Source organism: Brassica rapa, chromosome A03 (assembly GCF_000309985.2).
Source record: "Brassica rapa cultivar Chiifu-401-42 chromosome A03, CAAS_Brap_v3.01, whole genome shotgun sequence".
NCBI classification, from domain to species: domain Eukaryota; kingdom Viridiplantae; phylum Streptophyta; class Magnoliopsida; order Brassicales; family Brassicaceae; genus Brassica; species Brassica rapa.
The window spans coordinates 31,862,855-31,933,298 of NC_024797.2; the positions used below are offsets into that span (position 1 = coordinate 31,862,855).

At 33.0% G+C, this 70,444-nt stretch overlaps 7 protein-coding genes, 1 non-coding gene and 2 pseudogenes across 12 annotated transcripts in view; 4 read left to right on the forward strand and 6 right to left on the reverse strand.

The window, feature by feature from the left end:
- Window positions 1–15,775: 15,775 nt before the first annotated feature.
- On the forward strand, window positions 15,776–15,847 carry TRNAP-CGG. The gene has a single exon. It is a non-coding gene; the product is annotated as a tRNA-Pro (tRNA).
- A 912-nt stretch (window positions 15,848–16,759) lies between these two features.
- On the forward strand, window positions 16,760–19,425 carry LOC103862462 (aldehyde dehydrogenase family 3 member F1). Of its 2 annotated transcripts, XM_009140167.3 has the most exons (9): window positions 16,763–17,175; window positions 17,288–17,384; window positions 17,474–17,680; window positions 17,867–17,991; window positions 18,078–18,182; window positions 18,252–18,424; window positions 18,505–18,595; window positions 18,676–18,825; window positions 19,003–19,425. In XM_009140167.3, the coding sequence occupies exons 1-9, from the start codon at window positions 16,906–16,908 to the stop codon at window positions 19,237–19,239; spliced, it is 1,455 nt and encodes a 484-aa protein (XP_009138415.1). In that variant the 5' UTR covers window positions 16,763–16,905; the 3' UTR covers window positions 19,240–19,425. The 2 variants fall into 2 exon arrangements, with proteins under 2 accessions (XP_033143617.1, XP_009138415.1); XM_033287726.1 differs by lacking the exon at window positions 18,078–18,182 and having other exon boundaries at window positions 16,760–17,175.
- LOC103862463 (protein SHI RELATED SEQUENCE 2) lies at window positions 19,328–25,706 on the reverse strand. The gene is made up of 3 exons (XM_009140169.3): window positions 23,363–25,706; window positions 20,301–22,964; window positions 19,328–19,545 (listed from the first exon to the last, which is right to left on the reverse strand). Exons 1-2 carry the CDS (start codon window positions 23,910–23,912, stop codon window positions 22,573–22,575), a joined length of 942 nt encoding a protein of 313 aa, XP_009138417.1. The 5' UTR covers window positions 23,913–25,706; the 3' UTR covers window positions 19,328–19,545; window positions 20,301–22,572.
- Window positions 25,707–31,406: 5,700 nt separating this feature from the next.
- Window positions 31,407–33,733, reverse strand: LOC103862464 (purple acid phosphatase 6). The gene is made up of 7 exons (XM_009140170.3): window positions 33,326–33,733; window positions 33,017–33,235; window positions 32,815–32,926; window positions 32,512–32,738; window positions 32,291–32,429; window positions 31,864–32,206; window positions 31,407–31,774 (listed from the first exon to the last, which is right to left on the reverse strand). Exons 1-7 carry the CDS (start codon window positions 33,485–33,487, stop codon window positions 31,594–31,596), a joined length of 1,383 nt encoding a protein of 460 aa, XP_009138418.2. The 5' UTR covers window positions 33,488–33,733; the 3' UTR covers window positions 31,407–31,593.
- Window positions 33,734–34,325: 592 nt separating this feature from the next.
- LOC103862670 lies at window positions 34,326–37,896 on the reverse strand (annotated as a pseudogene).
- A 731-nt stretch (window positions 37,897–38,627) lies between these two features.
- LOC103862671 lies at window positions 38,628–40,854 on the reverse strand (annotated as a pseudogene).
- A 3,306-nt stretch (window positions 40,855–44,160) lies between these two features.
- On the reverse strand, window positions 44,161–47,517 carry LOC103862465 (acyl-coenzyme A oxidase 4, peroxisomal-like). Of its 2 annotated transcripts, none has more exons than XR_631742.3 (7): window positions 47,392–47,517; window positions 47,031–47,301; window positions 46,828–46,951; window positions 44,977–45,038; window positions 44,767–44,895; window positions 44,521–44,612; window positions 44,161–44,446 (listed from the first exon to the last, which is right to left on the reverse strand). XR_631742.3 is itself a non-coding variant. In XM_033287727.1 (7 exons), exons 1-5 carry the CDS (start codon window positions 47,447–47,449, stop codon window positions 45,010–45,012), a joined length of 396 nt encoding a protein of 131 aa, XP_033143618.1. In that variant the 5' UTR covers window positions 47,450–47,517; the 3' UTR covers window positions 44,161–44,612; window positions 44,767–44,895; window positions 44,977–45,009. The 2 variants fall into 2 exon arrangements, 1 of the variants encoding a protein (XP_033143618.1); XM_033287727.1 differs by having other exon boundaries at window positions 44,161–44,612; window positions 47,031–47,109; window positions 47,196–47,301.
- A 7,276-nt stretch (window positions 47,518–54,793) lies between these two features.
- LOC103862467 (3-epi-6-deoxocathasterone 23-monooxygenase CYP90C1) lies at window positions 54,794–61,466 on the reverse strand. The gene is made up of 9 exons (XM_009140171.3): window positions 60,687–61,466; window positions 59,182–59,506; window positions 58,892–59,041; window positions 58,508–58,783; window positions 57,876–57,965; window positions 57,645–57,723; window positions 57,363–57,469; window positions 57,131–57,261; window positions 54,794–56,881 (listed from the first exon to the last, which is right to left on the reverse strand). The coding sequence occupies exons 1-9, from the start codon at window positions 61,037–61,039 to the stop codon at window positions 56,764–56,766; spliced, it is 1,629 nt and encodes a 542-aa protein (XP_009138419.1). The 5' UTR covers window positions 61,040–61,466; the 3' UTR covers window positions 54,794–56,763.
- A 4,187-nt stretch (window positions 61,467–65,653) lies between these two features.
- On the forward strand, window positions 65,654–69,754 carry LOC103862468 (D-2-hydroxyglutarate dehydrogenase, mitochondrial). Of its 2 annotated transcripts, XM_009140172.3 has the most exons (16): window positions 65,657–66,592; window positions 66,685–67,025; window positions 67,122–67,223; window positions 67,333–67,380; window positions 67,547–67,617; window positions 67,698–67,816; window positions 67,898–67,993; window positions 68,066–68,175; window positions 68,274–68,354; window positions 68,423–68,520; window positions 68,590–68,698; window positions 68,770–68,875; window positions 68,955–69,040; window positions 69,118–69,243; window positions 69,326–69,419; window positions 69,527–69,754. In XM_009140172.3, exons 1-15 carry the CDS (start codon window positions 66,199–66,201, stop codon window positions 69,416–69,418), a joined length of 1,980 nt encoding a protein of 659 aa, XP_009138420.1. In that variant the 5' UTR covers window positions 65,657–66,198; the 3' UTR covers window position 69,419; window positions 69,527–69,754. The 2 variants fall into 2 exon arrangements, with proteins under 2 accessions (XP_009138421.1, XP_009138420.1); XM_009140173.3 differs by lacking the exon at window positions 67,333–67,380 and having other exon boundaries at window positions 65,654–66,592.
- Window positions 69,755–69,980: 226 nt separating this feature from the next.
- The window catches only part of LOC103862470 (probable ubiquitin-conjugating enzyme E2 17), a 1,281-nt gene continuing 817 nt past the window's right edge, over window positions 69,981–70,444 (forward strand). Inside the window, exons 1-2 of one of the 2 annotated variants that reach the window (XM_009140177.3) lie at window positions 69,981–70,262; window positions 70,355–70,444. The exon at window positions 70,355–70,444 is cut by the window's right edge and continues 14 nt beyond it. In XM_009140177.3, the coding sequence (XP_009138425.1) occupies window positions 70,233–70,262; window positions 70,355–70,444 (120 nt within the window). In that variant the 5' untranslated portion in view covers window positions 69,981–70,232. The remainder of the gene's footprint in view (window positions 70,263–70,354) is intronic. The other variant, XM_009140176.3, reaches the window with a different exon arrangement.

Sequence of the window (70,444 nt, forward strand, 5' to 3'; positions counted from 1 at the left end):
ACATAAATTAAAATATAACAACATTGAATTGTTTTCAACATAGATGAGTGTAGGTAGTGAATCAAGTTATTCTTTGGTCTAGGGTTTGGCAACATATGTTGTAGTATTGTATGTATTCTTAGGGTTAGATTTTGGAAAGCTTGAATGTATTTTTGAAAAATTAATTTTTTACCTATACGTGTTTATTTTGGTGTATAGTAAACACTTTTGAAGTTTAATTTGATTTTATGAAGTGTTTAGTTAGTTAATTAAGTTTAGGGGTTATGTTTAGGGTCTAGACGACTTACATTTCAGTCGTCTGGTGAAGAAATTAAAACATACGACTTACATGTAAGTCGTCCAAATATTCCCGCCTAATATTATTAAAAAAATTATTTTCCCACTTAAATAATTTAATCCAGACGACTTACTTGTAAGTCGTTTGGAAAGCCTTCTATTTTAGTTTCCCGCTAAAAATATTTTAATTTCCCGCTAAAAATATTAAACTCTTCTGGACGACGTCTAGAAAGTCGTCTGAATCGAAAATATTTAACCTAATTGGATTTTTTGTCTCCCTATATAAAGAAAAATTTACACATTCTCTCTCCTCCTCTCAAATGGCTGCAACAAAAATGTAATGTTCATCATTCTAAAACTCTCCAACTTCTCTCTAATCTCTTTGACTTGAAAACACCAAACTTTATATGAATTTTTCAGTTTTGTCTCATGTATTTCTTAATAATTTATCTCTTCTGCAGGTTTTTAATCAAATGGTACTCATCTTCCACTAATTTAAAGGCATATCTATTAATTTTAGATATGTATTTTTGTGTGTTCTATAAAGGTAGATTTATCTAATCTTCCACTCATTTTCTCTATTTTTAAGCCATTTGAACGTTTTTGGATATGCAGGTTTTTCAGATCTGGATTTGAAGTCGAGATGACTTCCATGAAGTCCAGAAGACTTCGAGGAAGTCTTCCAGACGAATTCCAGGAAGTCGTTTGGTCATCTGGACTTCATGGAAGTCTTCTGACGAAGTCTCCCTTTCATAATAGATCTGAGCGTTTGGGTAAGTTTTTATGTATGATTTTTCTTCATTTGGTAACTTTTTGTTGTATAAAGTTCTTACTTTTTTCCCAAACTAAAACTCTCCAAACCCACTATAATCTCTTTGACTTGAAAACACCAAACTTTATATGAATTTTTCAGTTTTGTCTCATGTCTTTCTTACTAATCTATCTTTTTTACAGGTTTTTAATCAGATGGTACTCATATTCCACTAATTTAACGGTAGATCTATTATTTTTAGATATGTATTTTTGTGTGTTCTATAAAGGTAGATTTATCTAATCTTCCACTCATTTTTTTCTGTTTTTAAGCCATTTGAACGTTTTTGGATATGCAGGTTTTTCAGATCTGGAAGACTTCTGGGACGACTTACCTGTTAGTCGTCTGGAAGTCGTCTGGACTTCCTGGAAGTCTTCTTACAAAGTTTTCTGACAAAGTCGTCTGGACTTCCTGGAAGTCGTCTGGACTTCTTGGAAGTCATCTGGACTTCCTGGAAGTCGTCTGGACTTCCTATAAGTCGTCTGGACTTTCTGTAAAGTCTTCTCGACTTCCTAAAAGTCTTCTGACAAAGTCGTCTGGACTTCCTAAAAGTCGTCTGGACTTCCTCGAAGTTTCCTGACAAAGTTTTCTTCCATATCAAGTGGACTCCAAGTTTGTCTTTGTAGAGGAATGATCTATAATAGTTTTGTTTGTGGTTTTTTTTATGCATGTCTACTCTTTTAGTTGTGATTTTTTTGTAAAATCAGTAATAATGTTTTCCAAGATGTAATAAATGTGCTAACAATGTATTTACACATTTACAAATTAATGAAATAATAGACTTGAGTAGTCTTTTTCTTATCTTTGGATCTCTCATATGCAATAATAAACTCCAATGGCATTTTTCTCATCTTAATAAACAAGAACGTTGGTAGCTTCATATTGATGCAACATTTTAAGAAATATTTTAACCCTTCTTCCAACTCATAACAATAATCATCATTATTGTTTATAACAATAATACTTAAGAGATGGAAACAAACAATAGTAGCTAGTCAAAGCATATCATATTTTTTATAAGTTTGCGTTGAAAAACTTAGTCAAAGTTACTTATCACTCTTAAAAATACAAGTTATTCAAAAACTAACGTAAAAGACTTAAAAACTAGCGGAGAAGACTTCCACGAAAGTCTTCTCGGATCAGTTAGAAACTTTAACTAACGTGATTGTTGGTAACCTCATAAATATCACCAATTAAGTTATAAATTTCATTCAGTAGCCAAATATTCATTAATAAACATGAATTAACAAGAAAATGTTAAAAAGTCTTTATAGTTTTAGAGAAAATGCAAGTTTATTAAACATTGACGCATACGACATCCACGGAGGTCATCTAGTAGACTTCCAGAGAAGTCGTCCATTAAAGTCGACGCAGACGAATTCAATCTAAGATTTCCAGATGACTAAAATATAAGTCGTCTGGTCAACGCAGATGTTATTTTTGCAATTGACTTTGAAATCTGTTATTTGAGACGACTGAAAAATAAGTCGTCTACTTTTGTTTGGTTTAAAAAAACTCCAAAAAAACTAGACGACTTACATTTCAGTCGTCATAGTTAGTTTTGCATTTGACTGGATTATTTTAGAAGTTTGACTTTCCTGGACGACTTACATTTCAGTCAGCTCATGAAAATTAAAATATCAATATTTTTTTAAACTAGACGACTTACAATTAAGTCGTTATAGGTTTGTTTTGCAATTGAAAAAAAAAACTTCAATAATTAATTATATATAGACGACTTACAATTCAGTCGTCTGTCAGACGACTTACTTGTAAGTTGTCTAGGATTTACGAGGTTTGACCAGAATCTCGGAATAAAATCATGGACGACTTACATGTATTGTAAGTCTAGGACTTACATGTAAGTCGTCGGGCGGATGACTGAATTGTAAGTCGTCTGGGTATAATTAAATATTGAAGTTTTTTTTTCAATTGCAAAACTAACCTATAACGACTTAATTGTAAGTCGTTTAATGTTAATAAAATATTGATATTTCAATTTTTAACAGACGACTGAAATGTAAGTCGTCCGGGTAAGTCAAACTTCTGAAATAATCCAGTCAAATGCAATACTAACCTATGACCACTGAAATGTAAGTCGTCTAGGTTCTTTGGAGATTTTTTTGTAACCAAACAAAATCAGACGACTTAACTTTCAGTCGTCTCAGAAAACAGATTTCAAAGTCAATTGTAAAAATAACTTCTACGTTGACCAGACGACTTTCAGGTAAGTCGTCTACTGCCAGACGACTTCCCATATAAGTCGTCTGACGAATAGATCTGGAAAAAAATTTGATTTCATACCTTAAAGTGGTGAGATAACTTCCTTAGCACACATAAGGCTTCTCCAAGCACACAGAATCTCAAACGAAAGTGACCCACCCATAATCGTTAGCTTCTATGACTTTATGAACCATAAAAAATGTAAAATCAAAATCTCGGGTTTTTAGCTCAATGTGGAGAGAAAGTGAGATATGTGTTGTGTTTAGTTCATAAGAATGGAAAAAGAAGAAAGGTAACTCGATTTTGGGAGCATTAAGAGCTTCAAATTGGTTGTTCATGGTGGTTAGGGTATTGATGACAATGACAATCTTGTAATTACTTGAAGATGATGAGGATGTGAGAGTAAAAATGTCATTTTAAAAAAAAAAATAAAAAAAAAAGTTGATGACATTTTTGTGAATTATATGAACTTGTGGAGTGAATAAGGTAAAATTAATTTCCAAAAAAAAAGAGGTTAATTTTGTGTTTGACTTTAAGTTGTAGGTCAATTCTGCAAAAAGCTCAAGTTATAATTATTATTCAGACATGTATACCCGTCTGATCGGTCACCGATGAAGTGATTAGTGTCCAACCGCTTGCAAACTGTCTCAAATTGCATTTTTAAGCAAACACAGTTTTTCTTTCTTAACGATGACCACCAACAGATATATCATACAGTAAATCCTTTCCAGAGTCTAACCATATGTTTTCCTTGCTTCTAGTAAAGGCCGACTCTGGTTCTAATATAATGGATTAGTGCATAATCAATTTAGCTATAGCATAGTCAAGGAAGAAACAATTGATTGCTATTGTTTATCTATTTTTTAGAAGTGATATTTTGATTTATACTTCTCATTAGTTAGCCTTTTAATTTTAATTTTCCTGCTTCTTTTTTTTTTTGTCATTAAAACTTAACTTGAGGCTGAAGCCAATATAATTCGACCAAATAAGTCAGAGAAGAAACAAACTTGGAGAGAAAAAAAAAAACAAAAACAAAAAGACATCAGTAGAGTAGATGCCGATTACAAATCCATAAATTGGGTGAGAAAAAACCGATAAAGGCCAACAAAAGGACCTGTAGTACTCGATAGCAAGGAAGACTCATGAGACTAATCACCTTAACTCGCATCGTTTGTGGCACTCACCGCCGCTTCCTTGAGAATAAGGGCCCTAAGCCATGTAGAACCTCCGTAAGCTACATATGACTGAAGACGAGTGTCACGTGTGACACTAAGAGCAATCTCCTCATCTACTTGATTCGCCTCAATATGGACATACGTCAGGTGGTAATGGCTTATCGAGCTCAGCTGATGAAGCACCCTAGCCGTCAACGCACACCTTCTCAGATTTTTTCTAGAATTGGTTAACATCTCATAAACTTCAGGAGAAGACACCTCTAAGATGACTTTATTCATACGCATATTCTTAACTGTTTCCATCGCCCAAAACAGAGCGTTCAAACCTGCCTCTGTGGCCGAACGACACCAGTGGCGGACCTACAGAGGAAGATGGGGTTGCACCTGACACCCCTTAAATCTCAATACATATAAGTTTGGTTGATAAAATGTTAAGGAATCGGTAGTTCTGCTGGTAAAATGCTCCCACTGACCCTCTTAAACCAAGGTCAAAACTCATTGGTGACTATTTTTATTTATATTTTTCATTTTAATTGTAAATTTGACCCAAGGTAAAATTAATCTTTGGGTCCGCCACTGAACGACACGCAGAATAAGATCGTCTACTATTGGAGATGGCCTGTCACTGAGAATCACGGATGATCCATGCTTCACCAACGAGTTTTTTTTTTCGATAAAAAGCTTCACCAACGAGTTTCTGTGATACATGCAAACAACATAGGAAAAAAATCTAGTTTACTAAGTCAACTAGTTTTTTCTGAAACTAAGTCAACATAGTTTTTTTCTGAAACTAAGTCAACTAGTTTTTTCTGAAACTAAGTCAACTAGTTTACTCCAAGATCATAACTTTGTATGTCACATTTATATCACGACGGTGTGTGTAACAATGCATGTTTCGCACTTGGCAAACTCGTTAGTTCTGTAATCATATAAATTAAACCATCCATAATTTAAAGTATACATTCGTTAACGTATTAAATGGTCAAGCTAATACGTGTCATAGTTATTTAATTTAGATTCAGATAAAATTAAAATCATATGTAAAATTTTGATTAACATTATAAATTATGATATTATTAGTAAATTAAGATTCAAATAGGATAAATTCACATATTAAAAATGATATCACAAGAATATAAAATTTTAAAGCTTTTTAACATTTTTTTTTGTTTGTTCTATAAAAACATTATTAACATTTACTTTACTATAAAAAAATTTCTATCATAATAAAATGCTGTTTTATTTTATTTAATAATTAATGATCAACCGTTAAATTTTAATGAATTTTATCAGATTTTGTTAATTATTTAATTATTATTGGTTTACTTTTATTATAATTTGATAACTAAAATTTAATATATGAAAAATATATATAATTGTATTTATAGAATAAGTAAAATATTATATAATATTTTGTGCACAAATACATTAAATTAATTGAAGAGTTGAATTTAAATATGTTAAGAGTGAAATTTCCAAATTGACCATTCCTAAACTATAACAATTAAATTTGCAGTTTGTACCTTTCATTATAAACAAAGTTTCATCAATTTTGTTATTATAACTTATTTAAAATCACCAAATAACTGAAAAAGAGTGCTGACAAAACAAAAAACTGAAAAAGAGTTTATCGTTATTTTAAGTCAATTTGAGCATGGTTTATGTTAAATTAATTAGTTGCAGATAATGTTTGGTAGGTAGCAGTAGGTAGCGCATGTAAGTATTTATGTATTATATTCTTTTGGTCAGCGAAATAATTAGTTTATTTTCATTCTGGGTTCTTGTTGTTTAAAATTTACTTATATTAAAATAAGTTAAATTGAAGTTGTTGATCTTGTGAAAGTTTTCTTGATTAAGTTTATCAAATACTAATTAAATTAATCAATTATTATTAGTTCCACTAAATTTTTCTGGTTTTTGAGCATATTAGCTCTAAAAATAAATCTAAAAATCTTCAACTAAATGACACTTAAACAACCACGTACATGTTATAATCATAAATCAAAAGGAATGTGTAAACTACAATACATAGTTTTTAATGATCGAAATTAAAATATATATAACTTATTTTGATAGTACTCTTTTAACAACTAATTATATTAAGATAGATGCCCAACAAGTTTAGAAAGATACAACCAGAAACAAGTTCAACCACAAAGTTTCAAAAAAAAAGTTCACACAAGATGAAAGAAGAAACAGTACAATAGGATAAATGATAGAAATGTTAAAGGTAGCATGACGAACAAACTAATATTCTCGTTTTTTTTTGTCATTTTAAAATTACATTATCTTTTTTTTCTTTTTTAATCTTTCTCATTATATATCCTTTCCAAAATATTCTTACATCACAAAAGAACGTAATGAAAAGTAAATAAAGAGCAGAAGAAGAAAAAAGATAGTTTAAAATGATAGAAAGAACACAGGAGAAATGCCTTAATGATTTTAGAGAAAGAGAGCTATGGCTGGAAGTATTGGAACCAAAGTTGAAGATATGAAACGCCAGCCATAGTGGACGAGTGGGTACCCATCCGAGACAGCCTTTCCTTTTGATCCAAGCCATGGAGCTTGGCTCTTAAAATTGTTTGAAGCTCTTTCAACAGGGAAATAACAGGCCTTGAAGTTGCAGTGTGGATTCTTGTGCTTCTTTCTTTCCAAATAAGATAAACTGCCGCCTGAAAAATGATCTTACACAATACCTTAAGCTTTGCATTAGTCGTAAAGGACCTGAGCCACACTAGATTATGCTCAAAGCTACTAGGTGGTGAGAATGGAACTGCTTGAAACAACAAATTCCAAAGATCCAGCGAGAATGAACAAGCGAAGAATAAGTGATGAAGACTCTCATCAACCGTATCGCAAAGAGGACATAAAAGAGTAACATCTAAACCCCACCTTCTCAGCTTATCTCGAGTCGGCATTCTATCACGAGCAGCAACCCACGTGATAAATGTATGTTTCGGAATATATCCTTGGAACCAAACCGACGAGAACCAGGCAATAGGAGGTGGCATCGGGTGCAAAGTACTCCAAGTTAAAGCAGAGGAAAAGACAGCAGGAGGTGAATGCAAAGTATTACGCCAGAGAAAAATATCCGGAAGAGAAGAGTTTATTTCAGCAGGCAAGTCAGGAAGACAAGCTCGGAGCAGAAGAAGAATGGGATGTCTTCCCCTTGGCCTAGACCAAGCACGCCTCAAAGCAGCCTGTTTGACAGTAAGCGTAGAGCGTATGCCAGTAACTCTCGAACCGTTTGCCTCTGTAAGGTTAATCAAAAGTCCTAAACCTGTCCAATTATCATGCCAAAAAGAAGCAATATTCCCAGAACGAACCTGACATACCAAGAAAGGCCTTGCCAACTCCCGTAACTTAATCAGCCGTCTCCATATCCAGGAGCCATTTTCCGTGTAGTCCGTTGTCCAGAACTGTCTTCCTTGTATAACATAAGATTTAATCCAAGCCACCCAAAGGGAGCCAGTTTCAGCGAATAACAACCATATGAGCTTTAATGAGAAGACCTGATTCGCATCCATTAATCTTCTCAGGCCAAGACCACCAGCCTTTTTTGGAGTGCAGACTGATTCCCAAGAGACCTTTGCATTCCTAGATGAGGTAGATGTTCCACTCCAGAGAAAAGCATTGCATATTCTTTCAAGACAATCAATACACCCCTTAGGTAAAGGGAAAACAGCTGCCCAAAAATTGAAAATGCTGTATAGGACAGACTTTATCAGCTCTAGTCTTTCCGCAAAAGAGAGCTGCCTATAGGTCCAAGAAGAAATTCTTTTGGTAACCTTGTCAATCAGGGGCTGATAATCAGCTCCTTTCATCTTATTTGGCATAAGAGGAAGTCCTAGATACTTTACTGAAAGAGCTCCATAAGCAAGCCCGAACGAATCTGCCATCTCTTTCAATATCTCCGCATTCCCGCCATCTAAGAACAGAGACAATTTGTCCAAGTTTAGACCCAAACCAGAACACTGATAAAAGGAGTTCAGAATGAAGATAATTCCTTCCAACGAATCTGTTTCCCCATTAAAAAATATAAGCATATCATCAGCGAAGCTAAGATGAGTTACTAGTGGATCGATAGCTTTGGGATGAGGAACAAACTGATGCAGCAGAGCAGCCTGGTCAAGTTGCTTAGACAAAATGTCCATAGCTATGACAAATAGAGACGAGGATATGGGATCTCCTTGTCGAAGCCCCTTTTTTCCAGGAAAAAACCCAGCAAGCTCTCCATTCAAAGCTATTGAATAGTGAGGAGAAGAAACACACACTCGAATCCAATTCTGCAAAATTTGAGGGAGCTCAAATGCTTCCAAGATGTTGAAGAGAAACCTCCAGTCCACATTATCATAAGCTTTCGTAATATCTATTTGCAAACAACCCCGGGTAACATTTCCTTCCCTGTTAAAATCAGAAACAAGCTCTGATGCTAGAAGGACATTTTCGCTAAGGAGACGACCCTTAACAAAACCGACCTGGTTCCTTTGTACAATCTTAGGAGTTTTTCTTGCAACCGAGAGGCAATAATTTTGGAGATGACTTTGTAGACGGCATTGCACAGAGAGATAGGGCGAAAATCAGATAGCTTTTCCGCAGTTGGAACTTTTGGAATCAAAGAGATCACTGTCGCATTCACTTGACGAGGCAGTACAGAGGTAGTGAAAAAACTTTTAACAGCCGAGATAACGTCTGAACCTACCAGATCCCAGGCTGAAGTGAACTCAACGGTGAAACCATCAGGCCCGGGTGCTTTATTTTTAGGGAAAGCAAAGAGCGCCGATCTTATCTCCTCATCCGTGGGAATAGCTGCCATTTTGATGCTGAGGTGACCTCCACATCTGAAGGAATGTAGCCTCTGAATCTGCTCTACTGACAACGGGGAGACAGAATCGTTCTCCACGCCTAAGAGATCAGAGTAGAACTGCACAACCATGTATTTTAAAATCCCTGGATCATACACTTTTGAACCCTCTTCAGACTGAAGGTAGTGAATAACATTTCTGCTAAGGTTTGCTTTAACAGACTTGTGGAACACTCTTGTATTTGAATCGCCCTCACTCAACCAACGAATCCTAGATTTTTGCTTAAAGAATGATTCCTCCGCTGCTGAAAGAAATAACCATGCTGATCTTGCTGCTTCCTCTTCAGCAAATAATTCAGAAGTTGGAGTTGATAAAACGGATTTTTGAACATCTTGAAGGTGACTGAAAGCTTCCTTAGTTCTAGTTGAGATGTTGCTAAAGCATCTACGATTTAGTCCTTTACAACAGAACTTAGCCTTCCCCATTCGCTGATAAAGATCAAACATCGGGGCCGAGGGTGTGATCTCTGATAGCCAAGCATCACGGAGAAGAGAGAGAAAATCCAGGTGAGATGTGAACATTGAGAAGAAGATAAACCTGGTCTTTCGTGGAGACAGATCATTTGATAAGAAAACCACACAAGGAGAATGATCAGAAGATCCTGGCGCGTCAAAGTAAGCATATGAGTCCGGGAATTGGTTGGACCAGCTTTCATTAACCAATGCCCTATCAAGTTTTATGGCTTTGGGATTAGAGACACTCTTATTGGACCAGGTATAATGACATTCTCTATAAGCCAGATCAAAAACCTCACTATTCGAAATACATGAGTTGAAATCCTCCATTCCCTGAAGACTGAAGAAAGGCGTCGAAAGTGTGAAGATTTCAGAAAGCGATGTAACTTGGTTGAAGTCTCCTAATATGATCCAAGGAGAGTTTTTGATGAGAGGAGAAGCAGAGATTTTAAGTATAGTGGCCTAAAGGCTGACTCTTTCCTCCCTTTTGTTCCGAGCGTACACAAAAGCTGCTGTAAAAGACTGACCAGATCTCGGATTAAAACTCCACATAACATTAGTTGAGGAGATTTGTAGTACGTAAAAACTGACAAAATAGGATCCCAGACAACCACGATATGCCCATTATCTGCCTCATCAGAATAGTTGGCTTCATAACTCCAACCTGGTACTATATTATTGAGAATACCCGGAAGACTTGATTACTGAGCATGAGTTTCCAAAAAAGCGCCTATCATAGGCTTATTTATAATTAACTAATCCTTAATAGAATGTTTATTATTTCCGTTTATACCCCTTACGTTCCAGCTGAAACTCTTCATGGGAAGACAAAATTAGGAGTGAGTGTTGAGCACTAAGCTTCATTAGGACGGACCGAGTGATTAGACTCATTTCCGACTGGAGCTGAACCAACAAAAGAACTTGATGCCGCTTTAGCACCAGACTTAGGGATAGATTGTTTTGGCAAGCAGTCTGAAAGTCGAAGAAGCTTATGTCTTTGTTTCTTCCTTGCATTTTTCCTTGTCAAGGCTGTAGGAAATTTTTCCTTAAAATTACATTATCATAACCTAGACTAATATTCAGTTTATTTATAATATATTAAAACAATGTTTCTTTCCTTTTGCTAAAATTTGATTAATTTATATTCAAAAATACATTATCAGAAATTAGTAAAAATATTTGGGAGATACTATAGAAATCCATTTTCATATTTTCATAATTACTATACATCTAAGAACTCCTTTTAATCCTTTATTGTATTTTTGGAATCTCTATGAAGTTAGGAATATAGAATACTAGGGATGGACATTTCGGGTATCCGTTCGGGTTCGGGTCGGGTATTTCAGATTTTCGGGTATTTCGGTATAGAGGTGTAGAACCCGTTCGGATATTTCTGTACTTCGGATCGGGTTCGGTTATTTCGGATCGGGTTCGGATATTTAGATTTTGAAAAAACAAAATTAAATTTTCATTTCTCAAATTTCTTGTATTTAAATATATAACTTTAACTTAACTAATCTTTTATTTTTAATAGATTGAATGGTTAATAGATTTGGACATAACATTTTGAAACTAAAAAGACATTAATTTGGTTCTTGTTTTTAAATTTTGGATGTAACTTTTCTTTAATTTTTGAAATAAAAAATTTGACATGCATTTTAAGTGAGTAGCAAATCATTTTATCCGTAATTGTATGTATATAATATGAACTTAAAATATGTGTAGTATCAATATAAATACTTTATATAAAATGTGAGATGTAAACTAGAAATATAAAGTTAATTATACATATGTTCGGTTATTTTGGATATCTATTCGGGTTCGGATATTACCCGTTCGGGTTTGGATATCCAATATCTTCTAATTCAATACCCGTTCGGATATTTTACTATTTCGGTTCGGTTTTTCGGATCGGGTTCAGGTACCACTTCGGATATCGGGTAAAGTGCTTACCCTTATAGAATACTAATTTTATACTGTTCTATTTTAGTAGAATATTTCAGTTTTTTAAAAAGAAATCCACCTCACTGTTTATAATAATTGTCTATTTTAGTATTTTCCCAAAATGATTTGCCCTCGTGAGTGGATCCTCAACCACGATTTAGGGCCGACGTCCGAAGCCAACCGCTATCCACAAAGGACAAATATTTCCTTTTCATCTCCATAATATAATAAAATTAATTAAAATCTTAAAGAAAACAATTACCCCATCTTTGCTTGAAAAATCAATTACTTCGACATTTATTTTAGCAAGTCAACTCTTTCCATTAACTTTTTTTTCTTTATAATAGGAAGATTTTGGATCGAATTCTAGATTACTTTTCAGTAGTGATGCTTTATGGATGTCTTTTTGTTGTTGTCATCAACGTCAATATATTCATATAGATTCTCCAAATTACTATGGTAATTATGCATCCATAAAAACGAAGAAAAACTACGTACCATATATGGTAAATATATTCATATATATTCTGCAAATTACTATGGTAATATAGCTTACAAGATTTTCCGTGCTTTTATTATGGTAGAAATTAAAAATTGTTAGATAAAACTTTGAAGACGATCTTAATTAGCTAATTGCTCATCCTTAGGGTTGGGAAAAAAATCTGAATCCGAAAAACCGAACCAAACCCGATCCAGAAAAATAATACCAAACCCGAACCAAAGTTGATTAAATATCCAAACGGATTCAAAATTTTGGTATCCAGAGAACCGAAACCGAACTCCACCCGAACCGAAGTATTTCGGGTACCCGAATGTATCCGAAATAAAATTATATATCTAAATATATTAATTATTTTTAGATTTAATGTATATTAAAAACATCCAAAATATATAAGATACTTTTAAATTGTCAAAAATACTTAAAAATTTATACAAATTGTCAAAAATAAATGTCTAAAATAGCTAAAATATCTTCAAAACACCAAAAATATTTAAAATATCTACTGATTCTCTATCAAAATATTCAAACCAAACCAATTTATATGTTAAGTTTAGGTATTCTGACATATGGTATTCAAAATTTTATGTAATATAATATTTTATTTACAGATTTATGAAATTTAAACTATATATTGAATTTTAAATTTTTTAAAATCATTTAAATGAGTTATCCAAACCCGAACCGAACCCACAAAGATCCGAACCGAACCCGAATCGAAATTTAGAAATATCCGAATGGGACTGAAATCTTCAACCCTAAAAACCCAAAACCCGAATAAACCCGAACCGGACCTGAATGGGTACCCGAACGACCACTCCTACTCATCCTTATTAAACATCCAAGGCTCTCTTTAGAAACATATTAAACTAGTTCAAGAGAAAAATATTTAACAGTAGAAAGAAATGGAAGTCGAGTCAATTTTCAAACTATGTAATAATGATATTTGAATATTATGTTTCATTAGTCAAACTGAAAATAGTGGTTCTTTAAAAAATATCGCTTAGAGATTTTAAATAATTTTTGTAATTCATTTAAATACTTTTTACAAAAAAATATTTAAAGTATTTTAGTATTATTTTATTATTAGTTTTAAATATTACAAAGTACAAACAAAATATTACAAATTAAAAACTGTATCATTAAAAAAAAATTTTGATTCACGAAACCATACTAATATTAAAACAGAAATGGTATTTGTGAAACTTTAAATTGTCATCGCATGGGATATGTAAGACATTCAAGATAAACTTACAGAAGTTTCAAAAAAGTTGTCGTAGATTATATAAGTCCTTCACCGAGTAATATAACAGAAAATACAAACCTACACATACGAAAATCATACGATGACAAATTTACGTATTGACATTTGAATTGTAAAATTATATTTGGTAAGTCTTGAGCTTGGGTTTGCCATGAAATGGACTTTCTATTCTTCGTAAATTTTATTATTGGTAAGTCTATGAATTTCGAGACTCGAAAAAGCTAAAATAATGCTTTCATTCTTTGGCGGACAAAAAGAAAAAAAAATAGTAATCAATTATTATCTATAACAATATTGGATAACTAGAAGTGGTGATAATCTAGCGGCATATAGTCATGGTCAATTTTGAGATTTTGGAGCATGCGATTACGTCTATGTAAAAAAAAAAAATTCGAATATAAGAGTCTAATTTTTTTAAGGGATTCATTTATATGTAATTTTTTTCAAAAAAATTAGAAGGATGTGGCAAATGTTTCACTTAGCATGGTCCATGACTTCTTCTGAGCATAATAAATACTAGGATTTGATAAAAATAAATCATAACCGATCCTGACTGAATGGATCTTATTTATTTTATGGTATGTCAGGTTATAGATATTATTCTAACCAAACACAAACTTAAATGAATATCCAATAGAACCCGGAGCATTCAAAATCTCAAAAAAAACTTGTACCAAACATGATTTCAATTCTTAATATATATGTATCCAAAATACACTGAGATATTATTGAACATCTAAAATAATTATCTATTATATGAAAGTTGATGGTTGAAGCTTGAAGATTTTAGATTTTTTTTTTCACTGAATAATGTTTTTCATTTCATGAAAATTTGGTTTTCATTTATTTGGTTCTCTTTTTTTATTGATAAATATGTTTACATTTTGTTTGATTTTGAATGATCACTTTTGATGTTCTTTTCTTATTTTTATATCTTTTTTACTTATGTTTGGATTACAAAATAGGCAAATCAGATACTTTAAAAACTGAATAAACGATTTTACTTATGTTTTGGTTACAAAGTAGATACAAATCATGTACTTTTAAATCGAAAAACCAATTGGAACCCGAAAGTACATCGTATTGTATTGTACCGGTTCTTTGAAGATTTACTAATCCAACCCAAATCTTTGCCTGTCCCGAATCGAATTTTCATATGATCTGAATAGGGTTGATTTTGATAAATCCGAAAAATCGAAATCCGATTGGAAAAAACCAAAATCTGATTGGGATCCCGAATGTCCAAGCCTAGTAAATAATGGGATATTCAATTTCGTTTTTTTTGGTGAAAAAGTTCAATTTCGTATTTGAGCTATTATTATTAACACGGACACTATTTCCACAATGAATAGTCTCCGCAAAACTAACCAATCCCTCTAGAAGAGAAAATAAAGAAGGGAACCACTTCCAAATAAAAGGATGAATTGTCCATATTTTTAACGTAAATATTATTCGGAAATTAACCAGTTTATTTTCATATTAATTAATCTTCCAGTTGCCGCTACAATCCTAAGATATATCAGACCAGACAATTATGTTGTGTCAGAGTTTAAAATGTATGACGTAGCTAATACAAATTAACACTAATTATATCAAGAAACATTAAACAGTAAACACAAAAACTAGTACGTAATCAACCATTTTCATTGGTTCACATTTAATATCATGAAGGTTAGATTCACGACATTCCACATGTGCATATGCTCTTTTGAGCTTATTCATAAGATTTGTTTAAATATTAGGTTAATGCTACTTAATCTTATGAGCTTTATTGTTTTTTTGGGCGGCTTATGAGTTTTAATTAAAAAAATGAAACGTATTGAAAGGTTTTAGACTTTGACTTCATAATAATGTTTATTTACTTATTTAGCTAAATAAATTGCTTTTTTTTTGGGCAAAAGCTAAATAAATTGCTAAAGTCTTCATTTTTGGATTATTATTAGTGATAAGAAATGGATTTGGGCCCATCAAGTACGTTTCGGTGCCTTGTGGTTTCCGCCACTTTACGCAACTCCATCATTTTTTCTGGTTAATGTTATCAATTGGAAGATTTATCTTCTTTATTTGACTTGTCAATTTTTCACATCTAATAAAAATTTACTCCAGTCGCATATCAGTTAAACTGAAAATTACATAGTAAATTATTATCAAATGAAATCAACAAACGAATCAAAAAGTATAATCCATGTTTTTAAAAAGTTTATTTCATATAGAATTTCCGATATAAGTGATAGTTAGTAGCTTTACAGCTACATCATCAACCGGGTGTTTGGTCTAGTGGTATGATTCTCGCTTCGGGTGCGAGAGGTCCCGAGTTCGATTCTCGGAACACCCCTCCCTTGTACTTCTCCTATTTTTTCGGATCTGATCATCGTAATAAAAAGCATACCATACAGGCCTATTTAGTCCAATGGGCTCCATTATTCCAGAGATCTAACCATCGCCAAAAAATATAATTGAGGCCTAGTTAGTAAAATGGGCCGGATCGCTTAAAGACAGTAAAAAGTAGGATGGATGTTCAATGGGGTTTCCATGTGTGTCGGCAGAGAAGCAACCAGTACATAATGGACAATTTTTTTTTAACACATAATGGACAATTCTATATGAAAATCCTGATCGATAAATTTTACTTTAGAAACAAGGGTAAAAAGAAATATCTTTCCCTCAAATTATAATATTTAAAATATCATTTTCTCAGTAAATATATGATAAATTTATTGTAGTATTTTCAGTTTCTAGATCGGATCAGAATTGTATGACTGTTTTGCCAACAATCACCTACACTACATAAGAATAATAACAGATCTAAAATTGGTCCAACAATCACCTACACTAACGTAGTACTGACGCTAACTTATTGAGGTTTCCAATTAATATGCAAACTTACTGAAGTTCCCAACTATGTATGAATTTGATGGCGGGTGTCACTAACAAAAATATAAAGAATTTGATGTTTACCAGCGGCGAGGCATTCAATGTCCGGTTTCAATAACCGACGGTCCGGACTTTGTTAGTTGTGAAACACACCAATTAATGTCACCGATTCATATATTTCATATAGTAATATACTAAATATTTGTAGAAATTATAATATCTAACATGTGAACATTGCATAAAACTATAAACTATAACATTTAATACAAAGACATGGACTTGTAACTTCATGATAACGATTGTTAAACCTAAGATAGCAGAACCTATTTAATGTTTACCTTATCACTTTCCCAACTAGTTTTTTTTTCTTTCCCCTTTTAAACACCACCTATAAGTGGTTGAATCTTGAAAATGAAACACTCTAACTCCAAAAGAGGCAATCAAAAACAAACAAACAAGAAGAGAGCTTCTTAATAAAACCAAACTCTGCTTCTGAACAGAGTCGAGGGAGTAAAATCCATGGAAGCCATGAAGGAGACTGTGGATCAGAGCTTGAGAGAGATGAGGGATACGTTTGCGAGCGGGAGGACGAGGAGTGTGAAGTGGAGGAAGACACAGCTCGAAGCTATAATCGAGATGGTTAAAGACAACGAAGACAAGATGTGCGATGTTCTGTTTCAAGATTTGGGCAAACACAGTATTGAAGCTTTTAGAGATGAGCTTGGTTTTGTCATGAGATCAGCTACTACTGCTTTGAACAGTCTTGACAAATGGGTTGTTCCCAGAAAAGTAAGAACCCAACGCCATGCGAATACGTTAATAATTGTAGTATGAGATAAAAAAAATATTGATTAATCATTTTTTGTTTGGATAATTGTTTTCTTGGTGATGAAAAAAACAGAGCAACCTTCCTCTGTTGTTCTACCCAGCAACAGGGAAAGTGATCTCAGAACCGTATGGGACGGTTCTTGTTCTGTCTAGCTGGAATTTTCCTATATGTAAGAGTTTGGATCTTGAATCAGTTACTTTTTTTTTTTTGAAATCTTTTAATAGAGTTAATATTGTGCTTTTTATTGTTTGTGGTCAGCTTTGTCTTTGGACCCAATGATTGGGGCAATATCAGCAGGCAATACCGTGCTGCTCAAGGCATCTGAATTAAGCCCTAATGCATCTGCCTTGCTCGCTAAGACAATCCCGTCTTATCTCGACAACAAAGCCATAAAAGTTATTGAAGGAGGACCTGATGTGGCGACTATCCTCTTGCAGCATCAATGGGACAAGATCTTCTTCACCGGTATCACTCTATTCACACCTCAACACTCTATAATTAGCTTCGTACGGATTCCAACGACGATTAAATGGACTGGTCTTATCTCTTTATATATTAATTAATTAATTATTTCTCCAACAACCGACGTGAGACTTCATTCATTTACATGCTTGTTGTAGCGGAATATGCCTAATTATTGTTTGTTTGTAGGGAGTCCAAGAATCGGAAAGATTATAATGGCTGCAGCTGCAGAGAATTTGACTCCTGTGACATTGGAGCTTGGTGGAAAATGTCCCACCATTATTGATCACCACTCTGTTTCAAAGGACATGAAGGTATGTGCTTTGCTCTATTTTCTTACATCCAATATTAAGTAATGTTGAAAGTGTCTGAATTTGTATTAACTTTAATGAACATATAGTCGGTTGTCAAGAGGATCTCTGGAGGAAAATGGGGATCTTGCAGTGGACAAGCTTGTATCTCCGTAGATTACGTTCTTGTGGAACAGAGTTTTGCGTCTTCCCTGGTACGTGTCCACACAAATGCAAGCGCTGTCTCTGTTAGTGTCTCTAAGAGTTTGTTGTTTTTTCTATAGATTGAAATGTTTAAGCCGGTGATAAAGTCTTTCTTTGGAGAAAACCCTAAAGAATCTGGATGTGTAGCTAGGATTGTCACCAAGAAACACTTTCAGAGATTGTCTCGTCTTCTTAATGATCCTCGTGTTCAAGCTTCAATCGTCTATGGTGGTTCCATGGACGAAGAGAAGCTGTATAGTTTTGATTTAATGCCGTTTCTTTTGTTACACGGAATCTGTTCTGCAAGTTCTTTAACCTAGGTTTGTTTGACAGGTATGTTGAGCCAACGATCTTGTTGAATCCTCCTCTTGATTCTGAGATAATGAATGAAGAAATATTTGGTCCAGTTCTCCCTATCATCACAGTAAGCATAGTTAAAGTATTCATTAGAGTAAATAGTTGTCTAATCGTTGCTGATCTTTTTTTGTCTACGATGTAATGAAGTTACGTGACATCCAAGAAAGCATAGGGTTCATCAAGTCAAAACCAAAGCCACTTGCTATCTATGCATTCACCAAGGACGAGAAACTTAAAACTAGAATCTTGTCAGAAACATCCTCAGGAAGTGTTACCTTCAACGACGTCATGATCCAGGTATATATAATATTGTCCATATTCCCAACTATTCTTCCACACACCCACAAGATTAATTAATCCCCATCAAACTAGTCTAAGCGGATCTACGGGCCTTCGGACCTTTAACTTTCTAATCATTTACAAAAAAAAAAAAGAAGCATTTCTCATGTCTTCGAGTGGTAATTGGGATTGCAGTATATGTGTGATGCGTTGCCCTTTGGAGGAGTGGGAGAGAGTGGAATGGGAAGGTATCACGGGAAATACTCATTTGAATGTTTCAGTCATGAGAAGGCAATAATGGAAGGAAGCTTAGCAATGGATCTGGAAGCTCGATACCCTCCATGGAACAACTTCAAGCTCACTTTTATTAGACTAGCATTTCGTGAAGCTTACTTCAAGCTTGTCCTCTTAATGCTCGGTCTTAAAAGATAAAATCAGAAAGCGATAAGAGAAACACACACATATGTGATTGGTTCATATCACTTATGTTTGATTTTCATATCTTCACCTAATAAGTTTGCACCATATGTCATTCAAGTTATATGATATTCTATAAGTAATTTTCACATATATTTCTACCGAGTTACATTCTTAGTAACCACGGTTACATACCTACTTTTCAATGAGAAATTTATATTAGAATTACATAGATGGGGTCGTATACATGTACGTAAAGGTGTGTATGTGTGTCTTGTCCAAAGAAAAAAAAAAGCTGATGAAAAGTATGGGCGCGCACACCTGCGGTGGAGAGGAAGTATTTTTAGATCAAGGTTCGAATCCGGGTAGGGGAGGCTTTTACAGCTCCGTCGTCGTCGGTTTTTCTCCGGGAGGTGGAGGCTCCTGTAGCTCCGCCGTCGTCGGTTTCAGTTTCCGGGAGGGGAAGGCTTACCTAGCTCCGTCGTCGCCGTCTTGTTACCGGAGGGTGGAGGCTACTATAGCTCTACACTGCCGGCGTGGTACCCGTAGGAAGTTTGGGTGTTAGCGGTGAAAGTTTGGTTGGGTTGTTGTTCTTGTCGGCGGAAAGGTGAGGTTGTGGTTTCGGGTTTTAATCCCGAGAGAAGAGTGGGTGGTTCTGATGAGAGCGCGGTTTGTCCGATGACGCTTTCGGTGGAGGACCATCGGAGAAGAAGGTAGATCGAGGCGGGTTATGAGATCCGGCGAAACGAAGGTACGGTGAGATGGATCTGGAGGCGTTTCGAGGCGGAGACGGTCAGGTCGAGGCGGTGTGCGACGCGTGTCGATCCGAAGGCGCAGATGCTTCCACGTGTACAGCAGCCAGCTTCCTTGATGCGTTTGTCCTGCCGACGTCGTTCGGTCTTGTTTAGTTTGGGCCGCGGGCCCGTTAAAGTGATAGATTGTAGCCGTTTGGCTTTTGGGCTTTTAGGTTTTTTTGTGTATTTGGGCCTTAGGCCATGTATGTTGGGCTTGGCCCGTTTTATTAATAAAAATTAAATCCTTGGCGGAAAAAAAAAAAAAAGTATGGGCGCGCACACCACAATAATAGGTCACTGCATCACTGAGGCAATTTCTTTCATCCCCACCCTATGTAAAACTCTACCAAAAGCCCTAGCTAGTTTCTTTTCTTTTGGTTGGTACGTCGTCCTTACTTGCCCCTCTTTATATCCAATCTCTTCAACCTTCCTCACTATTATTAATTTCATCTTTACTTCTCTCTCTTTGTCTGCCTTTGTTTGTATATGTATCTTCTATTCTTCTTGAACTCAAATCCAACCAGAAACCATATCTCTTCTAGTTCTGTCCTTCACTCTTGGAGAGTTCAAAATTAAGGGAGGATAGGTGACTTGCAAGTCAAGGTACGTTCCCGAGGCTATAAACTACGTAACGTCATGTGGTTTACTTGTTTCTTGTCTCCCTAATTTCTTGTATTTGTGATCAACAAAGTGAACATGTTATATATGGATAATGGATCTGTATTCGTAGTTGCACACATGTCTAATTCCCCGGGGAATTAGGATTACGTTAGTTATTTATAATTTATACATTGTTATTGCTTCCTAACTTCGGGTAATATATGCGCAATTAGATTATCAAGATTTAAATAATAATAAAATATTTAATATACGAGAAACAGCCATTAAAACATAACTTTAAAATTAAAGCCAAAAAGTCTTCAACCTCGTGTTTGAGTTAAAAAAAAAATCCCCAACTTTCAAATATTAGCTGTTATAATTCTTATATTTTGGTGACTCAGTTATTTAAGAAACCCAAATAGTCAACTATTAAAATGGATTAAAAAATAAACGTATTTAAATTTTCTAAACGATATCATTTTAAAGTTGATTAAAATATTGACTAAACAATATTTTTTCGCTTATGTAAACACTTAAAGCATTTCTTTCGTGAAACCAGATCTCCAAATCAACTTCATATTCTTCACTCTGGTTTCGCGAAAAATATGTTTTAAATGCTTACATAAGCAAAAAAATATCGTTTGATAGATGTTTTAATCAATTTTTAAAATGATGTCAGTTAGAGAGTTAACAAATGTTTATTTTAAACGATTTCATAGTTGACTATTCGGGTTTCTTAAATTACCAAGTCAACACAATATAAGAGTTACAACGGCCAATATTTGAAAGTTGAGAATTTTTTTTGGCTCAAACACGAATTGAAAGTTTTTTTTGGCTTTAATTTAAAAATTCAGGGTTTTAATGGTCGTTTTCTCTTTAATATACTCATTCTATGAATTAATTAGACTTTTATATACTGAAAATGTAACTAATTCATTGTAAGAAAGTTTTTTGGATTGAATAAACTTGACATTCATTAAAAAAATAAAAGAATATGTAACTAATAGTAATTTTTCTCTCACTAAACGAGCTCACTGGTTATGAGGTCGTGATATTGATACATATCTTATGGCCGATGTTTCTTAGCAGCATAGTGCAATATAACAAGAAGTTATTTTTTGGTACTGTAATATATAAGCTTGTTGGTGTTATACAATATATAGATTGTTGGCGTCGGAAAGACGTCACAGAGAGAAAAATATTAATGTTTTCATATTTTGTTAGTTATGCAATCCGCTACATTATTTAATGTGTTTGTGTAACCTAAGGTATAAGCAAGACTAATTTAACTCTAGGAAAGGTTGTATTAGCTAGGAGCTAATTAACTAAATCTTAGTATGCACTAAAACTAATAGGTTTTATATACCAATTGCTGTTACCATGGCCTGTGATGCATGAACAATCTATATCATTAATCCACGAGTTCATAACTTTTCAAACACCAATTCATTGTGAAGTGGTACCCTCTATGTGTAGAATCGACAATATATGAGACCGGCCAGTACGGTTATCATAACTTATTATATGCTGAAATTTTTTTGCCCTCGTTTGCTTTCCTGTCGTTTGTCACTATTGATTTCACTTTAGTTAGTTTGCTACTTTACCTTTAAATATAGATAGACTTCACTGTACCATATGAAAATATTATAATTTATCCAATATTAAAACATAAGAAAATCTCGAGGTTACCCAATGGGAGAAGGAGCAACCGGCAACATCGAGAACCAAAAAAAACAAAACTTACATATTAACGTAAACCACCAATAATATATATTCATTACCGTACAAGAAGCATAAAATTAAACACATATTACAAGACAAACAAACATGCAGATGTTGATACGATATGAAAAGTCGTCCATCTATTACATAGGGCTGATGAAGAAACACTCAAAACACACATTACATATATAGTTTCAATATATTATATTAAAAACTGGAGTTCTTGATTTAATCAAGATCTTGGTGGGTTTTGATAGAATTGCGTACCTGGTGGCACGAACATCGTCATCATGTTACTTGAATAGTAACTACTAGAATTAGGATCTACAAACATCGCCGAGGATCCTCCTCTTCCACCGTCTGCTATAGCTGGAGTATTAAACGTATTTCCACCTCCTGCAGAAGAGCTATGATGATCGCTTCCGCCACTGCCACCACTCATGTAGCTGCTTTCAGGGCCTTGGTCATATAGAATTCCTTTGAAGAGATGACCTCCGATGTTCACCGTCGTTTGATAAGCGTATTGACCATCTCCTCCGTCGTCTACGCCGCTCATTTTTACACACCGGAAAAGCGCATCAGAGCTCACTTCGGGTGGAAAACTCGCCTTCCCCATTTCTAACCCTAAAAAATACACACATTAAGTTTCAAACAATACACCCGAAAAGTCCCACATAAACAATAGATTCTTGCGCCTAATTAATGTTTTCTCTAGTAGCGTTTGTGTTTTCAAATTAATTTATGTGATGACTGCTTTCACAACAGAACACAACATATAATGGTTTTATCAAACATCTTGAAAACCTCAAAAATCAAACGAAATTGACAATTTAAAGATGTTTGATAAAAAAAAACGTAAAGTCAGAACGTTATATTTTTAATATAAGCAAAAAAAAAGTTGCCGTAAAATGGAACATTAACAGCTGCTTTTAAATGTATCCGAGTTTTATTCTAAAAATCACATCAAATATGGTTGGAATCTGAAGTCGTCTGAATAATAAAAATAAATCTGAAACAAAAACCTGCTGAGTCGGATGGTAAGCGAGAGGAGGATGTTTCCGGAAGAGTTGTATCCCTATGACGTTTAGGGATACTCGAACCGCCGCTACCACCGCCGCCTCCTGATGTGGACATATGAAGCTGCTGTTGTCTCTCACGGCGTCTCGCAACGGGTATCCACGTGCTCCTAACGTGAGTGGAACAATCGAAGCCGCGGCTCTTGCAGCAAGTTCTGCAACGCATGTGAGTGCAATCTTTCTTGGCTTGGTTTCCACAGTCCCGACAGCTTATGGTGATGGACCTTGATGATGTGGCTATATCAGAGACTTCTATCTGATGACCTGGATAAAGATCTATGCTTTGTTGTTGTGGATGTGGTTGATGGTGATGCATGAGAATCTGTTGCTCTGGTGGAATCTGCCATACGCTCGAGCTTGGGTTAATATTATTGGTGTTTGTGTTTGATCTATACCAAACCCAGTTTGTCTTTTGTTGTTGTTGATTTCCTTCTTCTTGGTATCCGTTGTTGTTGTTGTTGTTGTTGTTTCCTCCTAGTGAAAACATCCCAGCCATTTCCTAAGACCTAACACTTCAAACCCTAATCTTGACCAAACAATATCCATAATTCAAAAACCCTAATTACCATGAAATCCTTTTCCTCTTTACTTCTCCTTCTCACTAAAGTTCAGCTTTTTCTCACTAAAGCTGTTAGAATCTAAACCCTAATTTCTCTCTCTTGGAGCAAAGTGTGGTTCTTGGTAATGAGTAGTTTTTTTTTTTGGTAAAAAGTAATGAGTAGTTGAAGTGGGAGAAAGTAAGAAGAAGAAAGAAAGAAATAAAAGAGAATTAAGAAAGAAGAATTTAAGCTGGGTCTGTGTATGATCTTTGTTTTTCTCAATAGATTTCTGCCACGCCGCCGCGTTCTTTAGCTTTCTCTTTCCTCTGCTCTGCTCTGCTCATCCCTAGAATTTAAGTCTCTCTGATTTGGGTTTTTGCAGATTCTGTGAAAACCAAAGTGAAAAGCTTTTCTTTCCCCTTCTCACTTCGGCTTTGTCTGAACAAAACGCTTCTAGTTCTGTCCGAGTGAAAGTAAATATAATTAGAGAAATACTCTCTCTCTCTCTCTCTCTATCGACTCCGAGTCTCACACCCCCGGGGGATGATCCACGGTCCAAGCTTTCTTGTTCTCATCCCATGGACTAGAGTTTGTCACGTGGCGAATTTGATCTTAACATGGAACAATTTAATTTTTTTTCTTGATCAAATTTTCCTTGGAGTTATATAACATTTATGATTTTTACGTATTATAAAAAAAAAAAAAGAGTTAGCACATGTGCCTGTACGTATAGTTTAACGGAGTATTAATTATGGCTAATACCGCTTAATTATACGTTTTATCTAGTCTCTAAGAATATTAATTGCTCACCTAGATGCCTTAGGTTCTCTCGTACTTTAACGTAGCTTTAAGTAAGTTTTAATAATCATTTAAATGAATTTTATGTCTAATCACAACACAGTTGTCTACAGAAATCATATGATCAAAAATGAATTTATAATTAATTAAAATTATTTATTTAACTATATATAAATTTAAATTATTTTTCTGCAAATACAAAAAATTATTCTAAATAAAGGAAATAACAACATTTCCCTGAATATAAAGAAAATTAACATTTTTTATTTTCATATAAAGTTATGGAAAATATATTTTATAATAGAATTTCGAGTAAAATTTTAGAGATATACTGGAATTGTTCTTACGGTTTTTTGTGATTGAAAATCTCTTAGTGAAGCTTAAATTTACTATAGTACATTTGGATGTCAGTATTTCTCTTTTAAATTTATAGATATTCTTAATTATTCACGCACCAGGAAATCAATGATTCGGCGAACTTAATTATTCACGCACCAGTAGACTAACAATCAGTGTTGTATAAAAAATCACCATAGAATAGTTTATGGAAAAAGAGAGATTCGGGGCAGTGAAAAAGAGGCGCTCTTTTTATTGATTGTAACAAGTGATCATATTAATATTAGTTGTGAGTGATCTGATAATTAAGGAAATATTTACAACAACAACAAAACTGAGGAAAGGTGAAAAAAGAAGAAAAAATGCACGTTACTCTTTGGACTCTCTGCGGCTACACAAGGGAACACTGCGCCACCTACGTCTACTTTTTTTTGTATTCCATTCTTTTTACTGTGAATTATTTATGTTTCTACAAAAGACAGTAAAATAATGTAATAAAATCTATGAATAAGAATATTTTGATTTGCATTCTCTAGGATAACTAAGTGAACATATTCTGACACAAAATAATATAATATGAAAAACAAAGAATACAAAATGATGGTAGGATCACCTTTTTGCTCCAAAATTGTGTAATTAAATAATATCTTCGTTTCATATCACTAGATTTGCTATCTAGATGACTTAATCAGGAGGTGTATATTTTGATTGGAAAATATATGTAAAATGAGGCTGTATAATATAAGCCTCATTTGTTATGTGGCTGAAGAAGAAACAATGGCTTAGGGCATCAAATTGATTTCAAATAAATATTAGAAGCATGTCTACAAATACTTGTTTGTTATGGTTTAAATCTTTGTTTTTTTAATATAAAATTTATCTTTCTTTCTAATAATTCACTTGTTTATATTTAACTTTACGACAATGAATTATATTTTCCTTAACTTCGTATTTAACAGTTAACTTTTATTCCATTTTTACTTTTTTTAAAAATCTAATAGCTATATATAAATTACTGCATTATGGATCATAGTCCTTTAAAATTTTATATTTTTGTTGTACTTTTTGTAAATAGTTTATTTTTATGTCAACAAACAGTTTATTTATAAAGTTTACTTATTATAAAATATCTAAATTTGTGGCTAAGTTTTTATTGTGTTTAGGGCATCGAAAATTCTTCTCACGGCTAGGAAACACTTTCGGCAAGGAAAAACATAAGGACACCAATTAAGTTAAAAAAAACATATGACAAACGATATTAGATTTGAAATATCCCTAATTATACTCTTTGGTAATAAGATCCCGTCCCCTTGCATCCTCTAGGAAGAGACCATATCAGGCCATATCACGTAATGTCCGAGCTATTAAACTTCACAAATCACCATAAAATATGTAAAATAAAATGCATACAATTTGATTAAATACGGATGCAATTTAATATATTTTAATTTTCATACACGTATTCCATGCTATCCGATGATTATATGAGGTATATTCATCCAGTTACATGGTATTTGCAGTGCTGTGCGAAGGTTTTCGGAGGTCCAAGGCGAGTTCAAAAATATATTTTACATGATATATTTTTAATAATATATATATATATATATATATAACACTCAAAAGTTTTGAGTTATTACATAAACGTTTTCTAAATTTTCTTAACCAAAATTTTATTTTATAAAAATTTTAAATCATGAACAAAAAGTATGATTTGTAATATAAATACAAAGATATAAATTTTTGATTGAAATGTTGGTAGCTGTCGAAAATGTAAATCTTAGCATTTAAATTAACTATAATAAACTATATTTTGAAAATATTATATTTTCTTTATCAAATTCTCATAAATATATAAAATAAATCTAACTCATAACATATAAAAGAAAAGACCATTATGATCAAATATTTACAGTTTTTTAGAAGTAGAATCTTTATAGGTTTATTTAAAATATAGCAAAAATAATCACAAACCTAGTTACTTTAAACAGAAGTCAAATTTAAATTTAAATAAAAATAAAAATCTAACTAAGATAATATGTTAACTACTATGTAAAAGTATTTTTTTTTTGTAATTTGAGACCCTAAAATTTTTACAAAATTTGGAAGCTCTAGGCAAATGCCTTTTTCAAAAGCCTCTGAGCACGACTCTGGGTATTTGTTATCTGAGATTAAAAAAAAAACATTGTTTGAGATGGTAGTACATCAACAAGGATTCTACAGTTGAAGATGCTGTGATGGACCAAAAACCTGTTGGATTGGTCTGAAATTTTTAGATCCAAAAATTAAAATCAGTCATTTTATAATTTCTCCCCTATAAAAATCTGTGGTGTCACATCCGAATAGAACAAGAAACAATAGCTATATCGTTTATTTTGCTATTGTATAATTAAATAGTAAACTCGTCCGCTTGACCACATAATTGGACCAAATTAATATCTAAAAATAAAAATCAAATTAAAATCGCCTTTTTATCAGGATAGGATCAGGTTAGTCTAATCCGAAGGTTTTGGAAAGGAAATGCTATTTAAAATGGTGAAATTTAGTCATGAAGGGTTTTTAAATTAAGAAAAGATAAAAGAAAAGAAAGAACGAAAGAATGAGAAGAGAAAATGACAAGTGGGAGAGGCCCGAGAAGAAGAAGACGTCTGCTGTCTGTCCCTTAAACCTGTCGAGAGGTCTCTTGAGCCCAGTGTTGTCTTCTCCTCTGCGTTGACTCTCTCTCAGTTTATTTAAAATCTTCATTTTTTTGCTTAAACTTTCATATTTTCTTATTTTGTAGTAGTTTTTTTATGTTTTATAAATAAATAACAAACAGTGTTTCAAAAAAGAAGAAGATAATATCGCTTGTGGGGGAGTGAATCGATGTAATACAAATAAAAGTTGAGATTGTCGTCGCTGATGAGATTATAATAAAAGTTTGGCTTTTATTTTATTTTAAGGGTTTGTTTTTTTTTTAAGTTGTAAATATGTAAATGTTTATGTTAAGGCAACATTTGAACAAAGTAGTACTAGAAGGTCTTAATTTTGGGATGCTTGCTTGCTTCATGAAAGGAGTACATTTTAGCAAATGGGAACAAGAACTTAGACAATAATGGAAAAAAATGAAATTCTATTATAATGTAATGGCTGTCATTTTCTCAGCCTTTAAATGTGGCTTTTTGTTGATAACAACATGGCATATTTGAGTCTTTTGGAGAAAAGTCTAATCTATTGGATATATACATCAACCATATAATAACAATATAGTTAAAGAAGAATAAGAGTTATGCACCAAACCTAACATATATCCCCTTCAATATTCAAATAATTCAAATAATATAGTCTTCTGTATTTTCTTGGTAATTTCATATTTGTTAATCGGAATTACATATCGAACCCAAACTAATTCCCAAAACTCATAAAAAGCTGGATTTTCTTACTATTGAAAACATCTAGAGATGGTTAGAAAAGGACTGAAATGTATACAAATACTAAATATATAAAAAAGCATTTATAATGAATTTTCCAATTTTCAGTGGTTTTATTTAAAACTAGCCATGATTTTTAATTATCTAAACAAAGGTAAACACAAACCGAAAGTACAATCAAACCCTATACTACACTTTAAAGATCGGCATGGAATATAAAGTAAAAATTAAAGAGCTATGGATCTTGGCTCAATCAATAATAATAGGGCAATGGATGTTGAATTTTGACTATGGTCCATGCGTTGTTAGTGATTGGTCGGTCGGTCCATATAAATGTAATGATGTAAATTGTGTTTTTTCACTTCGCACCACTCATTATCCATTTAATCCAGTTGGGTTGGGATGCAAATTAATTGATTACAGAAGATTCTACTGCACCTTTACCTCCTCCATTATTCATTTAATGAAATTTGATGTCTAATGGATTTTAATATAATTAAGATATATACATAATGATAAAACTTAGGTTTCTGTAATTGTCCCCACTCTATAAAATTAATTTAAATTCATACTTTTGTAACACGCAGGACCACTTCTTTTTAGTCTTTCTAGTAAACTTTGAAAGAGAATTGGTTCTTACAATATCAACTTCTGATACTTTAAGTAGAACTATTTTTAGAGGCTTGTCTTAGATCCTAACTATTTTTCTGGCAGTTACAAATGCGCACGATTATAAGAAAATGCAAGAACACCATAATTAAGTTCTTAATCAAACTAGGGTGGTCTTTAGATTCCAAAGAGTCTTAACGTTTTAACTAAACTTGCTGCATCTCCTTCCTCTTAGCATCCACAAGCAGAGCAAGTTGTGCACATTTACTTTTAGCTTCTTCCAGTTCCTTTTCTAAGTTCCTTACCTGTTTCATCATCCATTTACATATATGTGAGAACTTAGAATCTATGTAACAGTTTGTCTCTGGTTTTATAATATGTAATCAAACTTACTGTCTGTTCCATGCCAGTCTCTTTCTTTGTATATTCCTCGCACCTACTAAGAAGGAACACATTAATAATCCAATTTTTCATGAAATTAATTTTGTTCATGTTGAGTTTTACATATACACTGAAACCGTAACTGGAAGTTTAGGCGCCTCTTTGATGAATCCAACTTTAATTTCAGCTGCAGCCTGTTATATATAAGAATGCTTAGCGATCATTGCTCTCACTGTCTAAACATTAACATGTGAAAGTACACATGAAAAGAAAGAAAGAGGAAGTATTGGTTTGTGTTTCATTGCAGCTGCTTGTGGTTTGTACATTATATTCTCAGGATATCTAAATTAATCAGCAATATTGAACTGCACCACAGAGATTCCACGAAGAATATATAATCTTGAAATTTCCGAACATTTTGAGATATAGCATTGAAGTGTAAGCCTGAGGATAAAGAAACTAACAAAGTCAGCCTTTAAACACCCTTGCAACAGCAAGAAAGAATGTTCAGGAGAGTTACCCTTAGAGAATGCCTAACACGGTAAGAGATATGAGATCTAAGATCTAATGTTCTCGAGTTAATCCGTTTCTCGTCCTGAACACTTTCATCTCGGAGTCTTGTCCTGTTATACAAATGTTAGAACCCAACTCCTGCAAAATACCTGGCCCTTTAAAGAAATGTTAAGTACCTCATCATCGTCGTCAAAACTCAGCTCATAGATCCCTTCATCATTAAGCCACAAGTTGTATATAATTACTTTTGTTCCATGCGCTCCAATATCCTCAAACTGGTTAAGAATAGAATTAATAAACATGACACATTAGAATTACACGTGAAATTAGAGTGTTTAGAAGGAACCAACCTGTGACCATTTGAGAAGAATGTTAAGGTTGGTAGACCAATCTTCTGAAGATTCATAAATAATTGGTTGGGGCCCATCTTTGGATATATCAAATATCAATCTGCATTACAGAAACGATTAATATAACTTGCGATAGACGCATGGATATTATATACAAAAACAATTAAACATAGGTCCTCAAATTATGGAGAAAAAATTATTAAAATCTTTAGTAAATGTCTATATCTCCTAAATTCTTAAATCCATGATCAGATAATGTTTCAGGCATGAAAACAAGAAGCTACAGATGCTGAAGGTTTTACCATAGAACAGTCACATCATCCTGGCCCGTTTTCCTAAAGAACGTGTAAGACAGAAGACCAACGCTCTGTGTAGCTTTGCTAGAACAGAGAAGATAAAAACATAGTAAACTTAAACAGAACACACGCCAAGTTCAGAGTGTATATTGTATATATCAATACGCTCCAAGTCTCATGGTACTTGTCTTAAAAGTTAAAACCATTTCCATCTACACACGCAAAAGGTGAAACTCTTTGTAGCAACCTGACTAGAAAGAAGTTCAACGTTTCTTTTAACAAAATATAAAAATACTTACGTTGTCCAATTGTCGTATTAGACTTCTTTGATGCATTTTCTGATCCCATCGGGATCCATCCTGGCGCCGTCGTCTTGGAAAGCTAAAGCTGGTGAGTTGTCTTTGACTATATCAAATCTTGTCGATCTTGACAAAAGTGGCCCCGTTTTGTATCTGAGGACGAATACAAATGTACAAATGCAAATGCTGTAACATACAATTCAGTCACAATGAGCAAAAGATAAGCAGTTCCCTTTATGCATGCATACCTCGTTAACTGCATTATCAATATTTAAGAAAACAACGCGTTTTTTTTGGAGATGGTTTAGTTACGTAAACAACAAGGCGTGTTTAGTTTCTTCGCTTTTGGAATGCAGATCAATCAGAGTGTTGTAGATATTTTACATTTCGCATTATAAAATATTATTTTCCTTATTAATGTATTTATTTTGTTTGCATATAAAAAAAGAAGATAATATTTGATAATCCAAACAAATTTATCCCTGTAATATTGGGCAAAATCTAACGCAATCTTATTATTCAAACTAAATTGAAAACATTAAATCTGATGAAAAAGCAAATAAAACAGAAAATCAGAGAAAACAAATCTAAAATTCTAAATCAAATAAGAGAAAAAAAACAAGAACTTAGACATTCATGTTGAAGGAAACTACTCGTCCGTTTGTAAATTGTATCTGTTATACAACATGATAGAATCGGCTGCGACGGGTTCATTGTCTTGGTTCCTATGCCATGTGTAGAGCGCATGAGTCTTGTTCTTGATCTCCAAGAGAGCGTGACCGAAACTAGCCTCTCTGTAGGCTGAGTAACTCGGTTGAGGGTCAGTGTAACTACATGTAAACCCAAAACATAAAACTTAGTTTTATATAAAAAAAATTTAAAAAAAAATCATTTAGTTTAAAATATTGTTCTTTAGTACCTGTTTGCGATTCCTTCAATGTTTCCTCCATCTCCAATTGTGATGTACATTGGAGCATTAAGATCTTTCACAGGAGTGCTCAAGCCATTGGTGATGTTGTATTTAATATTGGAGAAACGTTCGGATCTCTCATAGGCATGGACGTGACCAGCCAAGACCAAGTCAACTTTGCTGTTAACAAGCCACGACTCAAACGCTATCCTCATGCTCTCACCTTCCATGTAATGGTAGTTGTTGCTGTTGTACCACGGCGAGTGAACAATGACAATCAACCATGGAGTCTCCTCTCTGTTCACGTTCTTCAGCTCTTGCTCCAGCCACAAGTATTGTGGTGTGTATTTGCCTGGTAATGAGATTACGTGATGTTACGTAATAAAATAAAGAGAGATTACAAAATCTTTAGGGTTTTGTGATTTTCTTTTGTTACCGTAGGCAGAGTAAGAGGAGAGGACGATGATGTGAGCAGGGCCACGTCTGACTGAGTACCAAAGAGGAGATATGCTCCCTGAGGATTTGTAGGAGTTAGGGTAACGATGCATGTAAGGCTTGAAGGCGTGAGGCTCACCCTAATATTACAGATTCAAATTAAACCGAACAAAACCAAACAACAAAAAAGACTTGAATCGAATGCGACTAAGCAAATCTTACAATCTCCGGAGCGAAATCTATCTCGTGATTCCCAGCGGCAAAGATAAAAGGTTGGTAAGCAGCGCAAGGCTCCATGAATCTTCCCCAAGTATCCCACTTTCTCTGGTCATGATTTGGTTGGTCGTCTGCGTAAGACAAGTCTCCAGCAAAGAGAACGGCTTGGCCTTTAGGGTTCGACATGTAATGGTACAATGTCTCGTTCGAAGCATAAGTTTGTCCAAGATCACCTACAAGAAAAAACTTATTTCATATCGATATGATAACACTAGTTTGAATATAGTTTTAAAGAGATCAGTGAGTTACCAATAATCCCGAATGTGTAGGGAACATCGGGTCCAACCTTCGGAGGAGTCGTGAAGTGGAATTGTCTAACAGATTTAGCGGTACCAACCTCGTAGATGTACTTAGTATCATACTGCAACGTAAAACAAAAAACATTTAAGACACCACATAAAAGAAGATCATGTTGTTACTTAAATAACAAGTTAAGTAATACAACACAAACCTCGAGTCCTTTAATGGTAGCGTGATGAAGAAAACCGGAAGTATAGTCATAGAATCTGTAAGAGGACGTTGAACCATGAGCTTTCTTCTTTGCCGGCTTCACGTCGCTGCTGTTACCAGCGATCCAGTAAGTAACGACGTTAGTACCAGCTAGGTTTAACGGCGTCACCCACGAGACGATCATGGCACGTCCGTCATGGTCTCCTTGCGTTAGATGAACCTGAAATAATACCGAAAAAACAATACAAAAAAATTTAATACAAAATGATGGTTTGATACGTTAATGCAACTGAAAAGATATATTCAAAACCTGTTCAGGAACATTATGACCAGAGGGTGGAGGAAATGTTTCCAGAGACATCTCAATCGATGGCAGAGCTTGTCTAACGTATTTACTTGTCATTCCACCATTGATTACAGTGGTAATGTTCAGAAGCACTAGAGATAATAGGAAGAAATGGATTGAGTTCATGTTTAATCGTTTGATTGTTTCAATAGCTTTGTGTTTGTTATGATCAATTGTTAACTATCTTTATATAAGTTTGAGTAGGATGCTTAGGAATATGCTTTTTTTTGTGAATATGCTAGTGATAAGTATTTAGTTAGGAATATTTTGTTTTTTGAACTGTTGGTTGAGAATAATATTGAAGAATAAAATTTAAACGGAAAGGATATGTAAAAGATTTTTTTGTAAGAATAACTAATTTTGATTTAGTTATGATCGTATAAATAAAATGTAGTTAATTCAGGAAAAAAAATATTTCGGCTCGCTGATATTAACTTCGTTTATTTTGGTGAGTTTTGTTATTAACACATGATCAAAATGTAGCAAAGTGTTGAATAATCATCTTCTTATCATATTTTTCGACAATTATAAGTTTTTCAAATTTGAGATATATCCGTCGATTCTTTATACTCAAAATATTACCAGCTTTTGTATTGTATATTAGATGTTAAGATGTGGTAAAATATTTTACACAAGAAAAAAATCTAAACAGAATACAAAAAATCTAAGGGGCTGTTATTGGTTTTTGATTTAAAAAGAGTTTTGATGATTTTTTAAAATTAATTAGTTTCTGAATTTTAAAAGAGTTATAATGATATTTCAATCTTCTTAATAATTTGTTGAAGAGTTTTATTAAATCGTTAGATTCTTTATTCGAGATAATTATAAACTTAAGCAGAGTATCTTAAGATATTGTGTTGTTGTGTTAATTTGTTGGTATCCTCTTCATTTTCCCAGTTTGTATTATATTTCTTGTTCTTCCGTTTCCCTTCTCCTATTTGCATTTTTGCAGGAGTTCATTTTCTTTTTTTCGTAGCTTGCAAATTTTAAGTTTTTGATCAAAGTTCTTTGTGCCCACTTCCCAAACCATTGACTTTCCTAGGAATTTACTAGGTTTGTACTTAGTTGGAATTTTATATTGGGGTGAGTGAACTGATTACGTGATACAATCTTTACAGTGGCAAGTAAGTGAAGACGTGTTGCAACCAAAATTTACAGAGTTTGTTTTGAAATGCTATTAATTTTAAATTTGATTAAATTATAAAAAGTATATGAGAATACATGATCGATGTGCAATACTTTACTTAACAGAGTTTGTGAAGAAAATATGTAGAATCAATAAACGAATAACAACAGACTTTTAAGTCATGACAAAATCAGTTACTTTCATTTTTTCCGAGTAACACAAGATTTTATATGACTTTGTAAAATACCCGATCTAATAACACCAGATTTCTATAAACTTTTAACAACTTATTACAAATCCATGAACCAATAACATCAGACTTAAATATAGTTTTAAAGAATCATAATCCAATAACACTAGAATTATCCAATAACACCCCTAAAACTGGAAGATTTTTAAAACTGCAATTTAGGCTTAAGTAAACAGATTAAAAGATTTTATAATTAACGAGTTAAAAAAAGGTTTATAAACATAACTACAGAAAAAAAGAGAAAACCCATTAGAAATGAAAACATAACAACAATAGAATATCCTCTCCTAACATAAACCATTGACAAAGACAAATCAAAACCAAACATTAAACCGAGTTCATTCATACCCAACAATTCCAGTCTCCGTAACTGGTTAAAATTGTCGTTGGTAACCGGTGGGCAGAACGTTTTGACAAGACCCGGAATTGCGCAAGACTCATTACAACTTTTATCTAACTCAAACTACTCTAAACCACAATATTTCTGTTCAAAACTAACACACATTTCAACACATCTTACACTTCTTTTCCTCCTCTCTCTGTCTTCTGTATAGTTTGGTTATACATTTTGTAGTCAAAGAGCTCAATAGTTGTATTTAAGGCTTCCAACTGGTTAAAGATGTCTCAGGGGAACAAACTGCTTCAACAGTCAACCGTTTCAACACATTCAGACATGGGTCTTTCCCGAAGTTAGTGTTTGATATCAGCATTGCACATCTCGCTTTCCCTACACACTTCTGCATATAACAAAAATACACCACGATTATAAAACCAAAAAAGTGTTAAAAACTTTCTTTATCTGAGTAAAGATTATTACCCTCTCTAAGATAGCATATGAAGTAGCTGCATGACACTCTCCTTGTTGGTAAGTCCTGCATTTTCCCAAAGGCGTTCCAAAGCTTGCGAACTTGATAGCTGAAATAGCCTGACCAGGGCTACATTTCAAATGAAGCTTTGGTCTATGAAACGTTTGTCCTTTCCCATAGCTTTCCATTTCCCAGTTATTGATATTCGGATGGTATTCAGAAACTTCAGCACAAACTCTAGATACTGATCTTTTAACCAAAGAGACAGCTGATGGGTTTCCTCCAATCTCCTCGAATATGACCAACAGGTTTTGGCTCGGCTTTAACCATGATCTCGGAACATGGTAGTATCTTTGTGTAGGCTGACCACAGCCGGATAAGCACTTGTTTGGCTTATATGTTCCGGTGTAGCTACAGTGATCACAGTCACCGGTTGCAAATGCTGTCCAATATATACCAATGCTCTCACCGTTCACCCATATCTGACCTTTTCCCATGCCTTCCATGTCCAGAGCAAGCGGCTCATCTCCTTCAGGTGCATCAAAATAAGTCTTGTGCCATGTCAGAGGCTGAGGCTTTTGTACAGTTAAAGACATATCCAGGATACCCAATAGACGGTGTGTTGGTTGGATATGAAAGATTCATAGCTTCACCTCTCAGCTCCACCTGGTATGTCCATTTTTGCCATGACAAGTCTCGCTTCCCTTGAGACAAACTGTGCAGTGCAACAGGATCCAAGATTTCAGTGTTCCTAGACTCAAAGTGCCCACCCACATTCTGAACACAAAAAGGATGATCAGGACAAGAGAAAAATGATTAAAAAAAAAACTTAAAGCAGCAGAGAGAAAGAAAAAAAAAAGAATACTAACTAGTAATCCAACAGCAACACTCAGCAATGCTATTCTGTTAGTTCCAGAATGTAGATTGATCTTTCCCCTATAAGTGAATCTCCTATTTGCCTTGTTCCAAAGGCAGAACCTGTGAATTTATACATATCAAAAACTCTCTAATGGAAGTTAATGAGGTAAGTTAGTACTTCCACCAATTCAATTTAGTTGTCATTCTAGAGTTTTGCACACAAATTAAGGAACTAGTTAAATGTTTAAATTTGTCTTTGTTTGGTTATTATAATTGCATAACTTTTATTATTAGTTTGATTAGGAGCAAAAGAGATAAATTAATAGAAAAAGTTACATTCAAATCATTAAACAACACTTATTTTGTAACAAAAATATATGTTACAAAGATACTTAGTTTGAAAGTGAGGGAGTATCATATACCTGAAAGCTGTCCATTGACAAATATATGAACGGCATGGCTTGTGGACTGAACAATGAGAGTTGGTAGCTCTCCACAATGCAAGAATGATTCAGTTTCGCCAATATCAACACTACATCAAATTCCAAAATGTTGGTTTAGCAAGTCCTGAGAATCACATTGCAGCCATAGCTCATGTTTTCTTTTTATTACCTTGTCATGTACCAAAGATAATCGCTTGTGTCACGTGTGACATTTATCTGCTCCAAGAGCCGGATGATTATAGTATCTTAAATTTAGAACAATGATTATACGCTTTACCTTAAATTTGTAATGTAGTGTTGATATAACAATTTGAGTATCTTCAATTTAGAACAATGATTATAACAATTTGAGTATCTTAAATTTAGAACAATGATTATAACAATTTGAGTATCTTCAATTTAGAACAATGATTATAACAATTTGAGTATCTTAAATTTAGAACAATGATTATAACAATTTGATTATCTTCAATTTAGAACAATGATTATAACAATTTGAGTATCTTAAATTTAGAACAATGATTATACACTTTACATTCATCTTTAATGGTTTGATTGCTTAAGAGCTTTGGTGTTTGTTGTGATCAGTTGGTTAACTAGGCTTTATATAAGCGTCGGATGTTTGGGAATATGCTATTAGGAAGAATTTACTTAGGATTATTTTCTTTTTGAACTGTTTGGTTCGGTATAATTCTAAAGAACAAAATTTAAACTGAAAAGAGATATGTAAATCATCAAAATGTAACAAAGTATAGAATAATCTCATTATCAGATTTCGTTTTGTTGACAACTAATTATCAGATATAAGATTTGAGATATATCCATCGAATCTTTAGTTTCAAAAAAAAAAAACACAAAATCCATCGAATCTTTATACGCAGAATATTACCAGCTTTTTCTATTAGATGTTAAGATGTGGTAAAATATTTTTTTTTTATCAGCATCATAATCAGACTCAACTACAACTCTATAAATAGACTTGATAACTATGAATCCATGTGTATGACGAAACATGATTGTTGCCGAGCACTACGTGCCAAACTATTCGCCATTTTGTTGTGCGTCTGTTGTACATAAATGAGTTTTGAGTAGTTGGAACTCTCTTTTAGACGTTTAATATCTTCCAATTATGTTGCAAAATCTGATCATTCTTATAGTTCTGAAACATTTACTGATCGATAACTCCATTGCAAACGTTACATGAAATTATAGTAGATTTCTCATACTTTCTATTGGCCAAATGAGAGATTTTATTTCCGAGTGAATGGATGATATACTAGCTTTTATATTTTTTACTTTATTGGTCCATCAATACTTTCTAGTATACTATGTGGTAAAGTATTATACACCGGAATAAAAATCCAAACAGAATACAACTAATATAGAAATTTATTCGTTGACAGAAATCTAAAATTGAAATCCAGGCTTAAGTAAAAAAAAAAGGTTAAAAGCTCTTATAAACATAACTAAATCAGAAAAAGAAAATAAGGTTGAAATGAAATCATAACTAAATTAGAAAAGAACAATTATTTCAAATAACCTCTTTTTAAAATGACCAAAAGAGAAAAATAATCAAAAGGAAGAAAATGAATAAAAGACGTTTCATTAAATAGATAAAAGATTCTTATATCTCTTACTTTATCGATATATAAAATTAAACTATTAGTTTTGAACTATAAGTTTTCAAATTCTAACATTTTTATAATTGTTTTTTCCAAATTGTTTTAAATTTTTTTTTTTTGAAATTCGAAATGCTCTTTGAAACTATTTCTAAAATGTTTATTTATATTTTTTAATACTTATTTATCTATTTTTTAAAATTTTAAACCCCATTCCCAAAACTCCAATTCTTAACTCTAAAACCTAGTAGTATAAGTATATATTACCATTTAGTGATACATTTTTTGTCATTTTATTTTCTCAGAGCTCTTATGCTGGAAAAAGACACTTAAAAAAAATTTTTATAGGGAATTTCTCATTAGAAAACGTAAAAAGAATACGGTTTGAAACAAATAAACCTCACACAGTAGAATTTCCATCTCCTAACATGAACCTTCATTGTTGATTACAGAGCCAAATCAAAACCAAACACTAAACCAACTTCACTCATACCCAACAGTTCCAGTCTCCATAACCGGTTAAAACGGTCGTCGGTAAGCGGTGGGCGGAACGTTTTTGACAAGACCCGAAATTTCCCAAGACTCATCACAACTCTACACTCTACAGACTCCTTCTCTCTTACCTAACTCAAACTACTCTAAAAACCACAAAGTTTTCTGTTCAAAACTAACACATACATGGACACACATTTCAACATATCTTACACTTTCTTTTCCTCCTCTCAGTCTCTCTGTATAGTTTTCTTATACATTTTGTAGTCAAAGAGCTCAATGGTCATCTTTTTTAAGGCTTCCAACTGGTTAAAGATGTTTCAGGAGAACAAACAGCTTCAACAGTCAACCGTTTCAATACATTCGGACACGGGTCTTTCCCGAAGTTAGTGTTCGATATCATCACTGCACATCTCGCTTTCCCTACACACTTCTTCATATAACAAAACACATTTTCCTAAGATAAAACAAAGAGTGTGATTAAAACTGTATCTGAGTAAAAGATTCTTACCTTCTCTAAGATAGCGTATTAAGTAGCTGCATGAAACTCTCCTTGTTGGTAACTCCCGCATTTTCTCAAAGGCGTCACAAAGCTTGCAAACTTAATAGCTGAAATGGCCTGACCAGGACTACTTTTCCAATGAACCTTAGGTCTATGAAACGTTTGTCCTTTTCCATAGCTTTCGAGTTGCCAGTTCTTGATATTCAGATGGTATTCAGAAACTTCAGCACAAACTCCAGAAACTGATCTTTTAACCAAAGAGACAGCTGATGGGTTTCCTCCAATCTCCTCGAATATGACCAACAGGTTTTGGCTCGGCTTCAACCATGATCTCGGCACGTGGTAGTATCTTTGTGTAGGCTGACCACAGCCGGATAAGCACTTGTTCGGTTTGTATGTTCCGGTGTAGCTACAATTACCACAGTCACCGGTTGCAAATGTTGTCCAGTATCTCCCAATGCTCTCACCGTTCACCAATATCTGACCTTTTCCCATTCCTTCCATGTCCAAAGCAAGCGGCTCGTCTCCCTCAGGTGCATCAAAATAAGTCTAAAGAAACAAAATGTGCTTACCCATTAGGATAGATTATAAAAAAATGTCCTTACCCATTAGGACAGATTAGAAAAAAGCTTTATGGAGTTGTGTTTGATTCAATTAAACCTTGTGCCATGTCAAAGGCTGAGGCTTTTGTACAGTAAAGGATGCATCCATCCACTCAACAGAGGGTGTGTTTGTTGGATATGCAAGATTCATAGCTTCACCTCTCAGCCCCACTTGGTACGTCCATTTTTGCCATGATAAGTCTCGCTTCCCTTGAGACAAACCGTGCAGTGCAACAGGACCCAAGATTCCAGTGTTCCAAGACTCAAAGTGTCCACCCACATTCTTAAAAGTTGAACACAAAAGGGATCATCAGGACAAGAGAAAAAGGATTAAAAAAAAACTTAAAGCAGCAGATAAGAAAAAAAAAAAAAAATACTAACTGGTAATCCAACAGCAACACTAAGCAATGTTATTCTGTTAGTTCCAGAATGTAGATTGATATTTCCTCTATAAGTGAATCTCCTGTTTTCCCTTGTTCCAAACGCATAACCTGCAATTTATATATTGCATATCAGAAACTCTCTGATGGAAGTTAATGAGGTAAGTTAGAATCATATACCTGAAAGTAGTCCATTGACAAATATATGAACAGCGTGGCATGTGGACTGGATAATGAGAGTTGGAAGCTCTCCACCATGCAAGAATGATTCGGTTTCGCCAATATCAACACTACATTACAAAAAAACATATATATTTTAATATAGGGCTTACGTGGTGGTCGTAGCAGACGAAGCCGATGCAAATTTTGGGATTGTCTGGTTGGTGATTTTTGATGTCCCAAATACCTTATACATACTGTTATATGACGCACTGATATCCCTTCTTGAAGTTGGTGGATTTTTTGAGGAATGTGATGCACAGGAGATGTCACTATAAAACATGCGATTTTAATTAATGGCATACATTTTAATAAATTTGAAAATGAAACTATAAATAGTTATAAGATAAATAAATCCATCTCTATTATGAAATTTCTCTATTTTAGGGAAAAAATAGAGGAATACATTGGAGATGGTCTAAGGCATAGCCGACGTAAATGATCGACGTTGAGATTTCAGCTTTTCTGATTCTTACTATTCTAATGTTTTAATATAATTTCAATATTCCCTTTGTTTTATAATATAATGGTTTAAAAGTATTTTTTGTTTTACTATATAAAATGTTTTTATATTTTAAAGTATCTTTATATTTATTGGATATTGTGTGGCTAATTAAATTATGTAAATTACTGTGTAATTGATTAAATTTATATATTAAATGACAGTTTTCTAAAATAATAACTTTTAAATATTACAGATTTTAATTAAAACTGATTACATTTTGAAACACATAGAGTAATCTATAAACTAACTCTATATAGATATGGGGACAAAATTGTTAAGTTGTCTCACCTTGAATTTCTCTCATTATGTGTATTCCTAATTGGAATGAGATATTCAACATCTAATATTATGTTACTCTCAATATATTAGAAATGGTCGAACCGTAAACCAATTAAGGATGATGTAGACATAAAGATGTATTTTCAGTTATCACAAATATAAAATATTAGAAATGGTCGAACCGTAAACCAATTAAGGATGATGTAGACATAAAGATGTATTTTCAGTTATCACAAATATAAAATCAATTGACAACAACTTAATTATGTCCAGCGTAGGACAACAGAGAAGAGTTTCCATACTTTCTAATATTATAATATCTCACTATATGGCTAAACCAGTTTTCTCTAGCACAAATACTCACTCCATTTCTTTTTGTTTTCTTGGAGTTTAAGCTTTTCTATCTGATGATATTAGTAGTTTGATCCCAAAAAAAAAAACGGTCGAACTGTACATTGTAATTGGATAAAGAAAACAAACAAAAATCAACCGAAGACTTTTAAGGTAAATGAAACAAAATTGGAAAAATTCTCTACAATTAAAGAATAATTGATAGTGCTCAGTTATACTAAAAGTCTAAATTTACAACATACAAAGTTTTATTTACATCTTTAAACCTATTATCTAATTAAAATGATTCTAAAAAAAGTGCCAGCATGAAGAGTTAGAAAATATACGACTAAATATAATATATAACGTTAAAATACATTATCACTGATCCTAAAAAAACATGTTAGTAGTAATAAAAATGAAATGACAACACATTTATTAAAACCATAGAACAATACGCAACAAGGTGTTATTAAATACACAAACTACAAATTAAATATGTTCAACGCAAACACACATAAAAATGAGACATCATATTTGGATATATTTAAATAAATAATTTTAATAATTTATTATATTCTTGATAATTTAAAATTACTTAAAAAGAAACTAAATTATTAAAAAAAATATATATACAAATAAAACTAAAGCAATATTTTGTAACGTAAAAATAATAAATTAATGAAAAATATATTATGTTAATAAAATAGATTTTAGATTTTAAAGACTTCTAATTCATGTAATATTACAAAATTCAAAATTTATTTATTACAAAATATTTTACCATTAGATATATTAAAATAATATTCTAGATCGATATTCAATTGTTAGTGATCAACTATTACACGTAAAAAAATATTATTAAGTACGTTTTTTTTAAAAGGGGGTTTTATATTTTAAGTAGGTTATTGGAGTACTTTTTCTTTTTGTGAATTTATTCGAGATGAGATTCCGATATTTTAAACTAATATAATTTATGTTCTATACATAATTATATTATTTTTACATAACTCTAAAATTTCGGACTTGATTCTTCATATTTTATTAGTTAATTGTGTTATATATAATAGAAATACCTACTCCAAACTAAAAATATAAAAAAAAAATCAATTTTAAAAATTAGTTATATATAATTTAATATACAAAAATTCACATACAAATAAAAATGATAAATGTAACAAATTTAAATATATTATCCACGCGTAGCGCGGAGAAATGATCTAGTAAATTGTGATAATGATGAATCATAGATGGCTTTCTTACATATGGGATATCTTATGTTTGTGTGAAGCTATTAATCAATGCATCAGAAATGGAAAGTATGACCGCAAGTACGAGAGCATAGATAGATTCATTGTTGTAATTTTTGAAGCATACAATGCATGTATCGTTTTCTTCTTCTTTAGTTGGAGGCGTATTAGTTCACTCAAGATCGGTGATGATAAGGTCGATGTCAAGTCTTGCAGTTGCGTTTTGGTTGTAGTATGTGATGGTAAGAGTAACTTCAAGATCATCAGTTATGTTATTGTCTTTGGCTGTTAGTAATGCATCACGTATTGGTTCTCTTGAATACCCAGGGTTGAGTCGGGGTTGTCTATTTCATGGTATGTTAACAGGAATTTTGTGCTCTCAATTGTTGAGTCATTAAAATTACCTTGATGGTCGGTGATAGATGGTAGCTGGAAATGATAAATTGTTGTGTGTAGACTTGGAGTGTGCGTCAGGGATTTGCTCCTGAAATTTTTGTCTAGTGTGAAAACTTATAAGAGAAAAATTGTTTGTTATTCATTTTTTGATTATTTATGTGAGTTGAAAGTTGAAAGCAGTGTAAGGTGTTATAGCTATGTCTTATAGATGGTGAGTATAAATTATCGATTTTCTTGACTTCTTGTAACATTTTGTTTAAAAGACCTTTACTCAAAAGCGTTTTTTTTAGTCAATGGTTTGTGATGAAATGAATATTTGTTTACGTTAGATTGTTAATTTTTATCAATATTATCTATGATAAGTTTTATTTAGTGTGGATTTGTAAGAGAGCATCATAGGATACTTTTTAATATTGACGTTTCATTTTATTAATAGTATAACAATTATTTATAATTTGTTCAGGATTCTTATTTTTTTAATTAAGTACCTATATTTGTACTATTTATTTTAAAGTTTTATTAGGGTACTTAGTTTTAAAACCAATTGAATCATATAGTGAAGCTTCTGCTAATTTAACTTATTTTTGTTTAATCGGCAAGAAATCATAAGTCAGGTTTTCGTTCTTATGATCTTACTGGGGCCCATCCTTTCCTCAAGTTCGTTTGCAAGCTCAGCATATGTTTGTCTTTCGGAAAAATAACAATGCAACATGGTTTTCGGCCTAAAATGAAAGATATAATGAGCTTTCGTAATTACGTTTTTATAAATTAAGATTGGGCCCAATAGACTTTTAAGTGACCAAGCAAAGCAAAATGAAAATTTTGCGAAGATTAAACATGGAAAATATTATGAAACGTTGACCACACAAAAAGATCCAGAGAGGAAGGGACTTGCTTAAACAGGTTATTCTAACTTAGAAGAAAAGTAGAAACAAAAGGAGCATGAATGGGCATTAGGCTTGGGCACTCCCAATGATGCGAAGCTAACCATTGTGAGGCTTCTTGACGGTGCAGACATCTTTAGGTACCTGCATAACAGCGTTGATATTGTTTGGTAGTGGTGAGTTTAGAACCTAAAGTTTGATAAACTGAGAGCCACAACTGAACATGTGAAGGAAGAGAATCCACGGGCAGGCACCACCCATTAGTAGTTTCAATTCTAACAACTTCTCCAGTGCCAAGGAACTCCACAGTCTGTTATAATAACAAATGAGTAATGAAGACATGAAGCAATTAAAAAGGATGAAGAAAGTTATGATTGCATATGTGAGTAAGCATTGAGGACACATGCATTAAGCTCAGCAACAGTCACAAACTTGACTTTCTATACACCTTTTTACTTAGTTACCTGAGGAAGTTGACATGTCGTGTGCATCTAAGATACCATTGTGGATCTTATTTGCCTTACTGATGTATCTAATTGAAGTTCTAGCTGCTCAAGCTCATCTACTCCCATACCGGCTCACCTAGCAAGTGCCTAACGACAGAAGAGTTAAGTAGCTGGAGACTTGAAGCAAGTGTTTACTTTTCAAGATGTGTAATGAATCACGCTAAGTACCGTTGTGAATATTGTAGGATCTCAACTCTTGATTTAAGCTTCAAGTAGTCTTCGTACTTCTCCTATCATTTAAGAGAATAAATTAAGGAAAATTTAAACGTTGAGGTTAGTCCTTGACAAGTCATATATAAACTAGATTTTGACCCGCACTTCAAAAGCGCGGGATTTTTTGGATTGTATACAAAATTTGTGAATTAATATTTTGAAATTGTTTTACATTATTATGTTACAAAATCATATGATATCGAAGAAGATAATTTGTTTACCTTATATAATTCATGAATTTGTTTATTTAAAATTTGTATGTACACTTACAAAACTCTCCCTTAGACATGAATATTTTACCAAATTCGGAAAACCAAATTAAAATAGACCTGGAAATATAGGTGCGCTTTGGGTCCAGGTTTACATATTAAATTTTTGGATCCGCATGTCTCTTTTCGAGTCCAAATCATACCCGATACCTGATCGGATACCCAAGTGCCTAAAATGTTTTGTGTATATTAGATATATTTGAGTATTTTATATATGTTTTAGTATTACAAATATTGTTTAAGTTTTGGGTTCAGGTTTTCGATTTTAGTTTTGGGTTTTGGGTAAAAATTTCAATTTATTTTAAACAATATTTTGGGTATTCGGAAAATTGGCTTTTTTAATTTCTCGGATCATAACGGATCGGTTCATTTTGGATCTTTTCGGATATTTCAATATTTTCGAGTATTTGTTTGGGGGACGGAGGGGGGGGGGGGGGGGGGTTGGCAATTTCAAATCTTTTTGGTGTCCTAAATAATCAAACCAATCCAAATCTGATACGTACCCAAATAGTACATTGATTTTATAGATATTTGAATTATGGATTCAAACCGACCCGGATCCAAAAGGAACCAACCCAAGCTTGAACCAAAAAAATACCTAGTTATGTTCAAAATGTCTGAACCCAAAATAAAATGATCCGTACCTACCCAAAAACCCGATGCTCAGACCTATTCTCTTTCACTAACTTTTGTGTGTATTTTAAAAATGTTATATTTGCTGAATTGATGAGACTTAAGAGTTATTTGACATATTTTTTGGCTAAGTTAATAGTATAAATTTGTAAGGTTTTTAATAGTTTTAAACTTATGTTAAATAACAAATTTTATTATAAATGATTTTTATAAGAAGTTAATTTAAAGTAAAAGAAAATATAATTTTGTTTTTAACAGATGGTTTGATTTATTAAATTTAATTTTGCAAAAATTTGGAACTATGTGATGTGTTACAGATATTGTTCTACTATACTAATAATATATTAAGTTGATCTACCACTAAACTTGATAGAAGTCTGGGTGTGGCATATGTCTGTTGCATGTCATAGATATTATTCTACTATACTAAATAGTATGTTATATAAAAGAAATGTTATATGTCATGAAGAAGGTGATTAATTAGTTGTAGTTGTTATATATATTGTAATTGAACATGTCATGATCATATTATTTCACACGTACAAATATATAGTGTAACCGTAGATTTAGTTATTAAAGATAGAGATATGCGTCCAATATATAAGGGATGAAAAATAAAGTTGTAATATATTGTAACAGATAAAATATGGAGAATAATAGAATTTTATTTGATTGCTATAAAATAGGTTATAGTTATAAGATTTGGTTATATATAATAGGTTGGACTAAAAAATGAAAGGGTTCAAACAACTTTTTTAAATAGATTTATTAAAACTCCTTCCGTTTTAATAGTATTGATATAGAAGATATACATGCAAGTCTTTAGCGGATTGATGTGGGATCATTAATTGAATATCAGTCTATGTCTTGAGATGGAATTTTCTCCAAGCTAAGGACATCTTACCAATAGTGAGCATGCCCAAAGAGGTATGCACCAAATTAAAAGTCCCACAACTTGCATCAACTCTAGATATCTCTGCTGTTGCAATGGCATTGGCTGTGATGGAGAGGCCAGGACAGCCATAACCCTAAGAAGCCCGAAAAAATTAAAAACGAATCTTCCATCCACATATAAAAAAAAAACAGAAACAAAGCATTTCAACTTACCTTAATAGAGCCACCAACAACACCTAAAGGTCCAAGCTTTGGAATGGAAGCTCCAAGCTTTGGAATGATATGGAATGTACTGATGAGTAAAAATCAAAGAAAGAAGGATGATGTCACTCAATGATACTATCAAAGTAAACAAACAAACATGAAGATAGACAAACCTCTGTCATAATGGGGGCAACTTCTTTCTCCATGAACTCCCTCACTCTCTTCCGCGCAGCCTGCTCTTCCCGAGTCAATAGTTCATTGAAATGATAATAGTCTGAAGCTGTAATCAAGTATAGAAACACACAGATTGAAGCAAAAGCACATCAAAACATCACAAAAAAATGTATATTCTCTGGAAAAAAATCCTTACTGCAGGGTGGGAACTTAGAGGCTGGAGTTGCTTGAGAAAATGCAACGGATACATTCATAGCCGGCAAATCAAAATACGAACTCTTCACCTTCTTCTCAGCGTTATCTACAATTCATTCAAAAACTCATATAAGATTTCATTTCCTATACACTTCTGATTCCATAAGTCTATGCAATCATGAGTTTTGATAGGAACGAAAGTAGATAATGGAATTAATATAATAACAATCAGGAGTTTTGATTTAGGATCACATGGTTACATGGAGCTTACTGTACTCAGATACTTTATCAAGATAACCAAAAGGTCATCCTGCCTCGGGGAGACGTTACAAAGTTCGGATCAACGCGGAGGTCGCATGTGAAAGAGGAAGACGGTGACGAACCCTAATACCGATTGGGTCTCTAAACGGGCTAAAGGTACGGACCTAACCTATTCATTTTAATAAAAGCCCACCTCTCAAACACTCAATTACAAAACAGCCGAAGAAAACAATCACAGAGGCTTTAGTGTGGCGACACGTGTCGTTGCCCCTCCTTCCATTATGACGTGGCGCAAGGAGAAAGTAGAAAACCCAACTTTATTGTCATAGATATATAGATAGATATTTGAGCATGTAGTGATGATTTGTTGTGACATTAAACTCCCTTCAGACATATATAAATATATTCTAGATATTAGTGTGAATTTTGTTCCGTCTGTTGTTTGGAAGCACACTACAAGCTTTGATTCAAGCAATCCTAAAATGGACCTCAAAGGTAACAAACTAATGCATCAAACACTGTTTCAAGTTATGAACTGAAGAAATTAAACTCTTTATTGTGATATATTTTAGTTTTTTTTGTTTTGTTTTATGTTTCTATTTATAAACGTCAATGTACAATTAGGTTTTATAAAGTTAAGCTTAGTCGGTCACATTATCATGTTTTATGTTAATAAGTGGTAGTTGAATTTTAGTTAGACAATCACCCACCCTATATGTTTATAACGTTTTACTTCCCTTCCAATATAACAAATGAAAAAATATCTCAACACTGATAGTAACAAAAAGAAAACAATGATTTACATGTAAACGCAAATGTCGTTTAGTCTAGGTGTAGTAGGATGGTGCATTGTGCTTAAGAAGGGGTCCTACCTTTGTGGGAAAAGCTTCGGTGCACGTGTCTTGCGTGAGTTCTTGTCCTCTTATGTGCCATGAACCCACACACACCGTCGTTTCCTTCCGTCCATTTTCTTTGACTCTCATTGGCTTGGAAGTCCGTGAAATCACAAGATTCCACAAACCGTTAAATGGCTCCGTTACTCTGAGTTGTTCTTTTCTTATTCTACTATTGCATTTTTTTCATTAGAGGGAGAAAGACACTTCTCACACGCCTCTAACCTAAATGAGATTACGTCCGTCGGATTTTCCGATCTTTTCGATATATAGTAGATTTTCATTCTTGTACCTTCAAATCTCGACCTATGTAACGCTAGATTTACATTCTCCATATCTTGAAGCATTACTTTCTGTTTTACTTTTCCGATAGTACATATGAAAATTATACCAGAATCTACTAACATATCACTATCTTTTGATAAACACAAATCTGTTCTTGTTTTTCTTTTCTTTTGACATTCTGTTATATATTTCGACAGCAATACCTGGATCATAATAAAATATCTCACCTACTCACCTAGTAATAGCTACTAACTTAGTATACAACAAACTATTAATGTATCATTGTAAATATCTTAAAGTATCACCCTCTATTGCATATGAAAATGCTTGAGAATCCGTCGCATATTATGTCATACAAGTGAAGGAAGGGCAACATAAGTTTGTAATATGTATTGCTTTACCTAAGTTAGCTTTTACTATTTATGGAAAGTTTAAAAAGAAGACGTTAACCAAATTATAAACCCGATGCTATTGGTTTGTTGCTATTGAACAGAGCACGGTTTTGTTACCAAAAAAAACAAAAGAACAGAGCAAGATTCTGGCTCTTAGGCTGTTAGACCACCTCCATTGAAGATTCTTTAATTAGAATCCTACCATTAACAATAAAGAAATAAAAAAATAGGAGAGAGAGTAAAGAAAGGTTCTAAAACAAATGTTTTTAGAACCACTTCTAAACTTTAACATTTCACATGTCTTTTAACTAGCATTTTAAAATTAAAAAAATAGAAAATTTAATTAAAATATTTGTTTTTTTTTTCAGAATTCCACCTAGTTTCTAATGGTTGGAGACGTTCTTATGCAGTGTCAGAATTAAATTTGTAAAGGCATCTTAGAGCACTTCCAATGGGGGTTATGCCCATTGAAGTTCTAAAAATAATTATGCGTGTATGTATGTATTGTATATGTGTATGTAATTGTGGAGTCCACTAAATAGTGTAGAATCCCTACCCAAAAGTTCTAAAAACAAAATTTTTAGAACCTTTATGTAGGGTTCTACACTATTTAGTGGATCCCACAACTACATACACATATACAATACATACATACACACATATTCATTTTTAAAACTCCAATGAGTAGAACCCCCTCCATTGGAGGTGCTCTTATATATTAAAAAAAAAAATCATAACCTTGATTCATGTGAGATTTTTTTTAAAAATAGGCCTAATAGACATATTTCTAGAAAGTCATGTTACATTTAATCTATAATCTTATGATTTAAATTTTGGGCCTACCAAAATTTTTTATTAGGCTATCAATAATTGAATTTATAGATAATATCAATTAAATAGATATAATTTAATGTTTTAATACTATACCTTCATAATTTCATATGTTAATTATTTAAATATTTATTGATGTTAATTTTTAAAATTATAAAGATTTTTCTTTAAATAACAAAAATCATATTATCTAACAATGGCTAATTTTTACTACTTTAAACTAATGAAAACAAATTTTAAACTATATAGTTTATTTTAAAAATTAAATGTTTAATTATTTACTTTATAATATAAATCTATGAAGCGGAAAGTTTAATTTTTAAAAAACTTTCTAAATTTGTGAAATGTTAAATGAAAACGAAAACATGCGCGGTTACGCGGATCTCGAGATCTAGTTATGTATTAAATTGTTATATATACTTTTATAGTTTCATTAACGTATTTTTAGTTCAAAAAAAAAAAAAAAAAAAAAAAAAAAACGTATTTGAAAACAAGAAAAGAACTCATTAAATCACTGACGCCGAGGAATTGTAACATTTTTTAACCACTAGGTAAAGTGGAATCTCGGTCGGATCCTGACTGTTGATTTGGCGCCACGTTAATAGTTCGTTAGCCTTCGCGCCTTTGACTCTTCCTTGCGAGTTGCGACCCTTTTCATGTAGCTTTTTTCCCTTTTTATTAACTCTTTCTATTTGCTTTAAACCTTTTTTGTTTCTTTTTCCCCAAACTTTTCTACTGAAGAACTAAAAACTTTAAAGTTTAAACCAAGCAAGTTCAGCCATTTACAACATTATGGAAATATAGTGAGTTGTAATGATTAGTTATAAACATAATAATGCTTAGCACATGTTGTGATTACAACAAAATCTAATTACCGTAAGAGAAAAAAATCTACCGTTGTCCGTTGAGCTCATCATCTCAATCAAGTGATTGATTTTTCCTGTTGTTGATTGAATCTAAACTTTTGTAACGAAACTGTCGTGTGAATTATATATTCGGATCTTGCATTACATATGTATATATGTATGTTATTAATACTAGCACAACAGCATTTACGGACCACTAGCTAGTACATGCAATGTTACCAGTTGCCACACATTGCTTCACAAATAAGAATTCATCATTTACTACACGTGTTTCGTTCAATCATAGATAGTATATACCACACCAAAGGATGAAAAGTATTTTAATGTCAAAATAATTCATTTGATCGTGCATGTAAGTTAACACATTGTTCCACAGTCTGCACAAAACATTCTCTCATATAAATGAAACACAATCACTGATATATGCTATAATAACACCTTTCTTGTGCTTATGAGCCTAAGTGGAGTCATTATTATACCGCACGTTTACATATTTTTGCGGAATACTGCAACCCATTATCTTACTACATTTTCTCCTGTGATCCGTAACCAAACATACGTATTATTTTACAGTATCTCTAACATTTGATACTTGGCCATGAAAAAAAAACAAATGATACACGCAGACCATGCCGTTGAACATAGTAATAGAGACCTATGGTCTAATTGACTATGCAAAGAGACATATATAAGCACGTAGCAAAAATAACATCATTTTGATCAACATATTAGAGATATATACTAATACATTGATGCTCACCATTATTACTTGGTTTAACAAATGCAGTTTGCTTAATATAAAGTTAATTCTTCACAACCTTAAATATTTTCACGTACTATATACAGTAGAACATCTATACATTAATACTCGATAAATTAATAATTTCTATAAATTAATAAATTTTACCGGTCTCAACTTGGACCGGTTCAAAATTTGACAAAAAACGATAAAATAATAAGATAATATTTTTTTATAAAAACTATATGTAAATATATGGTCCCATTAAAATTATAAATTAATAGTTATATGTATACATATTTTATATAGTAAAAACCAGTTATTATATTATTTGTTTTTATATTCACAATGAAAGTATCTTTATATTCACTTAACACTTAATATATTTTTGATAAGATTTACTATTATTATATCTAAAACTACATTTAAGTTCTATGCAATATATATTATATACACCAAATAATATAATAAAATTAATATAAATGTCAAATTTCAAAAAATAACAATTAATTTCTACACACTAAATCAAATATTTTTCTTATCTTAGAATAAACATATCTTAAAATAAAAAAATCTAAATTTTTTTTTCTATAAATTAATATCTCTATAAATTAATAAAAATTTAAAGTCCCAACATTATTAATTTATAGAGGTTTTGCTGTAATCATCATTTGCCCGTTTGGTCGGCCTGTGATACAGATGTTGACTTTGATTGTAGAAGAATTAAAAAAAAAACTGAAAGAAGAATTTAATTTAAAATAAAAGTTTATGTACAATTAAAATTATAGGCCGAGAAATCTAATTCTTTCTCACCCAAAAATTACAAGGACATGTATATTACAGCAAAAAGTATGGAAAACATCGAAAAGAATTGCTCATCAAGATATTGTATGTGTGTGTGTGTGTTCTAGTCGAAAATTCAATTTCTTAAATCATTTTGCTTATAGGTTATGCATAATCTTAGAAAAATTTACACTATAAAACACATTTTCACTTTCAATTAACACATACAAACACTTTTTGCTGGTGACACACTTTCTTTATGTCCATTGTCTCTTATACCCCCAACTACCACTCACATCGTTCTTTCTTTTTCTAACTAAACCAATTTGTCTAATTATAAATAAAAACAAAAACAAAATACACAGCTATTTACTCTTATCTCTCCTATTTCGATGTTAAAATTCAAAATCACTTTCCTTGTTTCTTGAACCATATCTGCCACGATTCTCTTTCATCATCTCCCTCAAGTTGAAGAAGAACATGAAGAAAGTGATTTGCAGAAGCTTGTTTGATTTCAATTTTTCACTTTACTCTTATTCTGCTAATACTCCCGAGCCTCTCTGATTTTCCTTTTTCCTCTGTAAATTACGAACCATGGCCAAATCGAAGTCTAAGAAGAAAAGAAAGCTTCTTAGTCAACCAACTTCACAGAAGCTTGTCATCGGATTGTATTTCGTCTACCTTAACTTTTTTCTCCTTTCAATAGTTGTAGATAAGATCTATAATAGTGGCATATATGCAAATCTATTTTCTGGTTATCAGACCATACACCTTCGCCAAGAGTCGTCTATAGATCTATAATAGTAGCCTATACACGAGAGCTTGCTGTGTCCAAGCCATCGTAATCCTCCACCACAAGATTTATCGTCAAACCCACTTACCCAGCGTGTCCATGCTCTGATTGGTGTCGTGAATACCAAACCTTGTGATTAAAAGGAAACAGTCACTGTTTTTTTTGTAAAGAACAAAACTTTCAAGTTAAGGGTGAAATATGTTTGGACTTTAGATGCTGGAACATCCTCAGGTTCAGCTTTAAGCAGTCATTAAGTCTTACAAGTTTCTATCAATTTGTTAAGGTCTCTTTTAAAGGCGTCGAATCAGGGACTGGTGTTTTGAACATTTGTATGATTTGTCTACAAGCTTTGTCCACACAAATCTTTTCCACAAAAGTTTTTACATAAAATTTATAAAATTGAGATTTTTGTCCATAAAATTTTATACATTAAATGTCTCTGCCATATCAGTAGATATTTTGAATTTGTCCATCAAAAATGTATCTACAAAATACCAAAACACTATCCACAAAGCACATGTCCACGACTATTTCAAATGTGTCCATCAAAAATGTATCCACAAAAGTGTATCCACAAATATCAAAATACACAGTATAAAATTTAAATTTGATTTTTATAAATATTAAAATACAGATATACACATGGATATCAAAATATAATGAAAAAAATTAATAATTTATTTTATGTGTTTATATATTTATTTATATAGTAAGATATAAAATAATGACATATATAATATGTTGGAAAATTTAAAAAGTTACTTTTAGTATAAAATACTCTTGTTAGATATAAAGAGTCAAAAGAATACACACTCTCTCTCTCTCTCTTTTATTTTTGTACGTGCTTTCATTTTTTTTATGGCAAACGTGCTTTTCCAGCCATTGGATCTTCTTTTAAAATTTTATACTTGTGGCCATAATTAATTCTCACATGCTTTCATAACTCATACAAAAAACGAAGCCATGACAAAAAGCTCTGGTCCCATTAACTCAACCGAATCAAACAAAAAAAAAGAAAACTGTCTCGTTAGGTCAAACAAAGGGCATTTTGGTCCGAAAATTATTTTGGAAACCGGGAATGTACTCCTCCAACAAGAAGTGTCTTATACTGTCAAAAAAGAGAAAAATGTGTCTTAATTGGTAACGCACTCATAATCTTAAGGGAAATTGGGAGACGTAACTATAAGACAAGGCAAAATTAAGCATGTAACCATAACATCTAAGAGGCTATGATATTTATACAATATATACTATTTTGTCCTTCTTCACTTTCACCTTTCTTTTTCAATTAATTTTATAAGTTTAAAAATAACTAATTCGGAATTTTTATATATCTATAAAAAATATAGATTTTTTTTTGTATATAAAATGTTTTGAATTTTGTAAAACTAATATATATTTATAAAATTGAATATTTATAGTTATACTAAGGTTATGTTCTATTCTATTTTGAAATATAGAATATAATTATAATTATACAATCTCATTTTCTTTCATTTCTCTGTCCTCTCTTTTCTATCTGTCTCCTTATGTCCTTCCCTCTCCGCTTGCCTCGTTTCCTCTTTCTCTATATCTCTTTTTTTTTCTCTATAATATGTAATGTTAAAATAATATATTATTGTATTATATTCTATTAACGAAACATGGAGTAGAATTATAATTATTATATTTTTTCTTTTGCTCTTTCTCTCTCTCTTCCCCCATTCTCCCCTTCTATTTCTCCCTCCCTCCCCCCCCCCCCTTCCTCTCTCTCTCTCATATATAGTTTTTCACATACCATACTATATGGTCATCAAATATAGAATAACATTTTTTTTCTAATTTGTATTATAACAATCAAATATGCTTTTCATATGCTATAACATACATTTAAGCATTTATTTTACAACAATTATGTTCTTTCATATTAGACATTGTGTTTACTTTACTAAATATTACAAATAAATAATACCCAGAAACTAAATTCTTTTTTATAGTTATATTTTTTTTTCAAATGATCTATTCTATATTGACATTGTAAATAGAATAGTATCTAACTGTTATGTGACATACAAACGCTCACGCGCTACAGAGGAGTCTAACGTCTATTTATGTGATAAATAGACACACTTTCCAAGCCATGTGTATATTTTTAATTCTTTTCTCAATATGGTTATACCACAAATTCTCTCTAATCTTAACTTCGTCCTCATTTTTACTGTTTCATGGAAAATTTGATTTTTGTATAATCGCTTTATTTCTATTTAACAGAACGAAATAAATAAGTTTCTATCTTGATTTAGACAGTTAAAAAAAATATAAATAGAAGTTTCTTACTTGAATTCTTGATCCATCAACATAAGTTATAAAATCCAAAATACTATAGTGAAGAACTGGTTAGACATAAAGTGGACAATTATGGGGCATTGTAGGCTAACATTGGGCATTTAGGTCAAATGTATTAGGCCCAAATTCATAATTTATGCTTATCAATATGTCTTCCTTTCGAGGGTAAATTCCCAAATTCAGATCTTAGTATTGATGTGTTCTCATGTTTTCTTATTTCTAGGATAACTTATTTAAAGCTGTTTCATAGTGTGTAGTGTGTAAGATAACAGTTTAGTTTGATTCCTTCTCCATTATCCCGTCTCCAAAAACATTATTAAAACTAATTTAATCATTAGTTTGCTTATAATTACATTTAAATAATTATATTAATATAGTACAATTAAACATAACAGCACTAGAGTAGATCAATAAAACCCATCATAAGTAAACAAATAAATAAAAATTGGCAATGTCGAAGATGACATAAGAAAACTCCACAAATTGATAATAATAGAAATAATTATAAGGTGGGTCGAAGTACACAACATGCACGTGTATTCCCCATGGACATGTTTCGTCTTTCGTGCATGGCATTGTCCTTACTATGGCCGCAATAAATTTCAATCCGTTCTCATCACCACCCACCAAATTATACTCTTTTAATATCATATACTAGATACATAATACTTGCTACATATCTACACTTATATTATTGTATTGCATCGTCGGTTGAAGTAAAACATGCAGTTTCTTCGTCATCATAGAAATCGATAACAATTATTTATGCTATACATGAAAATTTGGCGATGACAAATAGACAATAACAAATTCTTGAAAACGGATACAGATCAAATTTCTAGAGCATAAAACAAGAAACTCGATAGAGATTTAACTAACTTAGACCACATGAGTAGGAACAATATTAGTTTACATACAATCCATACACATATAAATGAAATCATATCTCAAGTTGCGTTTGGCTCTAGTCCTATAAATAAAAGAGAAAGGGACAACCTAACCAACGCTTATAATTTGACATGACAAAATATACAAAATAATTAGAAACTCTCATCTTTGAGCCATCACTAGCTGTACGTATGGCTCTTTCTGCCTTACCCACCAATATTGTTTGCTTCTCTTCTTTGCTATTTTCCAAAATATATTTGTTTGCTTATCTGCCTCCTTTTGCCCAAACACTTTCGTTCTTTTCAAGGATCTATTATCTAATGATCTTCAACTGGGATATGAGAGGTTCTCTCGACGGGAGTCACTCGAATCGGAAGCCTCCGCTTCATCTTAACGGTTGGAAATGACACGATCTTGTCTTCCTCGGCTGTCCAGCTACAAGTATATCATTACAAATATATAGTTTCATCATCAGAATATATAGTAATATGGTATAATCAAAACACATAAATAGTACGTTTTGGTAAGAACGTAATTCTTTTTGTCGTCCACGACTTATACAGTTATACACATTACTGTATTTAAACATGGGATGTGACATGACACTAGTACAAACCACAAAAGTTACATGAGGAATTGATTTATTGCGAAACACTTGAAAATTTGAAGACATTATCGGTTTACCTGTATCGGGTTACGAGTTGGTGAAGAAAGATGGCGATTTCGAGCTTCGATAGTTCTAAACCAGGACATAGCCTTTGTCCACCACCAAAGGGTGTGAAGCAAACATTACTGTTTGCCGATCCATTAATTCTCTGCTTAAGAAGATAATTATTAGTAGGTGACATTCGTCGAACAACTAACTCATGATGTTTATAAATTATAAGGACATTAATGAGAGGAAATAGTCACGCACGTCCCATCTCCACGGATCGAATTGATAGGGATTCTCATAAATGTCTTCATCCATGTGAACCGATATGAATGATGCCAATACACACCATCCTTTTGGTATTAAGTAACCTGCCATTCACCCACCGAAATTTATACTATATGGTTATTCCAAAATCAGTGTTATCTACTAAATAGATCTAGTCCAAATAAGATAAGCATGTCGCTGCATTTGATTTGATTTCATTTCAATTAAAATGAAATACCTAATGGGTGATTTTATATAATGGTAACTGAACCTAATTACCTTTAATTTCTACATCTTTGAGAGCCTTCCTCCACACACCGTTAATGATATTAGCCATTCTCAACGTCTCATTGATCACCTGTTTGTGTTTCGAAAAGGGAAACAAGAAATTAAAATTTAGAAAACAAGAAGATTAACCTTTTGATCAACTTCATTGGTACTTTTCTATAGATAATCAGTAGTAGTAATTTATACAAAAAATGGTAACGTATTTTAATTAATGAAACTCACATTTTGAGTAAAAGAGAGAGACATATAGTCTGACCAGTTATATTCTTCTCCCGACTCCAATTTCCGCCTCTTCACATCCATATTCTCCTCCTTCAATTAATTAAAAAGAAATTAATCAAAAAATAAAAGCTTGAAACATCGACAAAATTAACAAACAAATCTAAAACAACTTTAACAACAAAAAAATCTGATAAAATATTGAAAAGGAAAGCTAACGCGTTTTGATTGAAACATTAATGAGAGAGTTGAAAACAAAGCGTTTTCCGTGACGCGAACGCTGTTTTGACACAATTCGTACAGACAGGCGTTAACTCAAATCGTCCTCTTCTGACAGCCATCCACTCCACTCTTTTTCAATCCTACGGTTAATATACTCTCACGTGTCTATTCCCTTCCACACGTGCGTGTGATCGTGTGTCTCGTCGAGAAGACTTTCGATAGTGACTTGACACGGACACAAGTCAAAACTCTTTTCTCTGGCCACACTGGCCCACACTATAATTCCCTCTCTAAAACTAAATCTTAGCCGTTAAAATCTCCTCAAATCGAATCTACGGTTCACATACGTCGGCAATTTGCATACAGAGACACACACGTGTGGGTGCTGTGTAAGTTTGTATATTAATACATACCACGAGTTTGGCTAGAGCGACGGGACTGTCACTTAGGAATTTGACAGCCAAGGTCATTGCCGTAGGCATCGTTTCCTCCCCGGGTATCATCATCTCTACGATCTTCCCGCTGACGAAATCCAACGGCTGAGATTGCTTATCTGAAGAAGCACCGTCACTAACGTCTCTTAGTAGCACATCCACTGCGTCATTCGCTGGAGAGTTCTTCCTCTCCGCAGTTGCCACTTGCCTCTCCTTCACAACCTTCTTAACTATCTTAATCAGCCTCTCTTTCGCCTGCATGATTAATTAGTTCAAGATAAATAAATATTAAACCCTAGCAAGTTACAAGCGAATATGACTAACAAAATAACAAAAATGTACGATTCAGTGATATACTCAGACCTTTAGGGATTTATAAAGTCTAGTTCCAGGGAAGTTGATGGGAATACAAATCAAACCCTTGATGAATTCTTCGAACTCAAGCTTGAGAATTTCTAAATCTTCACCACGGGATATGCTCATCAACAGTTTTACTAATATCTCAAACGTCATCTACGAAAAATAAAACATTATACGCTCAAAATGTTAGAAACATATATACTTAAACTCAGATAAACATAACATGTAATCTACAACATGTTACATGTGTGAATTGTAAAAAAAAAATATTAATCTGAGTCTTGTAAGAATACCTTTTTGATCTCGTCTTGGACATGAACCACGGGAAGCTGAGCCCAAGAATCTAAAGTGAGACCAACCGAGGCCTCAATGTCTCGAGTGATCCTCTCCTTGAGGTGAGGAGATCTAAAGAATGCGCCAATGATCGTGTGTAGCCTCTTTTGATGAGGTCCATTGATGCTGAGAATAGAGTTTTCTCCAAGTAGTTCGGTGATTGACTTAGGGTATGCAGGGACGAATGTGTTGCCATGGTTTTGGAGCACCACTTTGTTAACCTCTGCATCGGTTGATATTATGATTGGTGTCCCTATTATGTTCGTCTTGAACACCTTCCCGTACCTATATATATGGTTCACATGTAGAAAGATTTCGGTAAGAATTACTCATATGATATAACTAGTTAAACCAATAAAAACAAAATGCATCCTCTCCCACATCACTTGGTATGAACACTTTACGCGTTAAAAGTCACATGAAATATTATTAATTTTTAGTTACTGGTTGAAATATAGAATGGATATAAATACCTATGATTTTCTTGTTTGAAAAGATTTCTCGAAAACTAAAAAAAAACTGAACGAGATAAATGTATGAGTGGTAAGAAACTAATTCTTGGTTTCTATATATTTAGCAGGTATTCGTTGGTAAATCACTGGGAACTTTTTGTTTGTCAGTAAGAGTGTAAGGTATTTTTTAACACTGAAAATTCATTAATATTCATCAAAAGATTCAAGAGCAGGATACATATCTTTGAAGGTATTGAAGAGGTATTTGAGGACATATCTTTGAAAGTTTATCAGTATGCAGAAAATAATAATGAATAGCAGAAGAGCACAACATAGATGTTTAGTTTGTAATATATTATAATAATAACAAAGGAAAATAATATATAAAACAGAATAGATAAAGATGACACATGAAATGAAGTGAACTCAATCATAAAAAAAGAACAAGATCCTCTGCTAAAACTATTTTGCTGCTGTATATGGCCAAGAAGATGAAGACAGGTTGGTTTTGTCAGTCTTTTTATAATCTTTCAAATTATGTTATGTCCAAAAGTTTTAATTTATCTATTCGCACCCAAAGAGTTACTTGTATATAACAAATTCATTATCACTATTACACTATATGATCCCCTGTAACTTTTTTATCTTCCTAGAAATGAGATAAATCGATTGTAATTCAGTGGAGTTAATTAGGTGTTTTCATTTTTTATTTAATTCGAATAAATTGGTGTACATTGGAAAATTGATTTATAAGAATATACAAAAAGGAGAGAATCTTCACGAATCTAAATTCATAATGAAGCATTTAACTCAGTATTAAAAAAAAAACACTGGACTGATTACGCAGACAACACACATTTTGAATAGTCTATGAATCATTTTTTTTTCTTTTTGAAATCGTGTTTAAAAAAGGTTTAATCCAATTCTATTTTTAAAAATAAAAAATTAAAGGACTTGTTAGGAAAAATTATTTAAGAAAATCTGGTTGAAGGAATTAAAAGAAAAGGACTTACAAAGACTTTCGTTTGTCCATGAAGGTAACAGGCCTAGAAGAATATCCACAAGCAATAAAGGCTAGGGTTTCTCCGATCACCGGCCATCCTAAGCTTCCCTTCGGAATCATACCCTTCTTCGTCCCTTTCTCTTGTTCTTCATCTTCATCTCTTGTTTTCCATTTTGTTAAACGAATCCAGAGCCGTGAACGGAGAATAATTCCGGCCGTCAAAACCAAGAAACCAACGACCCAATAATCCATAAAATAAGATGGCCCAAAAAGATTACCGGAAAAGACTTGGATTATCGGAAAATACATAAACACGCACCAAAAGAAGCTAACCACGCCAAAGCACATGAAGCTATTGCACATGTATTGCGAATATAGCAAAAGAAATATGAAAAAAGGAGTAGATGATAGAGAATTAGGTTTCTCAAATCTCAAAGGCCATGCATGAAGAGAAAGTGAGAGAAACAAATATTTGTAGAGCTAAAGGTATGGTAATGTCATTTTCAATGGGTGCCGAAACAGAGGAATAAATGATATAAAATCCACTTTAAACCGCTTACATAGAATTTTTTTGTCAAGCTGTATATATCATTGTCTAATAAGTATATTTAAAATAACAACTAAAACAGTCAATCACTAAATATAATACTATGCAACTTTAAAAACAACCAAAACAGTTATTACTATTAATAATTGAAGTAACAATATCTACTTATTTATTGCTGTTTGATTAAATTATTAAACGTTCGCTTATAGTTTATGTTGAATTTTGAATTTCACATATTTTACTTTTGCTTTCTCGTATAAATGGTATAAAAACCACTAACTGAATCGTTACCACACAAATTGTTACTTTTTTTTTTTTTTTTTTTTTTTTTTTTTGAAACAACCACACAAATTGTTACTAAAAACATAACATATCAACAAAATCATTTTAAGAAACTTTCTAATAAATAATTTAAAATAGAAAATTTATAAAGATGACGTGCATGTATTTTAACTAGAGGAACCAGTTTTGTATTTCACAATTGGGTATTTACAATTGTAAAAAGTGTGATAATATCTAGAATAATTATTATCTGTCATAAATTTAAAATATAGCTATTGTGATTGAAAAGGATATTTCAACATTTAGATTACAGTTTAGATCCTCAATACATACATTAAAAAGTTATTTAGTATAAAATATTATGGATTAAATTAGATTAAGAACTGAAACTAACTAAAACAATATGACACTTCTATAATTTCATATTGAGTTAGATAATTAAATTAATAATCAGTAAATTACAAGGAAACTAATTTAGACATTTACACATAAGATTTTGTTATTGATATATCTTATCATGTTTCACTATAGTGTTGGTATATAATTTTAGTTTCCATTTATTACTTAAGTGACTAAAGTAATTATACTATAAAATGATTATCATTTTTAATTTGATATATTTCTAAAAATCATACATTATATATATTTATGTATGAAATAACACATATCTAGTTATTACTATGGAAATTATTTCTTATGATAACTTTGCATTTTGAACACAAAGTAATAAATATTGTGAACACAAAGTAATAATTACTATGTGAAATAAATAAGAGATTTATATTATATTTAGTAGTAATAAGTCTTAAACAAATTTTGGATGTTTTTTCATTGTTTCTGCTTTTGTTGTTTTGCAGACAAGAAGCTTAGATGTTAACTGGGACCTTACAATTTAAGGGTTTAGTTTCGTTTAGGATTTTAAAATTTACATAAAAATTATAAAATATTAATATTTGTAGTGTAATAATTTATAGACATTTTATTTATTTTATTTAAAATGAAACCCTAGATCTGTTGTAGATTTTTTTCAAAAAAGCCCGAGAGAGAAAAAGGCGAGCGAGAGAGACTTAACGCGTGAGTTCCGTCGACCGGCGCGTGGTGGCTCGTTCAGCACCGCCGCCGGTCACAATCTCGGTATTTCTTCCTCTGTGTGGTTCTAGTTTGGTTTGTGACTGTGACTGTGACTCAATTTTGAGAGATGTGCTTCAATCAAATCAATGAAACCCTAGATCTGTTGTAGATTTTTGATAAAAGCTCCGGATCTGATGATTCACGGTGTGGTTTAGTCACAAGGCTTTTGTTTAGAAATCTGTGCTTGGATTTGGTGAATTTTGTTGTGTTGCATATCTCTGGATTTCTTGTGTGGCTCTCTCCTTTTCAGTTTTAATCTAAGTGGGTGGAGTTTGTCGTGGATTCCTCTGATCCGTCTTTATGCCATTCGTGGTCTGTGCTCTTGGTGCTCCGGATTAGGTGGGCTTGGCTCCTAGTTGCTGGTTCAGATCTTGTGGAGATTTGATTTTGGTGTGGCTTCATTACTTGGCGTTTCTCAGTCTTGTACGACTCATCTGTTTCCGGAGGTTGATTGAATCTGAAGGTTCTCCCTTACCGGTTTGTGAAGCTTGTGTTACTTGGTTCTTGAGGTGTATCCTCGTTGTACTAGGAGGGAGTGGTTTTACGGTGGTTTGGCCAGGGGCATTCCCGTTTAACAACTTTCATAGACTCTCTATCATTTAGATTTCTCTGTTTTGTTGAGCGTGCTATCAGTGGTCCATGAGTCTTGTTACTCAGCTTAAAATGTTGGTTTGTAAGTGCCCTGGTTTGTTATTGTTTGGGCTTCTGTTGCCCTTTATGGGTTCTTGGTTCCGGAGACATTGTGTTGTCTGTCGGATTAGCTAACCACGGCATATCTTCGTCCGTTGGTCATGTATGTTTCATCGTTTGATAATATAATCACTTGAAGGGAAAAAAAAAAAAAACGGCCAAGTGAATAGAAGTGGAGTTGGACCTGGGCGTAATACCAATACTCTTGTAATACAATTAATCTAAGAGAGCAAAGAAAATAAATGTTGTGGTTTGTAATGGAGGAATAAATGAGGGGACATAAACTAGGAGCGGCTATTGCGCCACGCTTAGGCCGTTTTGTCTCGTCTCATTTTTAGACATCAGATAGCTACTTCTCACCCCACCCAATTCTCTTCTATCTAATTATTTATTGCTTTCATTATTCGTTTACTTTTAGAAAATAAAATCATTGTTTTTTTTATTTTAGTCGAACTATTAGCAACATAGAACATGTTAGTATTTGATTTAAACTCTGCTCTAGACACCTTTTAAGTTTTAACTGATGAACTTATTAGTCGTTTATATATGATATATGCAATTTGTTTTGGTTGTGCATGCTATTATTATGTTTAGATCTCAACAACATCAACATGATCCACTTCCCCGGACCACATTGTTTATTTAACCAAGCATACATGATCAAAGCAACTAAAGATCGATCAGAAGAAGAAAAGATCACCCAATGCATTGAAAGAATAAAATGATTTGCGCAACTCAAGATCTACTTTTAGATTTTGAAACAATGATGAACATAAGTTCACCGATTAGTACATGATAACAAATCATGACAACCACAGAAAATGATAATGTATGCTAATCAGTGCCACTAAACTAGTACTAGTGTTATTATGTACCCGCACTTCTTATTAAATACTTAAACTAAACTATACTTTGGAATACTTAATCCAACTTTGTAGTTGGGGGTTGTGATTACTACCACATGTCACAGGAGCTTATTAGACTTCATATTTAAGACTCACATATTAATTAATCGAATATATGTCTGATAGAAAGCCGAGGTACACACATGTTTAATGAAAAGGTCGGTCCACAATTAATTAATTAGAAAGCTTTCTGCCTAATGCGTGTATTATATACTTACTTGACCCCAACTTGTAACAACACTTGTACCCAAAAAAAACTTGTAACTAACAACACAAAGCATGTGACATGAAAACCACTTCTGAAAATAAAAATGGCCTAGTAATATAGGCTGTGTTATTATTATCTTGATACCTATAGCCTAGACTCCACAGATAATTTAAAAATGTATCGAGCTGTGAACCTTTAATTACTCTACTCAGTATATTCATTGCTATTAACAGAGTCGCTTAAAAACAAAGTGAAGTATGGATTGAGGAGATAGATAAATGAGGATTCGTTTTCAGTGTCCTTTGAGAAATAGTAATGCATTTTGCATTTGAACTCGATTTTGCAATTTGCATTTGGTATAGTTCTTGTATGGATCAGAACAATATGACTGTTTCTTCTTTCTTCAGTGGTGTTTCGTTTGTCGGCTGCAATAAAATAAAAGGATGTGGAAACAAAGCATAGTAGAAAGAAACACAAAAACAAGATTGACTTGTCACCTTCAAATCAACCATTTGGTGATTTTGAAAAAAATAAAATCATTTCTCATTAATGTATATGTTTTTTTGGAATGATTATGATTTTGGATTCGTGGATCCATACATCCTTTAAGATGAAATTCAGATGATATACATTATTATTCTGGATAGTAGATTTTTTTTCCAATGATATTTAAGTACTCCATCCGTTTCACAATACATGATATTTTGTTTTGATGCACAAATACTAAAAAATTTATTTTCCTCTAAAAAGTAACTTTGAAAATATATTTTAAAAATCATTCAACCAATTATAAAAATGACTGCAAAATCTGATTGGTTACATAGTTTTCAGAATAGTTAAAAATAATATCAAAATATCAAAACATCATCTATTTTGAAACAAAAAACATCTTCTAAAACATACATCTATTACGAAACGGAGGAAATATATAACTTGTAATTTTTTTTACTAAACAATCTAAAATTTGTAACCATAGACCAACTGATGGTTGGTTATTATTGAATATGACATTTCTCAATCTTTCTCAATCCTTTTTGATTTTTTTTTGTTGGTTTACAAACCAGTGAGATTCCCATGTAAAACAATTGATTTGGATAAACTATAAAACGTATACGTAAATGAAAACAAACAAAACAAAAGTTGAACGTGCACAAGACGCAACAACAGCATGGACACCAACATCATGAAACAAGGACAGTTTCCTAATCACTAGAGCTTCTCCATCCACAGATGCTCTCGTCGATTTCTCAAATCCGAACCTCTACAAAAATCCCCCAATCTCAGGATTACTCTTCATATCAACACCATCAAGAAGACACTCTTTATCAAACAGAGGCTTTCTCCAGTATAATAATACGAATCTTTTTTAACAAGATCCAAGTAAGCTTCACTAGTGTATTCTCTTTCACACCAGACTCACATAGCTCCTAAACTTCACGACATATGGTCTATGGACTCTACATGACGTGACCGCTCTCTCCCTCTTGTAAACGGAACAATGCAGAAGAAAACACACATATGTTGTTGCACTTGCAGCCAGCCTCTCACAACGGATGCAAAAGCCGTAACAGTGTTCTTGGAGAGGGGTTGTGTCTGCGTGAGTCTCTTCTGAGTGTTGACACCTTTCTGTTCATAGTCTACCTCTTACAATAGCCTCGAAAGGTTTCTATACGAAACGTCGGAGTCTGGTGGTGCGTATAAGAGCAAGATATAGAAACGTATAAACATAAGCGCTAAGCACAATCATCGTTCAACAGTAATGGCATGTAAAGTTACAGAATTTGGAGCGGTAAGAGAAGTGTGGGCTGGCTTCAGCTTGGGTCATGAGACTTACTGCAGTTTGAGAAACAGAGTAGATTCTACAAAAACGCAGCGTTTCGTTATTGGATGTCAACAAGAAAACGCAGCGTTTCCTTATCCAGATACAGGGGTGATATTGACATTTCAATTAAGTCTCCTCTTTCTAGTTGTTGTCGAACTAATAACGAACATTTTTTTTGGTAAGAGAGAATTAGACGTAAGTGCAGGAGGAAGGAAAAGAATAATGATGATGATCCGTAGATGGAGAAGATCAGGAGATTTCTTAAGATCTGCATGTAAATCTCTAACTAGCCTCCGACAAAAACATAACTCAATGTCTCCTTCTGTTTCAGGTTCGGTTTTTTTTTCCGATTTTACTTTCTTTAAATTTAATTACACCTGGAAATTAAAAAAAAAAAGATTGAAACTTTGGGATTGGATTTAGGATTTGTGAATCGTTACGAGTCAAAAGGAAAGACCTTTGAGTCAAATGCTTGGAATGATCATAACAGAGAGCTTGATCATCATTCATGTGTTGGTGGAAACTTATGGATGATGCAACAGTATAAATCATTTGGTTCATCATCATCATCAGCATCAAAACTCCAGAGAAACCCATTGTTTTCTTCGTTAGAACCGAGAGATGTTAGCTTCTTCAATGAGATACTGGGTGGTGAAAAGTATGTGGTTCAAGATGAAGAGAGGCTTGAGACTGCTAATACAGACTGGATGCATAAGTACAGAGGATCCAGTAAGCTGATGCTCTTGCCCAAGAACACTGAAGAGGTCTGTCTTGTTTTGTTTTTATTTTTTCCAATGACTTTGTGTGTTTGGATTGTGATGAACATTTGTGTTGAAGATAGATTTATGTTTTTGTTGCAGGTCTCTCAGATACTTAAGTACTGTGATTCTAGGAGTTTAGCTGTTGTTCCTCAAGGAGGAAACACCGGTCTTGTTGGTGGAAGTGTCCCTGTCTTTGATGAGGTTCTTCTACACCTTCTTTTTCTTCTACACATTGATTTGTGTTGATAAAAAAATGTTGGATTAGTTGATTCTAGCAGAAGTGAAATTAGGATTTGTCTCATCTTTGCAGGTGATCATCAATGTTGGCTTGATGAATAAAGTCTTGTCCTTTGATGAGGTAATTAGCAATCTTATATTCAAAACAGCAGCTGCTCCTCTTTCTTTTCTTTTTAAAAGTGTCAGTTGCTACATAGTGCAGCAGATTCTATTAGATACAGAAAAAATATTACCTAAAGAGTAATGTAACTACATGCTTGGTGATGGTATGATGATCTATACTTCAGGTTAGTGGCGTCTTGGTGTGTGAAGCAGGATGCATTTTGGAAAATCTGGCAACTTTCCTTGACACAAAAGGGTAATAGAAGAGAAGAGTGTTTTTGTTTATTACTTAAAATTGCTCGGTTAGCAGCAAACATAGATTTATGTTTCCTCTAGTTTTGTAATGCCACTAGACTTAGGTGCAAAAGGAAGCTGTCATATAGGTGGAAACGTTTCAACTAACGCTGGTGGCTTGCGCCTTATCCGTTACGGCTCACTTCACGGAACCGTATTGGGTAATAATCAATTTATAGTCCTAGTCACTCTATACTTTTTGGATCTCATCTTCATTGTTTTTCACGTTCTTACCATCTCAGGTCTGGAAGCTGTCACAGCAAATGGCAATGTCCTTGATATGCTTGGAACTTTACGCAAAGACAACACTGGATACGACTTAAAGCATTTGTTTATCGGTAGGTCTCATCATGACCTTGTGCTTATACAGTCACTTCATTAACAAAAAGAGACTTATAACTATCTCACAGGTAGTGAAGGATCACTTGGTATTGTGACTAAAGTTTCTATACTCACACAACCAAAGATGTCTTCTGTAAATCTAGCCTTCATCGCTTGCAAAGATTTTCTCAGCTGCCAGGTTTTGATCTTCTTTACACTTGTAATCAGATTCTCTTTACTATAAGGAGATGACGTGTGTGAACTATTGTCTCTTATTATGTTATTCCCTTTTCTCAGAAACTTCTTGTTGAAGCAAAGAGAAATCTTGGAGAGATACTGTCCGCTTTCGAGTTTCTTGATAACAACTCCATGGATTTGGTAAAGCTTTTACTAACTGTTTGCATTAGTCTATGATTTTTTTTGCTAAACCGATATTCATTTGACAGGTACTGAACCACTTAGACGGTGTCCGTAATCCAGTTTCCTCTTCAGGGAACTTTTATATTTTGATAGAGACAACAGGAAGTGGTGAAACTTATGACAGGTAAAATGAATTTGTAATTAAATCACTTTAGAGAGTTTGGCCTTGTCTGATTCAAAAAAACTAATGCAGGGAGAAGCTTGAAGCGTTCCTTTTAAAGTCACTGGAACAAGGTTTAGTCTCTGATGGTGTAATAGCTCAAGACATAAACCAAGCATCCTCGTTTTGGCGCATACGAGAGGTACACACTTTAGTATTATCTAATCTTGATGTTACACAGACGTATAGTGTCATATATATTTTACGTTGCAGGGTATAACAGAGGCGTTACAAAAAGCAGGAGCTTTTTACAAGTATGACTTATCCTTACCTGTTGAAGAGATTTACAACATTGTCAACGACCTTAGAGGGAGATTAGGTAAAGATACATATCACTGCATTGTTTCCTAATAACTTTAAAAACTGAAGATTGTAACCAACCCATGCATATGCTTCAGGTGACTTGGCAAATGTTATGGGATATGGTCACCTTGGAGACGGTAATCTTCATTTAAACATATCAGCCTCGGAATATAACGATAAGGCAAGTCCAAATATTGATGTAAAACATTTGAAGATGTCTTCCAAAGTAATTAACTTCCTTTCACTCTTTCTTTGCAGCTTTTAGGTTTGATAGAACCGTATGTCTACGAGTGGACATCAAAGCACCGTGGAAGCATCAGTGCAGAACATGGATTAGGTGTGATGAAAGCTAATGAAATCTTCTACAGCAAATCACCAGAAACTGTGAGCTAACAAAACAACAAATGGAACCAACATATCTATAGAGCTTTGATTCTGTTCTTTAAAGGGTTATAATGTTTTGCAGGTTGCATTAATGGTATCCATCAAAAAGTTGCTGGACCCTAAGGGGATTCTCAATCCATACAAAGTTCTTCCTCACTCTTTCTTCTCTCCCTAAGGTAAATGCTTTATAATGATGCACCGAAATTATTGAAAGCACCTAAGAGGAATCAATCACCTTTTAGTTTTGGGAATCATTGACATTCTTTTTTAAAATAAATGCAAGGTGGGGATGAGAGATGATTCTTTAAAAAGAAGAAAATGGGAATAAGATGAGGAGCCCAAGTTTGAGCAGTGTGATTGATGCAAAGGAACAATATAAGCAAGTGTTGATTAAAAACTCACTTAAACTCACTAAAGTGTATATATGCTTGTTCCATGTTGTTGTCACTGTGTCTTAATATCTTATTATCATGGATAAGAAAGAATAAAAAACCTATTGAGCTTACGTGTACTACAAGTTTGCAGTGTATTTAGACCAAAAACTCGAAAGAGAAGAATCTATCATCATAATCTTCAAGAATCTATAATAGGTCTTACAGAAACAAGATTAGTCTAAAGATCTTATCGGACCAGCTTTAATTGGATCGGAGTAAACCGGAAAAAAAGGTCTCTCTACTTTAGGAAATAAAGGTTTTTCTGAATTTAGATTTTTGGAATGTTTAATGATTATATTCCAAACTGATCGTGATCGTGAGAGTAGTAGCAAAAGCGTGTAAAGATTCGGTTTCTCCAGCACCAATGGAAAGACATGACAGAAACGACTTGGGTTTGATGACTGGACATAGATGCTATGCTTTAAGCACAAGTTGAAGGTGATAAGACACTATAAAAAGCTCATGGATATTGGCTAAGGAGACAAACACACACCCACAATCTTCTTTCTCTGCATTTACACTCACAGACTCACTGTTAATAACTTTAAAAGACAAATGACAACTTCATCTGAATCAACTCGCAAGGTTGGTTTGTTGCTTCTTTAACTGTATCTAATAAGTTTTTTTTGTTATATCTTCTTTGTCTTGATCATGTCTCTGTTTTCCATTTTGTTTAGGGTCTGACCAAGATTGCCACAAATAGACTTCAGAAAGAGTTCATGGAGTGGCAGACTAACCCTCCTGCTGGTTTCAAGCACAGAGTCTCT

Coding starts and splice junctions, on each gene's coding strand:
- LOC103862462 (XM_009140167.3), top strand. CDS start 16,906: ATGGAAGCCATGAAGGAGACTGTGGATCAGAGCTTGAGAGAGATGAGG. Junction 18,425..18,504: donor TCCATGGACGAAGAGAAGCT/GTATAGTTTTGA, acceptor TTTGTTTGACAG/GTATGTTGAGCCAACGATCT. Junction 18,826..19,002: donor TCAACGACGTCATGATCCAG/GTATATATAATA, acceptor TTGGGATTGCAG/TATATGTGTGATGCGTTGCC.
- LOC103862468 (XM_009140172.3), top strand. CDS start 66,199: ATGGCATGTAAAGTTACAGAATTTGGAGCGGTAAGAGAAGTGTGGGCT. Junction 67,817..67,897: donor ACTTCACGGAACCGTATTGG/GTAATAATCAAT, acceptor TTACCATCTCAG/GTCTGGAAGCTGTCACAGCA. Junction 69,244..69,325: donor ACAGCAAATCACCAGAAACT/GTGAGCTAACAA, acceptor AATGTTTTGCAG/GTTGCATTAATGGTATCCAT.
- LOC103862467 (XM_009140171.3), bottom strand. CDS start 61,039: ATGTGCAATAGCTTCATGTGCTTTGGCGTGGTTAGCTTCTTTTGGTGC. Junction 59,042..59,181: donor TCCAAGACGAGATCAAAAAG/GTATTCTTACAA, acceptor TATTTTTCGTAG/ATGACGTTTGAGATATTAGT. Junction 58,784..58,891: donor GACTTTATAAATCCCTAAAG/GTCTGAGTATAT, acceptor TTAATCATGCAG/GCGAAAGAGAGGCTGATTAA.
- LOC103862465 (XM_033287727.1), bottom strand. CDS start 47,449: ATGAATGTATCCGTTGCATTTTCTCAAGCAACTCCAGCCTCTAAGTTC. Junction 46,952..47,030: donor TTGTTGGTGGCTCTATTAAG/GTAAGTTGAAAT, acceptor CGGGCTTCTTAG/GGTTATGGCTGTCCTGGCCT. Junction 45,039..46,827: donor TTTGGGCATGCTCACTATTG/GTAAGATGTCCT, acceptor CTTAAATGATAG/GAGAAGTACGAAGACTACTT.
- LOC103862463 (XM_009140169.3), bottom strand. CDS start 23,912: ATGGCTGGGATGTTTTCACTAGGAGGAAACAACAACAACAACAACAAC. Junction 22,965..23,362: donor CTTACCATCCGACTCAGCAG/GTTTTTGTTTCA, acceptor TGTATTTTTTAG/GGTTAGAAATGGGGAAGGCG.
- LOC103862464 (XM_009140170.3), bottom strand. CDS start 33,487: ATGAACTCAATCCATTTCTTCCTATTATCTCTAGTGCTTCTGAACATT. Junction 32,430..32,511: donor TAGATTTCGCTCCGGAGATT/GTAAGATTTGCT, acceptor CTGTAATATTAG/GGTGAGCCTCACGCCTTCAA. Junction 32,207..32,290: donor CTCCTCTTACTCTGCCTACG/GTAACAAAAGAA, acceptor TCTCATTACCAG/GCAAATACACACCACAATAC.